Raw genomic sequence first — 72,089 nt, 5'->3', positions numbered from 1 at the left:
AAGGAAGCACCAGACTTGGCACCAATCTGCATCGCAGGAAGAAGTCTAGCTGGGCACAGCTGCCGCTCCAGATAAGACGAAGCCACCCACCCAAGGCAACTCCACCCCGGGCGGCTCTGCACTTTGCACAGTTTGGCCCCGAATCAAGAGCTGACAAAGGGCAGGGGGCGGAGATGTGCTTGTCCGAGAGAGTTTTCTAGAAGGCTTTTTCTGGAGGCCAACCTCTCGGAGGGTTCGGAGGCTGCAACATTGCAGCAGGCTTGCTAAAGAAACCGCCTATCATCCCTGTCAACAGGGAGAGCAGCAGATGGCTGTCCAACATCGCTGCCCAAACCACCCACTACGCATTGCTCTCCGATCTTGACAATTTATCACGTCTCTTTCCCAAAAGAGAACACAAACCTTCATATTTATGTAAGGAAAGTTTAAAATAAAACTATAGACTTGGAGAGGGAAGCAACAGGGCATAGTATGAGCATAAAGGTTGAGATTCCAGATATAGAACTATCTCTATATATCAAAAGATACATTTGGAGCATGGAAAGGTAGGGTTGCTTTGGTGGGGATTTTGGGAGTTGCAGTCCCAAACACTAGTTCTACCCTGTTTTGGATAGTTTCCTCTCATCTTTTGAGTAACCCAGGCACGGGCAAACTTCATCCCTCCAGGTGTTTTGGACTCCAACTCCCACAATTCCTAACAGCCTATCGGCTGTTAGGAATTGTGGGAGTTGGAGTCCAAAACACCTGGAGGGATGAAGTTTGCCCATGCCTGCTCTAACCCTTAGAATCTAGATCAGTGTTTCTCAACCTTCCTAATGCCGCAACCCCTTAATACAGTTCCTCATGGTGTGGTGACCCCCCAACCATAACATTATTTTCTTTGCTACGTCATAACTGTAGTTTTGCTACTGTTATGAATCGTAATGTAAATATCTGATACGCAGGATGTATTTTCATTCACTGGACCAAATTTGGCACAAATACCCCATACCCCCAAATTTGAATCCTGGTGGGGTTAGGGAGGGATTGTTTTGTGATTTGGGAGTTGTAGTTGCTGGGATTTATAGTTCACCTACAATCATTCTGAACTCCACCAATGATGGAATTGAACCAGACTCAGCACACAGAATTCCCACGACCAACAGAAAATACTGGGTTTGGTGGGCACTGACGAGTTTTGGAGTTGTAGTTCACCTACATCCAGAGAGTACTGTGGGCTCAAACTATAATGGATCTGGACCAAACTTGGCATGAATACTCAATGTGGTCAAATGTGAACACTGGTGGAGTTTGGGGAAAATAGACCTCGACATTTGGGAGTTGTAGTTGTTGGGATTTATAGTTTACCTACAGTCAAAAAGCATTCTGAACCCCACCAAGGATAGAATTGGGCCAAACTTCCCACACATAAACCCGAAGACCAACAGTAAATACTGTGTTGTTGTAGGTTATTTCGCGCTACATGGTCATGGTCTAGAGGCATTCTCTCCTGATGTTTCGCCTGCATCTATAGCAAGCATCCTCAGAGGTCGTGAGGTCTGTTGGAACTAGGAAAAAGGGTTTTCTAATGGTCTTTGGCGACCCCTCTGACACCCCCTTGCAACTCCCAGGTTGAGAACTGCTGATCTAGATTATGGATGCAGAAGAGCTGAGAACCTTTTGAAAGTTGGCAACATTCAAGTTGAAAATTATCCATTCTTAGGAGAGTAGCACGTGAAACAAAAGCATGGCTTTAATACATATATAACAGCCTATTATTATTATTATTATTATTATTATTATTATTATTATTACCATCATCATCTTATTTCTCTCTCCCTTATCTATGGATCTAACCTGTAAGAATTGTGGGAGTTGAAGTTCAAAACACCAGGAGGGCCAAAGTTTGCCCATGCCTGCATTAGCTGGATCTACACTTCCCTGTGCCCCAGCATCTGATGTCAGATTATTTGCTATGACCTGAATTATAAGAGTCTACACTGTCAGATAATCTGGATCTTGCTCACCCTTTCCTTATTGTGGCAGCCTCCTAACACCTTGGGACTGCAACTCCCATCGGGATGGGGATGATGGGAGCTGCAGTCCAAATAAAACTTCAGAGTAGAAAACAATGGGACTCTTACAGTATTTTTTGTCAACACCCCAAAAGGCAAGAAGGCAACCCCAAGTTAATACCAATGTAAACAAAAACAATATCCATCCATCCCAGTCTGTAGCAGCTGTTGCAAACCCAAGAGGAATGGGATTCAAAGGCTGCAAAACAGAAGTCAAAAAGCCCAGCAAAATAAGTCTGTTTTGGAATGAATCGGATGGCATGCACCAGATGTTTTTAGTGCATCAACTCAGTAATTTTCCATGGGAAAATAATAATGAAATCAATACTATCCCATTGCAAGTTCCTGTCGCTTTTCAAGCATTGACTGTTAAGTCAGGAATCAATCCCATGACTGGGTGCAGCTAACACTGTAGAAAGAATGCACTCTGATACCACTTTGGCTGCCACGGCTCAATGCTATAGGATTGTGAGATTTGTAGTTTCCCCAAGGTCTTTAGCCTTCTCTGCCAGATCAAAGACTGCTGAAAGTGGGATCAAACCGTGTTCATTCTACAGTGTGGCATTCAGTTAGTCCCAGGATCCTCCCCCTAAACTTGATGAAGTTTTCAGAACGAAGTGAAAAAGCACTCTGCACTATGCTCAGAGGCATGGCTGCACTCTTGATCAGGGAAACAAGAGAAAAATACAAATACAGTGGCAACTTTACATGTGATCTTTTTGTGCAGCTTGTAAACAAACAAGGGATCTTTGCAGAAGGAAATCAACCTCCTCTCCATGCAAACAACTTATGCAATAAATAATATAAAATAATAATAATAATAATAGTGTAAATATAAATAAAATATATAATAAAATAATATTAAAATAATAAATAATATAATAAAGTATAAATTAATATAATATATTTAAAATATAAAATTAAAAAGCAGTTTGACACCACTTTGGCTGCCATGCCTCATGCAATAAATAATATAAAATAATAAAATAATAGTGTAAATATAAATAATAATAATATATAATAAAATAATAATAACATTAAAATAATAAATAATATAAATAAATAATAAAATAAAATATAAATTAATATAATATATTTAAAATATAAAATAAAAAATAGTTTGACATCACTTTGGCTGCCATGGCTCATGCAATAAATAATATAAAACAATAAAATAATAATATAAATATTAATAATTTAAAATAAAATAAAATGCAGTTTGACAGCACTTTGGCTGCCATGGCTCATGCAATAAATAATGCAAAATAATGAAATAATAATAATATAAACAGTATATTATATAATAATAAAATAATAAATTAATAATATTCAAATAAATAATAGAAATAAATAATAAAATAATATTATAAAATATAAAATAAATTGCAGTTTGACAGCACTTTGGCTGCCATGGCTCATGCAATAAATAATGCAAAATAATAAAATAATAGTAATATAAACAGTATATTATATAATAATAAAATAATAAATTAATAATATTCAAATAAATAGTATAAGTAAATAATAAAATAATATTAACAATATAAAATAAATTGCAGTTTGACAGCACTTTGGCTGCCATGGCTCATGCAATAAAAATATTAAATAAATAATAATAATAATATATAATAAATCAAGAATAAATTAATAATAATAAAATAAATAGTATGAATAATAAAATGGAAATAATATAAAATAACATATTTAATATTTTACTTTAAAATATTAATTAAATTTTAAAATAAACAAACAAAATAAAACTAGTTCCAACGTGTACCTCTTGCACCCTGCAGTCCCTGGGATTGTGCCCTGCTCTGACACTCTTGCAGACGCGTTCCAAGGTACTCGCCTCGCCCAGGCTTTTTATAAGCGAGCCCCCCACCAGCCCCCACCGCTGACACTTTGCAGAAGCTTCTGGACTTGGCCTCCCCCTCGTCCAATCCCGAGCCCCGACGCGACAAAAGGGGCGGGATCGAGCTCTAGTGCGGACGGGGCTTGAGCACAGCCTGGAACTTTCAAGCAGGATCTGGAAGAAGGAGGAGGGGGGTGGGGTGGGGGCGCTGCAGTGGAGGGGCTGCCTTGCTTTGGCAGAAGGCATGCGTTGCTGGCCCTTCTCTGCCATCCCTTTGAGGATCCCTTATTCCGAAATACTCCCCAATTGTCCCTTTAGTTGGCTGGAAAAGGAACCCAATTTTTACTTTCTCATGCAAAGTGTGGCCCCATCTAGACTGCCCAATGATTCAGATTATTAACTTCTCTTTCCCCCTCCCGTTTTAAAGTTATTGTTTCCAAAGTACACATTTTAGGCATGGGCAAACTTGGGCCCTCCAGGTAATTGTGGGAGTTGAAGTCCAAAATACCTGGAGGGCCCAAGTTTGCCCATGCCTGCATTCAGAGGTGGCCCTAGGTAATTTTCAATGGTAAGCAAACAGTATTTTGCTCTCCCCCCCAACCAATCATTGATATATATTTTCTGTTCGTCGTGGGAGTTCTGTGAGCCATATTAGGTTCAATTCCATCATTGGTGGAGTTCAGAATGCTCTTTGATTGTAGGTGAACTATACATCCCAGTAACTACACTTGCTGCATTTGCTCCCTTGCCTGGCCCACTTTGGGTCTGGAGGCGTGCCTGAAGACCCCAGCGTGTGCACCAAAAGTCACTTCTTCTCCTGACTTTCTCCTCAGCCGTTGGGACCAAGAGAGAGAGAGAGAGAGGTGGAGATGCCCACCTTTCCTGAAGGTAGGCGCAAAAACAAAGGAGGGAGTAGAGGTGGGAGATACCTCCAGCCGGTGGGGCTCTCTCTCTCTCTCTCTCTCTCTCTCGCTTGGTCCCAATAGCTGAAGAGAAAGTCAAGAGAAGAGGCGATTTTTGATGTGCACGCTGGGGTCTTCAGACATGCCTCCGGACCCGAAGCGGGCCAGGCGCAGTGGCTCCGCGCCTTGGACCACTTGCGGATTGGGGAGAGGAGAGGAGGTGGGTGGAGCGCTGGGGGATCGGGAAAGGGAGCCGGTCATGGGGAAGGAATCGAACACAGAGAACGATTGAGCACCGGCTCTGCTCGCGCACCCGGTGGCCGAGTGGAGCAGGAAAGAGAGAGGCTAGGCGAGGCTCAAGGGCCCGGCCCCTTTGGGAAGAGGATCACCTGGCAGCGAGGCAAGAAAGCCGAGGCTCCCCCTGGACTGCTAGGGCTGTTGTGAGCAGAGGGGGCACACCTCAAGTTGTGGTCGAGGGGCATTTACAGAGGAGCCTCTGCGCCCCTGGCAAAAAAAAGTGTTCTGCGACCGCTTACTTCGCGTAATGGACCAGCCGCCCCTGCCTGCATTAGATGAATATTCACTACCTTGTCTCCCAGGATCTGATCCCATATTATCTGCTTTGACCTGGAGCATATGAGTCTACACTACCAGATAATCTGGGAGGTCCCTTCTAGACTGCCATATAATCTAGATCAGGGGTCCTCAAACCTTTTAAACAGAGGGCTAGGACACAGTCACTCAAACTGTTGGAGGGCCAGATTATAATTTGAAAAAAGGATGAATGCACACTGCACTTATCTTATTTGTAGTGCAAAAGACACTAAAAAACATTACAATAATTAAAATGAAGAACAATTTTACTAATATATAAATTTACCAGTATTTCAATGGGAAGTGTGGGTCTGCTTTTGGCTGATGATATAGAATTGTTGTTGTTTCAGACTTAGACCACTCCTGGAATACTGTGTCCACTTCTGGGCACCACAATTGAAGGGAGATGTTGATAAGCTGGAATGTGTCCAGAGGAGGGAGACTAAAATGATCAAGGGTCTGGAGAACAAGCCCTATGAGGAGTGGTTGAAAGAGCTGAGCATGTTTAGCCTGAAGAAGAGAAGGCTGAGAGGAGACATGATAGCCATGCATACATATGTGCAGGCCTGTAGCCAGGATTTTGATTCAGGGGGAGCTAAGTTTGATTCGGGGTGGGGGGGGGGGGGCTGAGACTGAGTAAAAGAGGGTCTACCCTAGCAAACCTTTTGTATCGTTACCCCAATACCCCCATGCATAAGGGATATATTGAGCATGGTGATCAGATCATGATATGAATAAACATAACAGTTCAAATAATGTACCAGTAAGGCCTTCTCACCGACCACCATGAGAATTGGGGGGGGGGGGGGCTGAAGCCCCTCAAGACCCCCCCCCCCCCCCCCCCCGGCTACATGCCTGCATATGTGAGAAGAAGTCATAGGGAGGAGGGAGCAAGCTTGTTTTCTGCTGCCCTGGAAAAAGAACAATGGCTTCAAACTACAGTACAGGAAAGGAGATACCATCTGAACATTAGGAAGAACTTCCTGACTGTGAGAGCTGTTCAGCAGTGGAACTCTCTGCCCTGGAGTGTGGTGCAGGCTCCTTCTTTGGAGGCTTTGAAACAGAGACAAGATGGCCATCTGTCGGGGGTGCTTTGACCCTGAGCAAGGGCCGGGTAAATGACTTTGGAGGGCCGTATCCGGCTCTCGGGCCATAGTTTGAGGACCCCTGATCTAGATGATCAAAAAATAATAATCCACATTATCTGCTTTGACCGGGATTATATGAGTCTACACTACCAGATAATCTGGGATAAGAGAGTAATTCGAAGCCCCTTCTAGACTGCCATATAATCGACATTATCTGCTTTGAACTGGATTATCTGCATTTACACTGCCATATAATGCAGTTCAAAGCAGATAACCTGGATTTTATATAGCAGTGTAACTATTGGTATATAGAGAGCCCCCCCCCCCCCCCCCCCATTCCTGGTGGCGCAGTTGATTAAACTCTATGATTCTTTGATTCTATGAAATTCCACACAGGAAGAAAAATTCTGGGTGCTATCTATTACCCAACATTGGTTTGCAATATGATCATTGTTGTTTTTTCCTTTCCTCAACCCTGTTTGGACATCTGGCATTTCTTGCTCCATATAATAGTAAAAAAAATATTGTAAAATTTTGAGCATCACTTTGCTCGGATGGGAAAGTAAGGCAGTGGTCTTGTGGTTGCTGCAAGCAGTGGTTTTCCCTTTCTTGGGGTATACTGACTGTCTTTAATCCGTGGACCATTATTTAGTTTTCCATATTTGTTGACAAATTTTAGTTCGAACTAAAGTCAAGTCCATCTCTGTGGCATTGAGCAGCTCCATTGGTAAGCCATCTGTTCCTAGTGATTTATTCTTCCAACGTGTTCGAAGTGCAATCTACTCCCTCTCACATTTACAGTATAAACAGTTCATTAAAAGGACTAAATTAGAAAATGAGCAAAACATTTCAACTCATGCCTTTTCCAGTTGCTAAAGATGAAATTATAATTGAAGAATGTGGAAGCCAAAATGGTTTGGCTCAGATTATAAATATATTTTAGTTTGGTTTATTAATAATTTACATAATAGATTTTTTTTTGCTTGTCAGGAGCAACTTGAGAAACTGCAAGTCGCTTCTGGTGTGAGAGAACTGGCCGCCTGCAAGGACCTTGCGCGGAGGATGACCATATGTTTTGATGTTTTACCATCCTGGTAGGAGCCCCCAGTCGTGCAATGGGTTAAACCCTTGTGTCGGCAGGACTGAAGACTGACAGGTCGGAGGTTCGAATCCAGGGAGTGCATGGATGAGCTTCCTCTGTCAGCTCCAGCTCCCAATGCAGGGACATGAGAGAAGCCTCCCACAAGGATGGTAAAAAATCAAAACACCTGTATGCCCCCTGGTCAACGTCCTTGCAGACAGCCAGTTCTTTCACACCAGAAGCGACTTGCAGTTTCTCAAATCGCTCCTGACACATACACACACCATGTCACCACATGGTGAGCTGGAGCTGACAGAGGGAGCTCATCTGCATTTTCCCCAGATTCAAACCTCCAAGCTGTTGGCCTTCAGTCCTGCCCGGGTGCTCAATAATCATAATAATAAATTAATAATAATTGATTATTATTGACTAGCTGTCCCCTGCCACGCATTGCTGTGGCTCACATGGGGGTTTTGTGTGGGAGGTTTGACCCAATTCTATCGTTGGTGGGGTTCAGAATGCTCTGTGATTGTAGGTGAACTATAAATCCCAACAACTACAACTCCCAAATGTCAAGATTCTATTTTTCCCCAAACCCCACCAGTGTTCACATTTGGGCATATGGAGTAATCGTGTAGAGTTTGGTCCAGATCCATCATTGTTTGAGTCCACAATGATCTCTGGATGTAGGTGAACTACAACTCTCAAACTCAAATTCAATGCCCATCAAACCCTTCTAGTGTTTTCTGTTGGTCATGGGAGAACTGTGTGCCAAGTTTGGATCAATTCCATTGTTGGTGGGGTTCAGAATGCTCAACGATTGTAGGTGAACTATAAATCCCAGCAACAACTCCCAAATGACAAAATCAATTTTTTTGAGTGAAGGACATACATTGAGTTGTTAGGTGTCTTGTGTCCAAATTTGGTGTCAATTCATCCAGTGGTTTTTGAAACGAACATTACATTTTTATTTATATAGATCGGACACCTGGATGTTTTAACATCCTGGGGGAGGCTTCTCTCATGTTCCCGCATGTGAAGCTGCAGCTGACAGATGGGAGCTCACCCCGCTCCCCGGATTCAAACTGCTGACCTTTCGGTCAGTAGGACTGCTGACCGAAAGGGTTTAACCCATTGCGCCACCGGGGGCTCATATATTATTATTAGTATTGATAAATAGATTAATGAAGTGCCAGCTTCGGTGAATCAGGAAGAATTGCTCGTTTCCTTTTTAATCACCTATATAACTATATATGTGTGTTATGTGTATGCATGTGTGTATAAAACACACATACACATATTAAATCATGATGTTTCATAGATCTTTAGTTGAGAAACACTGCTCTATAAATAAATTTATGATAAAGTTTGTTCTTGGTTGCTATGTTGCTTCTCCAAGGAAGCAGAGATGAGCTCATTTTCTAATTCCATCCTTTGCCCTCGCTGGACTGGATGATTATTTTAGGGACAAGGGCAGGTGCGCAAAAGGATAAGAGGAACAGGGAGACCACCCAGGGCTAAATATACGTTATCTATATTTGAAAAAGAAAATGTGTAATGTCAATGAAAGAATGGAAGAAAGAAAAGCTACGGACCCATGGCAGACAAATAGGAATAAGGGTGTTGCAACTTTTTAATGAGAATGGGCTCATTAGTTTAGATCTATGCAACACATTTGGATCCTCCATAAAGTGGAGCTAGGATGTGTTGTCGAAGGCTTTCATGGTCGGAATCACTGGGTTGCTTTGGGTTTTCTGGGCTGTAATGCCATGACCCAGAAGCATTCTCTCCTGATGTTTCGCCCACATCTATGGCAGGCATCCTCAGAGGTTATGAGGTCTGTTGGAAACTAGGCAAATGAGGTTTATATCTCTGTGGAATGTCCAGATATATGTAATTGAGGCAAGTGTGAATATTGCAATCAGCCACCTTGATTGGCATTGAATAGCACTGCAGCGTCAAAGCTTGGCTGCTTCCTGCCTGGGGAAATCCTTTGTTGAGAGGTGTTGGCTGGCCCTGATTGATTCCTGTTGGGAATTCCCCTATTTTCAGAGTGTTGTTCTTTATTTACTGTCCTGATTTTAGAGGTTTTAAAATACTGATAGCCAGATTTTGTTCATTTTTAGGGTTTCCTGACACAACATACTATTTGAGAACACAGAAATGCTGGACCACTCTAACAACCACCATGTTTCCAACAGACCTTCCAACCACTGAGGATGCCTGTCATAGATGTGGGCCAAACGTCAGGAGCGAATGCTTCTGGAACGTGGCCATACAGTCTGGAAAACTCACAGCAACGCAGTGAAACTAGAATGTTTTGAAATCAGCTGAAAGAGTGGGACATCAGGGGATTCATTGGGTTTATACCAATTGATAGAAATGGCAACTCCAAAAAAAAAGTTGCAGATTATTTCAATTTTCTTGGATGCAGCATAGGATTTATAGATTGTACTCCTTGTATAGGGAAATTAAAAAATATTTATTTATTATTTACTGTATTTGTATACTGCCTTCCTCAGCCAGTTAGCGACTCAAGGCGGTTTCCAACAAATCAGTATACATAAAACATAATAGATAAAAAAACATTAAACAGTATAAGACATCACAAAAGCAATAAAAGCAACATCATCAGCGTCTCATTATTCTCAAGCATTGTCCAGTTCCATTGTCAGGTCATTCGATTTCCTATATTAGCTACTCTGTATTTGTAAACGCTTGCTTGAATAGCCATGTTTTAACTTGCCTCCGAAACGTCAAGAGGGAGGGAGCAGATCTGATCTCCCTAGGGAGGGAATTCCATAGCTGAGGGGCCACCACTGAGAAGGCCCTGTCTCTCGTCCCCGCCAAACGTGCTTGTGACAAAGGTGGGACCGAGAGTAGGGCCTCCCCAGATGATCTTAAAGTCTTCGGTGGTTCGTAAGAAATACAAGAAAGAGAAACTGCTGGATTGAATCATATTCAGAAATTCTAATCCACTTGCAGAAGTGTGAGAAAGACAATGGCTTCGTGGCACATTACAGATTTTTAAACACGAATCCTAGCTACTGAATATATAACATAAGGAATCTTCTATGGTCCTTTCCACACAGCTGTATAAAAGCCCACATTAGCTGATTTGAACTGGGTTATATGCCAGTGTGGACTGAGATAACCCAGTTCAGAGCAGATATTGTGGATTATCTGCCTTGATATTCTGGGTTATATGGCTGTGTGGAAGGATCCTAAGTTTTGAATCCAAGGGAACTGATTCTTGGCAAGTAGATTTCTTTCTTTCACACATCCAACGACAACTGGCCACTGTAAAGATCTGAAAGTATTACCTTACAGACCCTTTTGATTGGTTCTTTCTGGATCCTATTACGTTCTGTCCCTCTGCCACAAATGTATAAATGTGTTTTGTACTGGCACTCATACTGCCTCCAAAGAACTGGGTTTATAGCCACAAAAGCTCTTTTTTAAGCTGGAAGAAATGAACGGGGCTACTTTATCGAAGCTGCTGAATCAGGATAGTTGGAGGCGCCCCAATTCTGTAACAGTGCATGCATACTATGGAAAATGGAAAGAGAGATGCCATAGAAAACTTTCTGGTTGGATTTCACAATCATATGGAAGCACAGGGTTTATGCTTAGTCACGATTTGCAAGTCACAGCAATTTCAGTGGATCTGATCCAAGTCGATTGTAGATAAAACTAGTGTGGCTCCTATCGTTCATTCTTTCTGCTCTGACAGTATGGAGACTGGCTTCTTCCTACAAAGAGACCTGTGAGTTTTGCAGGGAATAGAGAGTGTTTTGGCTTTTTGGTAGATTTTTCCCCCTGGGTTTTCAAATGGAGAACAACGTTTTATTGACTTTCTCTACTGAGTTCAAAAGTTTTTCTACATAACACAAATGCAATGTTTCCATTAACTGCCTGTGGAATCTTTGGGTTTGTAGTTTAGGGATGCGTCTATGCGCATTCAGAAGAAGATCTACAAGCCACTCTAAACACCTTCGCAGAAGCATACGAGAAGCTCGGCCTGTCATTGAACATCGAGAAAACCAAAGTGCTGTTCCAGCAGTCACCAGCCAATCCCTTTCCAATGCCAGCAATACAGCTTAATGGTGTAACATTAGAAAATGTTGACCATTTCCACTACCTTGGCAGCCACCTCTCCACCAAAGTCAACATCGACACCGAAATACAAAATCACCTGAGCTCTGCGAATGCAGCATTTTTCCAAATGAAGCAGTGTTCGAGGACCGGGACATCTGTAGGGATACCAAGGTGCTTGTTTATAAAGCTATTGTCCTCCCAATGCTGCTATATGTCTGCGAGACGTAGACTGTCTACAGACGTCACATGCAACTCCTGGAATGATTCCATCAGCGCTGCCTCCGGAAAATCCTGCAAATCTCTTGGGAAGACTGGTGGACAAACGTTAGCGTGCTGGAAGAAGCAAAGACCATCAGCATTGAATCGATAGTCCTCTGCCATCAGCTCAGCTGGACCAGCCACGTTGTCCAGATGCCCGACCATAGTCTCCCAAAGCAGTTGCTCTACTCCAAACTCAAGAATGGAAAACGGAATGTTGGTGGACAGGAAAAGAGATTTAAAGATGGGCTCAAAGCCAACCTTAAAAACTCTGACATAGACTCTAAGAACTGGGAAGCCCTGGCTCTTGAGCGCTCCAGTTGGTCAGCTGTGACCAGCAGTGCTGCAGAATCTGAAGAGGCACGAATGGAGGGCAAAAGAGAGAAACATGCCAAGAGGAAGGTGCATCAAGCCAACTCTGTCCGAGACCGCCTTCCACCTGGAAACCAATGCCCTCACTGTGGGAGAAGATGCAGGTCAAGAATAGGGCTCCACAGTCACCTACAGACCCACCAAAACATTGATCCTGGAAGACTGTCCTACTCGGCAAACGGGGAGTCGCCTAACAACAACAACAAGTTTAGGGAGCTTTTTTGGAATTCTTTTTTGGAATTCTATACTACTCATCTAATCCAGTTTCTGAAAGTGGATTAACTGGCAGACTCATATTCAAAGCAGTTAATCTGCATTTAGAAACGGGATTGTTTGATTGTATTGGCCTCAGAATACATAGTCCAGGACTGCTCAACCTCCACCTGTCCTGATTTGCGGGGGACATATCAATTAAATCCCCCGCTGTCCTATGTCTTTGCTGTTTTTTAAAGTCCCATTTTCTTTAGCTTCTTCCCACTTTTGCTCCTTGTCCTCAGCTAACTGGATCAAACTGCAAAAATAGTTTGCACTCAATTTTTTCCCATGTCAGGAACGACCTGAGAAACTGCAAGTCGCTTCTGGTGTGAGAGAATTGGCCATCTGCAAGGATGTTGCCCAGGCGATGCCCAGATGTTTTACCATCCTGTTGGAGATTTCTCTCATGTCCCCACATGAGAATCTAGAGCTGACAGATAGGAGCAAACCCCACTCCCTGAATTTGAACTGCCAACCTTTTGGTCAGCAGTCCTGCTGGCACAAGTGTTTATTTAACCCATTGCAATAAAAACAGAAAGGAAATAATAGTTTTTTTTCTTCCAAGTAAGCTAAGACAAAAGCAACCTGCTGCAGCCTCGCCTAACTTGTTTTTTCCTCTTCCTCGTTAATAATTTTTGCCATCTTTATCATACTCTGATGTTACTTGATTAGACATATTCCAGTTTTCATCTATGAATGGTTAGAGCTGGGATATGGGATTTCATGTTGCCATGACAGCTAAAGTGAAATCATAACAACATTATTACATAATGTGAAAGAGCTGAGGTCCCAGAGAAGGTGACCTGATCAGCCCACGTTGATCATCTGTAAAGTCTTCCTGACTTAGGCATCATCATTCCTTTCTCCTGATGCTAAATGCTTTTTAAAAACCATATTTGCCTGGTGAGGATATGTGCTCTGGAAGCTTACAGAGGGAGTCTGGTGCTTTGTTTTGGCTGGTCTAATAAAAGTACTGCCACAATGTGGACTCTTAAATGTAATTTATGTCTGGCTTAATCTCCTCCATGCAATGTGTATTTATTTTCCTTTTAAAATGCATTTTACAATCATCTTGAATATATGACTATCTGTTTAGATTTCCAGGGTCTGTGCAAAACATTATGAGAGAGAGATCTGTCTTCTGAGACAATATTTTGATCATCGGGGTAACATATCCTAGTTTTCATATATGTGAGTATAGACTCATACACACACACATTTCAAGTTTTAAATTTTCTATTTCAATTGTCTTCAGTTTGCAAAATTTGTGTTTTTTTAAAATCTGTTTGTTTGTTTTGTTCTGTTAGAAATGTAATACAATGTTCTGGTTGCGGATGACACGATAAATAAAATAAATATGTCTTCATTCTTAGGCAGGAATTCTTGCTTTGGGAATGCCAAGGTACAGAAACCATTTGAAATTTGACCCCCAGTATCCATTTCTGTGTATGTCATGTTCTTTTGTTCCTTAAAACTCCACCTCAAGCTTTACACTGAATGTTGGCTTCAAGTCCAGAAAATATCTAAGTGTCAAACTCAATGACTAATTATATTATCAGTGCATGAAAAGTTTAAGAAAAATTGGGTAGCATGGTTAGTGCCGCTTAAGCAGCTGTGGGAGGAAAGGAAGGGGCCTGAGGCTGTTAGGAATTGTGGGAGTTGAAGTTCAAAACACCTGAAGGCCCCAAGTTTGCCAATGCCTGCATTATACTGTGCCATTATATTGTGCCATTATATATCCTCGGACCTGCATATGTATATAGGAACCGCATCCCTGCGCATACCAAAGGTCCACTACAGAGACTCAGGTTGGTCTCCTAAATCCACTTTTTGACATTTTGCTCCTGAAGTTGCTATTTGTAATCTATCTATACACATAATAAAAGTGAAAAAAAATCTGCATGTGTGTACATTTCAGGGGTGTCCACACTGGCAGCCTCGGTCCTCCATAAACAACTGTTGTGCTGTCGCGCACTGGGGCTGTGATAACGACTGTTTATAGGACGTGCTTTCTGTATGCCCAACGGGACGCCGGGGTGCCTCAGCTAAAGGGCCCCTTAGGTTTCCCAAAACAAAGTTCTGTAGAGGCTCAAAGTAAGTCCAACAAAGTTCTTTATTAAGGCTTAAATCTTCGAACAAATGAATAAAATGCCATATAATCTTGTAAAACTGGTAGCTTTCTCGATCTGTCGACAAGGGACAGGCAACTGCTTGATAAACTGTTATTATCTTCTTTAAGGAAACCTTCCGACCCTGCCTTGGGCAAACTTTCTTAGCCCTGCTGGCATGAGGCCCCAACTCCCGGCTCCAAGCTGCATTATGGGTAGCCCGAGTGGTCCCTTACCAGGCAATGGTTGCTGCAGATCTGCCAAGCTGATGTCCTTTTAGGTTCTCCATGAAGGCTGTGGAACTATATCTTTGCCCAGCAAAGCTGGCTGTATTTCCCAGCAAAGCTGGCTGTATTTCCCAGCAAAGCTGGTTGTAGATCTATTTCTTTAACCCCGGCTGAGCTGTAAGAAGTGAAGCTTTTTACAGGTGGGGTAGAGAAAAGCCCACACGTCCTACTGTGGGGCTCCAAACTGTGAGACTGAACTGAAAGTCCCCTTTTCCCTCCAAAACCTGGGAAAGGGGCAGATCTAAAGGCTCTAATGATGATTGATAGGTTGTTGGCCCTATGATTGCAACCTGGGGGAAGCTACCCAATTGCAAAAAATCATAGCTTGAATAGATTCATGCAAACCAACAGTGCAAAAAAAAAGCATCAAATCTCCTGGCACAGTTGTGCCAGCACAGCTATAACCCACAGTGCTGACGAGCCAGCCACCAAAAGCCCTCTCTCCAATCACATTGCAGGTTATAGTGAGTGCCGCATTCCACTGTTCCTTTCTCTCTCCATTGGTATGGAATTTGCATGAGTCCGCCCACTGCTTCTCTCTGAACGCTTTCCTACCCTTTCCTATGGCACACAGCCAACAAAGGAATTGATCGGCAACCAAGCATACTGGAGAGGGGACTGACTCAACAAATTGAAGTTGTAGTTCACCCTGTATCAAGACACAGCACATCGACAATGGGCCTGGACCACATTTGGCACACAGAACCCCCATGATCAGGTTTTGGGGGAATTGACCTTGATTTATAAGGGTTGTAGTTCACCTACATCCAGAGAGCACCGTGAACCCAACCAATGATAGATCTGGACTACACTTGCCAGGGATGATGGGATTTGCAGTACTGTCTCTCACTTCCAGAGACCACTGCGGTCCCCCACAAATGATGGAACTGGACCAAACTTGGCACACAGACCCCTAATTGCCCTCTATATGTCCTGCTGTACTTCAAGGGAGGATGGACCATGGACAATGGGATTTGCAGTACCTTCACCCAATTTGGATCCCACAGACCACTGTGACCCACACAAATGACGGACCTGGACCAAACTTGGCACACAGACTCCCCATGACAAACAGAACATACTTCAGGGGTTTGTGGGAATTGACCTTGATTTTGGGAGTGGTAGTTTATCTTTATGCAGAGTTCTGAATCCAGTCGATGTTGGCTCTGGACTAAACTTGGCATGCAGACCCAACATGGCCCACTGCGCATACAGTCCTGGTTTGGTGGTGATTGCCCTTGACACATGGGAGTTGTAGTTCACCTTTATCAAGAGAGCCCTGAACCCAGCCAACATCGGTTCTAGACTAAATTTGGCACACAGAACCAACATGGCCCATTGTGCATACAGGCCTGGTTTGGGGGGATGATTGCTTTTGGCACATGGGAGTTGTAGTTCATCCTTATCCAGAGAGCCCTGAACCTTGCCAACATGGATCTTGACCAAACTTGGCACACGGACCCAACAAGGCCAACTGTGCATACAGGTGGGGTTTGGCCATGATTGACCTTGGCATATGGAAGTTGTAGTTCACTCTTCTCCAGAGAGAACTGCCCTTTTCAAATAATCCAGGCCTCACCGGGTCTCTAAGCTAGTAAGTAATATAGGTAAGGGGATAAAGCGCAACAGGAGGGTGTGATATTGTGCGCTAGTTTAAATGTGTGAATAACGTCATGGGTAGCTAGCTATGATTATTCCTAGCATCCAAAAGATGCAGCTAGCCTAGGAGCTGACCTATAAAGCCAAGTGGTCTACATTCACCTCTCCCGACCCCAGCTGGTGCAAACTGATACCATTCCTGTTTGAAGACTCAAATGCTCCAAGATATCACTTCAGGCTGGGTGATATCTGGCATTCAAGTCAGTAAGTGTAAGCGCATTTGGAGTGGATGTGTACCTTGAGGCCCAGGAGAGGAATACTAAGATGGGTTTGTCAGCTCCATCCTCTGAAACAGAGATGCCAAAGTTGTGGCTCTCCAAATGTTTGGGCCTCCAACTTTCAGAAGCCATTGCCAGCTTGTCCAATGGCCAGGAATTCTGGAGCTGAAGTCCAAATCCTGGAAGGCTACAGGTTTGACACTACTACTCTGACATATAGCCATAGCCAACATTCATTGGGAGTCTTACATCTAAATACTAACTAGGACTGATCCAGGTAAGTTTCCAAGATCAGATATCCAAATCAGATAGAATCTGGGCATTTAAGCCTGAGACCATTGTACCCTTAGCTCTATACCTATTGTACTGAAAAAGAAGGAAATCTAGAAAATTACAATACAGATGGAATAACCCCAATGAAAGTGAACATTTGTGAATAACAAAACTGCTATTTTTCCAGAGATGACAATTCTCTAGAAAATCTAGGAAACTCTCTAGGAAATAAAACTTCCTAGATCTTCTAGCACAACTCTTGGTCAACTTCTCTTGGAAGCAGACCACAGAATCACATGGGCCCCATCTACACTGCCATACACTTCAGTTTGAAATTGGATGATATGGTCAGTATAGACTCCTAAAATGAAGTTTAACTGCAATGAATTGCATTATATGGCCACGTTGATGGGGCCCTAGGGATTCTCAAAGAGGTGTCATCTCTAGAAATCAATAGGTTATCCAGCATGACCGGAGCATCTTGATAATAGAGTCACATTAGAAGATGTAGAAACAACATTTTAAAATCAAATCCGCAAATAATCAAATTTGTGAAGGTTAAAATCCAATGTAAACTTCATAAATAGGTAATGTAGAGGGACAATTGGACCTGTGTTTAGCAGTAAGCCTAATTAGAGTAGTGTACTCACAAAGCCAATGATAATCCCAAATTTATCATTCATTACAAGTCCATTACAAGCACAAAGTACCATGGCACTTCCCTTAAAAGCTCTCTATTGATTAAGTTTAGTGCATTTCCTCTCCTTTCTGTCATGGTATATGGAAGCTTATCCACCCAGCGGCAGCCACTGGAATCTCAACACAAATTATTGCAAGTGTTTTCCATTGTACAACTAGTAGCAACCACTGGCTGACACTTTTTATTTATTTACTATATTTATATCCCGCCCTTCTTGACCCCGAAGGGGACTCAAGGCGGTTTACAGCAGAGGCAAAATTCAATGCCTTAAACAATTCAACAATTAAAAAACATTTAGTTAAAAATCTAAATGATGTTAAAAGCAATTACATCATAAACAATACCACTTACAGCTATAAAATCATGTTATCCGCAATCAAGGTCGGGCCATTCCAATGATAGTTACACATAAATCCAAGTCATCTATTGCACTGTATTTGTTGACAAAGGCTTGGTCACAAATCCATGTTTTCACCTTTTTCTCTGAAAGTCAGGAGGGAAGGGGCTGATCTAATATCACTGGGGAGGGAGTTCCATAGCCGAGGAGCCACCACTGAAAAGGCCCTATCTCTCATCCCCATCAACCGCACCTGTGAAAGAGGTGGGACCGAGAGCAGGACCTCTCCAGATGATCTCAATCACCGAGATGGTTTTTGTATTGTTGTTTTTATGAACTGTAGAATTAATACAGTTTAACATCACGTTTACTGCGATGCCTCAAGGCTATAGGATTGTTAGTTCAGGGTGCTTTGGGAGAAGGCTAAATATCTTGTAGAAATACAAATCCGAGGATCCCATAGTGCTTAGAGAATCCCATAGAGAATTAAAGCGGTGCCAAACTGCATTAAATCCACAGTGTAGATGCAACCTCGAATTCTGATTGTTGATGGGATTTTAGCTACCAAACAAAAGGCATTGTGCCACATTTCCCAACGTTTCACAAGTAATAACAGCTTGCATCCGGCCAAGCAACATATGAATGGATTACAATGGCAAGTAACATTAATGAGGAAGAGCACACAAGGTAGGAGGGGATGCAGAAGTTTGCTTTTATCTGAGTCTACTGGAAAAGACAAAAAAATTCACTCTTCTTCCTCCTTCACTGAATTATGGTGTGCAAAAGGTCCATCTGGACTGTTGAATTAATGCAACTTGATGCCACTTTAACTGCCATGGCTCAGTCAGAGAATCCTGAGATTTATAGTTTAGTGAAGCACCAAACTTTCTAGCAGCAATGTATCAACTCCATGGTAGACACTTGTTTAGCGTGGACTTCCACCCACCAAAACTTGCGGGTAGGTATTTTACTACAAACTCCATTGTATACATTATAAACAGTTATGTACATCATGGGCAAGGAACAATAAACACAAGAGGATGGTTTCATTTGAAAAAAAAATGTTCCTGGTTTGAAAGTGTTATTTTCTGTTTTATTGGGCGGTACTTACTTTGAAAGTAGTTGCTATACTTCAGAAACTTTGCTTGTTGTGGTGCAAACCATGTTGAATTCGTTGAGACGCAGTGAGATATTCATTGAAAAACTGTAGCCAAATGTGCTGCAGGATGTCATGAAAAACAAAGTTTTTGAAGCTTAATAAACGTTCCCCATATTTTTATGATAGAACCAATTAGGAAATGACATTTATAACCCAGGAACAAAAATTTGTGTTACCTAGCTGAGAATCAGGGAATGCTTGGGCTATAAGTTTTTATAGGAAATTGGAACTTGAAAAGAGTGTGTTGGAAGCACTAGAGCAGGGGTCAGGAACCTTCGGCTCTCCAGGTGTGGTGGACTTCAACTCCCACAATTCCTTGAGGCTCGGCATTCACCCCAAAGGCTTACCTTGGCCTCAAGGAATTGTGGGAGTTGAAGTCCACCACACCTGGAGAGCCGAAGGTTCCCCATGCCTGCACTAGAGTCTCACCAAACTATAAATTTTGACTCTATAGCATTGAGCCTGGCATTTAAAGCAGTATCAAACTGCATGAATTCTACAGCATAGATGCACCCTGACTCAAATCGCATATATATAAGCCTCACTTGCCTAGTTTCCAACAGACCTCACAATCTCTGAGGATACCTGCCATAGATGTGGGCGAAACATCAGGAGAGAATGCTTCGGGAACATGGCCATACAGCCCAGAAAACTCACAGCAGCCATGAAAGCCTTCAATAACACACATGCAATATGTCAGTTAATCATTGGAGTCCCTGGTGGCGTAGTGGGTTAAACTCTTGTGCTGGCAGAACTGAAGAGCATGGATGAGCTCCCTATGTCAGCTCCAGCTCCCCATGCAGGGACATGAGAGAAGCCTCCCACGAGGGTGATAAAACATCAAAACAACCAGGCATCCCTGGGCAGCATCCTTGTAGATGGCCAATTTTATCACACCAGAAGCGACTTGCAGTTTCTCAAGGCACTCCTGACACTATATATATATATATATATATATATATATGCCAATTTGTATGCCGCCCTGAGTCACCTTCGGGCTGATATGGACAGGATAAAAGTGATGTAAATAATAATAAATAATAAATTATATATATACACACACACACACACACACACACACACACACACACATAGAGAGAGAGAGAGAGAGAGAGAGAGAGCGAGAGAGAGAGAGACTTAATCATTTATTGTATTTTACTAAAAGCCATCACATGCCCTATAAATGGTTGTTGTTCATTCGTTCAGTCGTCTCCGACTCTTCGTGACCTCATGGACCAGCCTACGCCAGAGCTCCCTGTCGGCCGTTACCACCCCCAGCTCCTTCAAGGTCAGTCCAGTCACTTCAAGGATGCCATCCATCCATCTTGCCCTTGGTCGGCCCCTCTTCCTTTTGCCTTCCACTTTCCCCAGCATAATTGTCTTCTCTAGGCTTTCCTGTCTCCTCATGATGTGGCCAAAGTACTTCAACTTTGTCTCTAGTATCTTTCCCTCCAGTGAGCAGTCGGGCTTTATTTCCTGGAGGATGGACTGGTTGGATCTTCTCGCAGTCCAAGGCACTCTCAGCACTTTCCTCCAACACCACAGCTCAAAAGCATCGATCTTCCTTCGCTCAGCCTTCCCTAAGGTCCAGCTCTCACATCCGTAGGTGACTACAGGGAATACCATGGCTTTGACTATGCGGATCTTTGTTGCCAGTCTGATGTCTCTACTCTTCACTATTTTATCGAGACTGGACATTGCTCTCCTCCCAAGAAGTAAGCGTCTTCTGATTTCCTGGCCACAGTCTGCATCTGATTTCCTGGCCACAGTCTGCATCTGCAGTAATCTTTGCACCTAGAAATACAAAGTCTGTCACGGCCTCCACGGTTTCTCCCTCTATTTTCCAGTTGTCAATCATTCTTGTTGCCATAATCTTGGTTTTTTTGACGTTTAGCTGCAACCTACCTATAAATGGTAGGAATATAAAATTGCTAAAGAGCTGCTATGAGAGGGTGCTTTTAGAAAAATTAAATTATGCAGTAGGTTCCTTTTGCTGCAGAGAAGTGATTCAAAAATATTGCCTTTCGCTCTCTCTGCTGCAGTAAGCATGTCCAGAAATAGTAAACAATGTCCCAGAACTGCTCGTCAAGGCAGAGCAGCCAATAAGGAAGGGTGGTGGGGTTCTCTCCTCCAATGAAAAGGAAGGTATGCCTCCAGGCCCCGCCCACTCAGAGATATGAGAGATTGGTCACGTAGCCCACGTTCAACACTCCCTAAACTGGTCCTTCCCTGGATCTGGTTACCATGGAGACCACTTGAGCCTGTAGGCCCACAACAGGCCTCTTGTGCTATTACTGATGCTTACGAGAAAAAGCAGAGTATTTGGGGCAATGTAGCCCAGTGTTAGATCCACCCCAGGTCCCATTTCTAGTGTTGCTGCAAGTTGAGTGGGAAAACCTTTTTGCTTTCAAGCGATGCCTGCGTAGAGCCAAACAATTAGACAAAAGGTTGTTCACAGTCCCGGATATTTAGCTGACTTTTCTGAATGAGACGATTGGTTGGCAGATATCCAGAGACGTCTCTGGAATATTTTGAATGGAAGAGTGATCAAAGCTGGTCTAGTCAACCTTGATGCTAGAAGCCGAGCATCTCCATAAATGAATAAGAGAGGAATTTGGATCCAAAACAGAAACAAATGCAGGGAGCTATATGGAGAACTGAATGGGAAACAGAGTGGCTTTTGGATGACATGCTGCCCTCAGTAGAAATCCAGGCTATTTGCTTCTGTCATGCATTATCTGTTAATAGAAATGAGCCCTTCTCCAAAGATTTATTTATACTTTCAGGCCAATTATATGTATGTGGCTCCTCCACGATGACATGATGGCAACAGTCTTGGACACCAATAGCTCCCAAAGTGATCCATTTAAGGTGGAATCAGGTGTCAAACAGGGATGTGTTATTGCCCCAACCTTATTTTCCATCTACATCGCTATGATAATTCATCTTGTTGATGGTAAGCTTCCCACCGGAGTGGAAATCATCTATCGGACAAATGGCAAGCTATTTAACTTCAGCAGACTGAAAGCCAAAACCAAGGTTACAACAACATCTGTTATAGAACTCCAATATACTGATGACAATGTCATCTGTATGCATTCAGAAGAAGACCTCCAGGCGCGACGGCACAGGCAAGCTATTTAACTTCAGCACACTGAAAGCCAAAAGCAAGGTTACAGCTACATCTGTTATAGAACTCCAATATGCTGATGACAATGTCTGTGCGCATTCAGAAGAAGACCTACAAGCCACTGACACCTTTGCAGAAGCATACGAGAAGCACAGCCTGTTATTGAACATCAAGAAAACCGAAGTGGTCTTCCAGCAGTCACCGGCCAATCCCTCTCCAATGCCAGAAATACAGCTTAATGGTGTAACATTAGAAAATGTTGACCATTTCAGCTACCTTGGAAGCCACCTCTCCACAAAAGTCAACATTGACACTGAAATACAATACCTCCTGAGTTCTGTGAGTGCAGTATTTTTCCAAATGAAGCACAGAATGTTTGAGGACCGGGACATCTGTAGGGAGACCAAGGTGCTTTTGCTATTGTCCCCCCAACCCTGCTATATTGCCTGCAAAACGTGGACTATGTACAGACATCACATGCAACTTCTGGAACGATTACATCAGTATTACCTCCAGAAAATCCTGCAAAACTCTTGGGAAGACAGGCAGACAAATGTCAGCATGCTAGAAGAAGCAAAGACCACTAGCATTTAAGCGAGGGTCCTCTGCCATCAACTCCGCTGGACTGGCCACATTGTCTGAATGCCTGACCACCGTCTCCCAAAGCAGTTTCTCTACTCTGAACTCAAGAACGGAAAACGGAATGTTGGTGGGCAGGAAAAGAGATTTAAAGACGAGCTCAAAGCCAACCTTAAAAACTGTGGCATAGACACCGAGAACTGGGAAGCCCTGGCCCTTGAGCGCTCTAGCCGGAAGTCAGCTGTGACCAGCAGTGCTGTAGAATTTGAAGTGGCACAAATGGAGGGCGAAAGAGAGAAATATGCCAAGATGAAGGCGTGCCAAGCCAACCCCGACCAGGACTGCTTTCTACCTGGAAACCGATGTCCTCACTGCGGGAGAAGATGCAGGTCTAGAATAGGGCTCCACAGTCACCTACATACCTACTGCCACAGTTTTAAAGATTGGCTTTGAGCCCATCTTTAAATCTCTTTTCCTGTCCTCCAACTTTCCGTTTTCTGTTCTTGAGTTTGGAGTAGAATAACTGCTTTGGGAGACGGTGATCGGGCATTTGGACAATGTGACCAGTCCAGTTGAGTTGATGGTGGAGGAGCATCACTTCAGTGCTGGTGGTCTTTGCGTCTTCCAGCATGCTGACATTTGTCAGCCTGCCTTCCCAAGAGATTTGCAGGATTTTTCGGAGGCAGCGCTGATGGAATCATTCCAGGAGTTGCATGTGATGTCTGTAGACTGTCCACGTTTCGCAGGCGTATAGCAGGGTTGGGAGGACAATAGCTTTATAAACAAGCACCTTGGTATCCCTACGGATGTACCGGTCCTCAAACACTCTCTGCTTCATTCGGAAGAATGCTGCACTCGCAGAGTCGGGCGGTGTTATATTTCAGCATCAGTGTTGACTTTTGTGGAGAGGTGGCTGCCAAGAGAGCGGAAATGGTCAACATTTTTTAATGTTACACCATTAAGCTGAATTTCTGGCATTGGAGAGGGCTTGGCTGGTGCATGCTGGAAGAGCACTTTGGTTTTCTCAATGTTCAATGACAGGCTGTGCTTCTCGTATGCTTCTGCAAAGGTGTTAGTGGCTTGTAGGCCTTCTTCTGAATGTGCACAGACATTGTCATCAGCATATTGGAGTTCTATAACAGATGTATCTGTAACCTTGCTTTTAGCTTTCAGTGTGCTGAAGTTAAATAGCTTGCCTGCAGGGGCGGCTCATCTATTAAGCGAAGTAAGCAGTCGCAGAACACTTTTTTTGCCAGGGGCGCAGAGGCGCCTCTGTAAATGCCCCTCGACTGCCACTTGAGGAGCGCCCCCTCAGCTCACAACAGCCCTAGCAGTCCGGGGGGAGCCTCTGCTTTCTTGCCTTGCTGCCGGGCGATCCTCTTCCCAAAGGGGCAGGGACCTTGAGCTTCACCTAGCCCCTCTCATTCCTCCTCCACCCGGCCACCGGGTGCGCGAGAGAGAGAGCCCCTCCGGCTGGAGGTATCTTCCACCTCCGCTCCCTCCTTTGTTTTTGCGCCTACCTTCAGGAAAGGTGAGCATCTCCACCTCTCTCTCTCTCTCTCTCACTCTCTCTCTCGGTCCCAATGGCTGAGGAGAAAGTCAGGAGAAGAGGTGACTTTTGGTGCACACAGTCTTCAGGCACGCCTCCGGACCCAAAGTGGTCCAGGCAAGGGAGCAAAACTATACTGGGATGTATAGTTCACCTACAATCAAAGAGCATTCTGAACTCCACCAATGACCACGGTATCCTTCTGGGACGCCTCGCGGGAATGGGCCTTGGTGGCACTGTTTTACAGTGGCTCAGGTCCTTCCTAGAGGGTCGTATCCAGAAGGTCTTGATGGGGGACAGCTGCTCGTCCTCACAACCATTGTCTTGTGGGGTCCCGCAGGGTTCAATACTGTCCCCCATGTTGTTTAACATCTACATGAAGCCGTTGGGAGAGATCATCCGGAGTTTCGGGGTGCGGTGTTATCTGTACGCAGATGATGTCCAACTCTGTCACTCCTTTCCACCTACTTCTAAGGAGGCTGTTCAGGTCCTGAACCGGTGCTTGGCTGCTGTGTCGGACTGGATGAGGGTGAACAAATTGAAGTTGAATCCAGACAAGACAGAGGCACTCCTGGTCAGTCGAAAGGCCGAACGGGGCATAGGGTTACAGCCTGTGTTGGACGGGGTTACACTCCCCCTGAAGACGCAGGTTCGCAGCTTGGGTGTGACCCTGGATTCATCGCTGAGCCTGGAGCCTCAGGTCTCAGCGGTGGCCAGGGGAGCATTTGCACAGCTTCGGCTCGTGCGCCAGCTGCGCCCGTACCTCGGGAAGTCGGACTTGGCCACGGTAGTCCACGCTCTGGTCACATCCCGCATAGATTACTGCAACGCGCTCTACGTGGGGCTGCCCTTGAAGACTGCCCGGAAGCTCCAGATGGTCCAGCGCTCGGCAGCCAGGTTGCTAACAGGAGCAGCTCTCAGGGAGCATACCACTCCTCTGTTGAGCCAGCTCCACTGGCTGCCAATTCCCTACCGGGCACAATTCAAGGTGCTGGCATTAGCCTACAAAGCCCTAAACGGTTCCGGCCCCACCTACCTCTCCGAACGCATCTCCTCCTATGAACCGACACGGACATTAAGATCGTCCGGGGAGGCCCTGCTCTCGGTTCCGCCTGCGTCACAGGTACGGCTGGCGGGAACGAGAGACAGGGCCTTCTCGGTGGTGGCCCCTCGGTTATGGAATGCCCTACCAAACGACATCAGACAGGCCCCTTCGTTGCTGGCATTTAGGAAGAAGCTCAAAACCTGGCTTTTTGAGCAAGCGTTTGGCTAATCAGCGCAATTGTACACAGAATGACGGTAAACTGAACATAGGAACGGCATAAGGATATGAGACTGGATCTTGTTTGCGATCGAGGCATTGTATGAATGGTTGTGTGTTTGCTATTGGGTATGCTGTGTTTTAATTGTTATTGTTGTGGTAATTAATATTGTGTAAACCGCATTGAGTCACCTATTATAGGTTGAGAAATGCGGTATAGAAATAAAGCAAATAAATAAATAATAAATAAATAAATGATGGAATTGAACCAAATATGGCACACAGAACTCCCACGACAAACAGAAAATATATATCAATGATTGGTTGGGGGGGGGGGGCAAAATACTGTTTGCTTACCGTTGAAAATTATCTAGGGCCGCCTCTGCTTGCCTGTGCTGTCGCGCCTGGGGGCTATAGATCTTAGTGAAAGAAACATGGACGTGACATCTTTCCCCAGGGGATTGCTTCTTGCCCTTCTTTAGAGAACTGGAACTCTCAAAATCAAGACACTATAGATAACTCGAAATAAGCTTTATTGTTCAAATAAGTTATCTTCCTTGGGCATAAACTTGATATTCAAAAGGGATAAAGAAATATACGTTACAGTCTCTGAAGTCTTGGGTCCAAGGAGTTTTACAGCTGAGAAGCTTTCCAAGTTCTCTCTTTCCCAATGGCTGTGAAAGCCTGAACATTCACAACCCCAGTCCAATGACCTATATTGAAGGCCAAAGTCTTCCTCTTGATGCCAGTGGACTGGGTTGAGGGCGCTTAAGATTCTGCAACGTCGTCCAGGTTTGCTGGATATGAAGAATGAATCTTAAGAGTACAAACTTAAGAATTGGTGATGAGAGATGACTTAACTGGAGTTAAGCCGTTCTCACGTCCATTTGCTGAGATGTTTGATGGTAGAATGGAAAGAAAGCACTGCCCTCTTCCCTGGGAAGGGGCGGAGCCAAACAATTGAGCAGGGGGAGCAATTCAATCGGTGCAAAATAACATTGATTGACAGCTATAGGTAACCAAACAATTCAACTGTACATTCACATACAAGTGGAGCCTGACGCGCCGTCACATTGCCATCTGTCCAATAGATGATTTCCACTCCGGTGGGAAGCTTCCCATCAACAAGGTGAAGTATCATAGTGATGAAGAACATTGAGCCATGGCACTTACAATGGTGTCAAAATACACTGAATTACAATATTGGTGCACGATGCATGCAGGAAAAAAGGAAGGGGAGCTGAACACCAAATTGGGAGGGATAGCCAATACTCCAGAGGACAGGAGCAGAATTCAAAACGATCTTGACAGATTAGAGAGATGGGCCAAACCTAACAAAATGAAGTTCAACAGTGACAAATGCAAGATACTCCACTTTGGCAGGAAAAACGAAATGCAAAGATACAGATTGGGGGACAATGCCTGGCTCGAGAGCAGTACGTGTGAAAAGGATCTTGAAGTCCTCATGGACAACAAGTTAAACATGAGCCAACAATGTGATGTGGTGGCAAAAAAAGCCAATGGGATTTTGGCCTGCATCAATAGGAGCATATTGTCTAGATCTAGGGAAGTCATGCTACCCCTCTATTCCGCTTTGGTTAGACCACACCTGGAATATTGTGTCCAATTCTGGGCACCACAATTCAAGAGAGATATTGACAAGCTGGAATGTGTCCAGAGGAGGGCGACTAAAATGATCAAGGGTCTAGAGAACAAGCCCTATGAGGAGCAGCTCAACGAGCTGGGCATGTTTAGCCTGAAGAAGAGAAGGCTGAGAGGAGATAAGATAGCCATGTATAAATATGTGAGAGGAAGCCACAGGGAGGAGGGAGCAAGCTTGTTTTCTGCTTCCCTGGAGACTAGGTCGCGGAACAATGGCCTCAAACTACAACAGAGGAGATTCCATCTGAACACGAGGAAGCACTTCCTGACTGTGAGAGCTGTTCAGCAGTGGAACTCTGTGCCCGGAGTGTGGTGGAGGCTCCTTCTTTGGAAGCTTTTAAACAGAGGCTGGATGGCCATCTGTCAGGGGTGATTTGAATGCAATATTCCTGCCTCTTGGCAGAATGGGGTTGGACTGGATGGTCCATGAGGTCTCTTCCAACTCTTTGATTCTATGATCAGCATCAGACTTTTCCTTTTGCTGCCTTTCTCTTTCTTCACAGCAGAGAAATAACCCAACAAGCCACCAGGGGGCGCGCTTTACTTCCTCATCTGATTGGCGGATTGTTGCCTGTTTTGCAAAAAGAAGGCTAAATGCAGCCTGGGTTGCAAACATCTTTTCTGTGCTGTGAACCGGTTTGAGAGGTAGATCACCGAGGGCGAGCTGTTTTGGATTACCTCTCCCTTGATCCGGCTTTGCATGCCTCCTTCCCATTGGCTGCTGTTTTGTGAGGACAGCATGTTTTCCTGCCTGGTAGCTCCACCTCTTTTCATGTGATGGTTTCTCTTTCCTTTCCTCCAGACGAAAGTATTCTGCTGTTTCCTGCTTTTCCTCTTCGGGGGAATTTCGTGAGTATGGAGAGAAAGCAAGGCTGGAGGGAAGGGGGAAAACTGATCAGCAAAATAGAGAAAGGCAACCTAGAAAACCCATAACATTTGACTTCATAATCATAAAGGCTGGAATGCAACATTGGCTTCCAGCCCACAAAGGCCAGAATAGTGTGGGTTTAAGGAGGCACAATACACTGGGCTGCTTTAAAAACATCTCACTCTGTTTTGCTAGAACCCCCCCCCCTTCCTTTCTGTTTTACATTCTGTTTCCTTTCCACTGCAAGCAACTTTCTGGGTGATTTGGATAAATAGAAATTTACTGTTGTTGAAGGCTTTCATGGTCACAATCACTGGCTTGCTGTGAGTTTTCCTGGCTGTATGGCCATGTTCCAGAAGCATTCTCTCCTGACGTTTCACCCAGGCATCCTCAGAGGTTGTGAGGTCTGTTGGGAACTAGGCCAGTGAGGTTTATATATCTGGAATGTCACAGGTGGGAGAAAGAATTCTTGTCAGTTGGAGGCAGGTATGAATGTTGCAATTGGCCACCTTGATTAGCATTGAATGGCATTGCAGCTTCAAGGCCATTCCTTGAATCATTGTTGGGAGGAGTTAGCTGACCTGATTGTTTCTTGCTGGAATTCCCCAGCTCTTTTAGTGTTGCTTATTATTTACTGTCCTGATTTTAGAGGGGGGTTTTTTTTGAAAAAAAATACTGGAAGCATAGAATTATAGAGTTGGAAGAGACTTCATGGGTCATCCAGTCTAACCCCCTGCTTAGAAGCAGGAAAATTGCATTCAAAGCACCACCGACGGATGGCCATCCAACCTCTGTTTAAAAGTATTGTCAAAGGCTTTCATGGCCAGAATCACTAGGTTGTTGTAGGTTTTTTCGGGCTATATGGCCATATATAGGCATTTTCTCCTGACGTTTTGCATGCATCTATGGCAAGCATCATTAGAGGTACTGAGGATGTTTGCCATAGATGCAGGCGAAACGTTGGGTGAAAATGCCTCTAGAACATGGCCATATAGCCCGAAGAACCTACAACAACCCTCCGTTGTCGCTTCCAAAGAAGGAGCCTCCACCACACTTGTAAACCATGGCTCAGTGCAGAGAAAGAGTTGCCTTTCCAATAGATATAGTCTTGTATTTGAGATTGTAGAGTTGGAAGAGGCCACAAGCCCATTCAGTTCAACCCCTTTCTGCCAAGCACGAAGACCCACTCAAAGCCCTCCCAACAGGTGGCCATCCAGTCTCCTGCTTAAAAACTTCACCACACTTGAAGGCAGTATAGTCCACTGTCGAACAACTTTTACCACCGGGAAATTCCTTCTAATATTTGGGTGGAATTTCTTTCCTTGCAATTTCATAGAATCATAGAGTTGGAAGAGACGTCATGGGCCATCCAGTCTAACCCCCTGCCTAGAAGCAGGAAAATTGCATTCAAAGCACCACCAACGGATGGCCATCCAGCCTCTGTTTAAAAGTTTCCAAAGACGGAGCCTCCACCACACTCTGGGGCAGAGAGTTCCACTGCTGAATGGCTCTCACAGTCAGGAAGTTCTTCCTCATGTTCAGATGGAATCTCCTTTCTTGTAGTTTGAAGCCATTGTTCTGCGTCCTAGTCTCCAGGGCAGCAGAAAACAAGCTTGCTCTCTCCTCCCTATGACTTCCTCTCACATATTTATACATGGCTATCATGTCTTCTCTCAGCGTCCTCTTCTTCAGGCTAAACGTGCCCAGCTCTTTAAGCCGCTCCTCATAGGCCTTGTTCTCCAGCATAGGGCCACATGCTTGTGGATTTCAGTAGCTTCTCTGTGTAGTCTGACATGGTGGTTGTTAGAGAGGTCCATCATTTCTGTGTTCTCAAATAATATACTGGTTCATCAGGTGCTCTACTATGGCTGACTTTTATGGTTGAATTAGTCTGCATTGTTTCTCACCCCCCCCCCCGTGACCCCCCCCCCCCGGGGTCCTGACTCCCACATTGAGAAACGCTTCTCTAGAGGTATTGGGGTGGGGGGCAAAATATCTGTAAAGGACAAAAGGCACTAAAATGACTTGATGGACACCTGTGACACCTCTTTCCTATTTCCTGCCTTATGGAAACTGAAACTCCTTCATTTTCTAATTAGTTCTGAAAATTTATTTATTTATTTATTGTATTTGTATACCGCCCCTCTCAGCCTTCTGGCGACTCGAGGCGGTTTACAAGGAAAAATTCAATGCCACCAAAAACACAATTACAATATAAATTTTAACATCAATAAAATAATAACAGCTGTAATAAAACACAATTCAATAAATTAAATAAATACTCATCAAAACAATGTCCCATCTTGTAGTTCTTATGTTTTAGAAGAGAGTAGGAAAACGAACAGAAACTCCACTCATGTCCTTTTGCCCTTTGTCTTTATATAGCAGAAGAGACATCATGGAAATCCAAGAAGTGGACCTCCGAGAGATGGGCACCATCATCCAGTCCCGTGTGGTCCTGGAAGTCTCCAATCAGGTCCAGTCGCTCCTGGATTCAATGGAGACCACAACGCTTGAGGTTGCAGTGACTGGTGAATCGGGTGCTGGAAAATCCACCTTCATCAATGCGCTGCTGGGACTTAATGACGGAGACCCCCGTGCCGCCCCTACTGGAGTCACGGAGACCACCTGTTCACCCACGCCTTATGAACACCCTCGCCTGCCCAGAGTCCACATTTGGGACTTGCCAGGGACAGGCACCCCACGCTTCCAAGCCGAGACCTACCTGCAGCAGGTGGGGTTTGAGAGATACGATTTCTTTATCATCATAGCCTCCGAGAGGTTCCGGGAGAACCATGCCAAGCTGGCCTGTGCAGTGGCCGCGATGGGCAAGCGTTTCTACTTCGTGCGTTCCAAGATTGACCTTGACCTTCGGGCTTCACGACAACGAAGGCCGACCAGATTTGAGGAGGTCCAGGTGCTCAGAGAGATTGAAGCAGACTGCATCCGCCAGCTGAAGCAAGGAGGTCTGGACTCCCCCAAGATATTTTTGATCTCCAGCTTTGAGCTGCACAGATTTGACTTCCAGCGCTTGGAGAACACTCTCGCTGAGGAGCTGGAGGGCCACAAGAGGCATGTCTTGCTCCTTTCATTCCCTTCTGTCACTACCGAAGCTGTGCAGAAGAAAAAAGCTTCACTGCGCGGGAACATCTGGAAGAAGGCTTTGATGGCCTGTTTTGTCTCAGCTTTACCCGGCCTCCCTTTCCATCTGAACATCCCCATGCTCATCAAAACCCTGGACTCCTATCGTAGGAGTTTTGGGCTGGATGATGACTCTCTGGGAGCCTTGGCCCTCACCGCCTCAAAGGACCCTTCTCAACTAAAAAACCTGGTGTCTTCAACATTAGCGAGGGATCTCTCAGAGAATGCTGTCCATGTCATCCTGAGTCAAGCGGCCACTTATGGAAAGGTGGCCGCTAGGTTACTGAAGGACCGGGTGCCCCTTTTGGACAACCTCGTGGCTGGAGGCATCTCCTTTGTAGCTGCCTATTACCTGCTCCACACTGCCTTGGATAACTTTGCAAAAGATGCAGAGCGAGTGCTCCTTGCAGCCTACGATTTGGAGGATGAATTCCAGAAGTCAGTTTTTTATCCTCCAGAACCTGGCTTTATCTTTGATTGAAAACAGATGGAGCTATTCAGGAATAATTATGGATGATGGGTTTTCACATCCTCCTTTTATGGTTTTCTTACTTAGAATTCCTTTTGCTCCAACTGATCAGGGAGACCTCCTAAAAGTTTCCCCTTGACATCAAGTCTAGTCAAGTTCGGTGCTCATCTCCATTTCTAAGCCTAAGAGCTGGCATTGTCCGTAGATGTCTCCAAGGTCATGTGCCTGGCATGACTGCATGGAGCACTGTTACCTTCCTGCCGAAGCGGTACCTATTCATCTCACATTTGCATTTTTTCAACGTTTTAGGTTGGTAGAAGCTGGGACTAACATCGGGAGCTCACCTGTCCCATGGACCTTCCGTTCTGCAGCTTAGCGGTTTAACTCACTGTTATATGGGATGGAATGGGGTGGTAAAAAGTTTGCTAACTCCATAAACAATTAAACTGAATGTAATAATAGCAAGGTCAGTTCTCACACATGGTGGCACTTGTTGTTCTATGCTTTTGAATTGTTTCTCATTTAGGGACACCCTGAGGTGAAATTGTATGGTTTTATTAACAAGATTAGTTCAGAGGCAGATTGCTTTGGTCTCCTTCTGAGGCTGAGAGAATATGACTCGCCCAAAGTCAGCCAGTGGTCACTATCACGATGCCAGGGCTCTGCCTTTACAGAGGCAGAGATGAACCAAACAAAAACCCAGTTTGTATGAAACAATTTAATTAAAACAGCTCTTACATTCTGGCTGTTTTAAAAGTCCAAAATATAAAACATAAAGATTGCACTCAGCCACAGAATTTAAAACAAAAACAGCAAACACTGTTGCCGGTTCAAGATAACTCCATAGTCAAAAGGTCCAGTCCAGTGGTTAAACGCTGAGAGTTCAATAAACAAAGTCCAGGGATCAAGAGTCTATATCATAGTCAAAAGCCAGTCCAAAGGTTCAAGGATTCCAAAGGTTCAGAAGACAGGTCAGGACACCAAAAATCCACAAACCTGGGAAAAAACCAGCAGCATCTACCACCAAAATAAGACAAATACTTTTCTCCCAAAGATCAGTCCCAATACTAGCTCCTTATATCCAGAAACACCCAGCTGCAACCCATCTTTTGCATACCTCCACCCTTGATTGCTTTCACCCATGAACTCTTATAGATTACTCAACCCTTTAGAACTAAGACTTATATTAACCCTTCCATCATCAACCACCATCAACTGCAGAACATAATACATGACAGTCTCCATGGCCAAGCGGGAATTTGAATCCTGGTCTGCAGAATGCTTGCCCTTAATAATGTTGAATTTTCATATATATGAAATTTATTTATGTAGATGAAATGTGAGCACCCTTAGTTATAGAGGACTGAGGACCAAAAAGATGGGATTTTCGAAACCGTATTTGACTGCGCATATGTTGCTTCTTTGAGAGAAATGATTTTAGGGCTAAGTGGGTTTAACACTGGGAGAACATGGAGGACTTTATCACATGAGGCTGATAAAACACAACTATGAAAGGATAAATGCATCTATTGATGGGACTTACCACAGGACATTGTGTTTTTCCCCTCGTATGGCTCTTGAATCGTGTTTGGGTCACCTCTTTCCATTGACAGGAAAACCCATCAATGAATCCAGTATCACTATTGTTCCATCACTTTTTGTTGAGTGATAATTCTGTGTTGCAAAGGGTGAGTGCAATAGAAAAATATCAAAATAATTGGACCCCCCCCCCCCCCCACACACACACACACATTACATGCATTATATGGAGGCCTGCTCTTGGGAAATTGTAGGTCCACAGTGTAAAATTCAAGAATTGGAAGCGAGCACAAGGGCCATCAAGTGTCTTATGGTGGCGCGTATACTTGCACAGTTGAAGCACTAGCTGCATGTGCTCATAGCATCATATGACGGGCTGTGGTGACTCATGCCTTAGCTATATCAACCCTCTACATCTGCAGGTTTGATTTGTGCAAGATTTGATTACTCATGGATATAATTAAAATGTTCTCTCTAAGAATCTCTCGGACCTCCCAGTTCAATAATGTGGTCAAATTCCAGGAAGTTGCCCAAGTTGACCTAGAAATTCCTAGAGAAGTGTTCTCTCTGGAAAAAAAGAAATGGCACTTTTATGGGGTTCCTGTGCCCCTAACCATAGTGAAAGGGGAGGGTTGACTGCACTTTAATGGGGTTCCTTTGAAAAACTTTAGCTGAAGCCAGATTGCAGATGAAGCTAGTTCCAAATAGTACAATCCCTTTGTTTACAATGGCCTCCCCGGCTATTTCCAAACACAGTTCCAAGTGTGGATTATGACCTATAAAGTCTTATACTGTTCAGGTTGTCTAAATAAATTCATTATCCCGTATGATACTGTCTGGATTTTTGAGGTCTTTGGAAGAAGTCTTCATCATCATCCTGCCATGCCTACAGATGTGTTTTGTGGGAACATCACAAAAGGGCCAGCTTGATGACTGCTTCTAGGCACTTAATGGTTTTGATTTTCAAATGTTTTTACTAATAGAGCTTCTTAATCAAATCTTGTTTGAAATTTTGTTACTTTCTTTAATAGACAAACGGTAAATAAATAATGCAAATGGAACAATCTTTATCTTTGAGTAGAAATATTTTTTATAATGTGACTAATGGGGATAAAGTATGCCTTATTAATATGTGCAACCTAAAAAGTATTCTTATGCAATAAAATCTTTATTCTTCCACATCTTTTGGGGTCTGTTCATTGTACCCATAAGACTGGCATTTGTAGTCCTAGGAAGTGAAATAAAAGCAATATGTCATACATAGAGAAATTTAGAAACAGTCAGCTTTGTTCATATGCTCTGGGATGACATTTTTAATAGCTCTTCTATATCAAACTGGAAGTGACTTGTTGGGATTCAACCCCACACCGCCAAAACCTCAAGTCCTCAATGAGGAACTGTTTAATTAGCTTAGTATAGACCAGTGTTCCTCAACCTGGGGGTCGGGACCCCTGGGGAGGTTGCGAGGGGGTTTCAGAGGGGTCGTCAAAGACCATGAGAAAACATATTTTTCTGATGGTCTTAGGAACCCCTTTGGCAGAGAAGGCTAAAGATCTCTCTTCCTGTCCTCTTTTTTTTTTGGAAACAGATTTGAATCCTCCCATCAAAAGCCCTCCTCTGTGACTGGCTGGCCTATCAGCCAAGGGGAGGGCTGTTTCTGAGACTCCAAGAAGGGAGGGGAGAGCAGGCGTGCTTGACACATGTGGTAGCATGGTGCACATGTGCAGGCAAGGAAGAATGTGTGAGGTGGGAGGGAGGCTGTCATCACTGAGGCACTCCAAGGCACGGGGGTTCTGTGTGGGCCCAATTCTATTGTTGGGGTTCGCTCTTTGTAGGTGAACTATAAACCCCAGCAACTACAACTCCCAAATATCAAAGTCTGTTGTCCCCAAACTCCCTCAGTATTCACATTTGGACATATTGAGTATTTGTGCCAACTTTGGCCCACATCTATCATTGTTTGAGTTCACAGTACTCTCTGAATGGCGATGAACTACAACTCAAAAACAAGGTCAGTGCTCACCAAATCCTTCCAGTATTTTCTGTTGGTCATGGGAGTTCTGTGTGCCTAGTTTGGCTCAGTTCCATTGGTGGAGTTCAAAATGCTCTTTGAATGTAGGTGAACTATATATCCCAGCAACTACAACTCCCAAATGACACCCCCCCCCCCCCAATCCTACATCAGTATGGAAATTTGGGCATATCGGGTATTTGTGCCAAATTTGTGAATATAAATACATCCTGCATATCAGATATTTACATTACAATTCATAACAGTAGCAAAATGACAGATATGAAGTAGCAACGAAAATAATTTTATGGTTGGGTGTCACCACAACACGAAGAACTGTATTAAGGGGTCGCGGCAATAGGAAGGTTGAGAAACACTGCTATAGATAGACTAAGGGTTTACCTTCTCCCATGTCTTCTGTATGACAGTTGGGAATGTGTCTTTTTCTCTCTTTCTGCTCTAATTCTGACTGGTTGTTTAAGATGGATACTTTTCTACTGCACACCTTTTTGAATTTACCTACTGCCTTCTTACACTTTAGTATGGAGAGTATGTGCTGTGTGCTTTGAGATCTCTCTCTACATGTGTGTCAGAAAGATGTAGTGATTGGTAGTTTTCCCCTCTCTTTGAAACCTTAGAAGAGATGGGTGTTGAGTAGCTCAGACCCAGTTCTTGATTATTAAGAAATGCAGTTATTTCTCATTATTCTAAATAAACCTTTTGTGATTTTTTAAAAGATTGGACTCTGCATGTTTGCCTCCCAAGCTCTGAATTCTTTACAACCACATCACACGGCAGTTCTGCTTGCTAATGAGCTGATGCTCAACTTTTGTACCTTGTTTGTTTTTGGATGCTCTGCTGTTTATATTTTAGGGTAGTTTCCCCATATAACTGTAAAGTCATTTCTGCTTTAGGGATAAAACACCTTTTAGCTTTGGGTGTATATATGTTTTTTCTTTCTTTGAACAAAGCAAACTTTTGGCTCAAAAGTATCCCAAAATGGCCATTGGGCTATGGAGAGCATTACTCTCACAGTTGGAGGCCCCACCTTAACATTTTGCCACAAAATATACACTTTTTTTTACTCCTCCCCAAGCCAAAATTAGGGCCTAGGGAGGAATTTTTTGATACAGGAAATTTATTTTACTTCAATTGATAAAAACATGCATCAGCCTTCATGTATATGCCATCATTTTCCATGACTAGAGCACCAGATGGTCAGATAGTAAATTCTGCTCTTGCGGACAACCAAAATAGCAAGTTATTATCCCCCCCCCCCCCCCAATTCTCCAAGTAGGTCAGATCTATCCAAAGATTACTAGAAGCACTGCCTGAATATCAAGCAAAAAGTAGGTGCTAGAAACAATATCATACGAAAGCTGACTGGCACAACCTGGGGATCACAACCAGACACAACGAAGACATCTGCCCTTGCGCTTTGCTACTCTGCTGCTGAGTATGCATGCCCAGTGTGGAATACATCTCACCACACTAAAACAGTGGATGTGGCTCTTAATGAGACATGCCGCATTATCACAGGGTGTCTGCGTCCTACACCACTGGAGAAATTACACTGTTTAGCTGGTATTGCACCACCTGACATCTACCGGGAACTAATAGTGAAAGGACCAAGGCAGTGACATCTCCAGCTCATCCCCTGTTTGGGTATCAGCCAGCACGCCAACGACTTAAATCAAGAAATAGTTTTCTAAGATCTACAGACACACTTGCTGAAACATCTCAGCAAGCGAGAGTCCAAAAGTGGCAGGCTCAAACCCAGAACCTCAATCAATGGCTGATACCAAATGAGAGACTCCCCCCCTGGGCACACAGAAAACTGGGCGACTTGGAAGGCGCTGTGGCACCACGAGATGCAGAGACAACTTTAAGAAATGGGGATACAAAGTGGAATCCATGACATGTGAGTGTGGAAAAGAGCAAACTATAGACCATCTGCTGTGATGCAACCTGAGCCCTGCTACATGCACAATGGAGGACCTCCTTGCGGCAACACCAGAGGCACTCCAAGTGGACAGATACTGGTCAAAGGATATTTAATCAACTACCAAGCTTGCAAACTTTGTGCTTTGTTTGTTTGTTAAAAATGCAATACAACTGTTTCATTTGCTCCTGACATGATAAATAAATACATAATTCTCCAAGAATTAAAATGCAATGAATTTTGGTGTTCACTAGATGGCACTCTTTCCTCTCTTTACTTGCTGTTAATACAATGCAATGAGTCGATCAGTAGCATTTTATACCAGACGCATTTTATCTCCATCGCTATTTAATTTATATGTAGAACATATCATAAAAGAGTGTAATTAAACCTGGAGAACATGACGTCAAACTAGGGGAAAGAAATATGCAGATTGTATCATGTAACTTAAAGAAATTGCAATTGTTGAAAGTTAAAGAATGGTTGACGTGCATTTATTTAATACCCTGCATTTCTAGCAATATGGGACCAAAGGCAGCCCATTGTTTTCCTTTTAAAAGTCCAATTAAAAGAGTGAATACCACAAATGTAAGCAATTATTGAACTGTGTTACTTATGATGTCCAAAAGCATTTCCAGATTTGCAGAGACAGACCTTGACATTTCTAAATGTCTCTATTTTCTTTGAAGACACAGAATTATAGCATCATAGAGTTGGAAGAGACCTCATGGGCCATCCAGTCCAATCCCCTGCCAAGAGAAATCGCATTCAAAGCATCCCCGACAGATGGCCATCCAGCCTCCCTTTAAAAAGTAGGAGCCTCCACCACAATCTGGGGCAGAGAGTTCCACTGCTGAACAGTTCTCACTGTTAGGAAGTTCTTCCTAATGTTCAGGTGGAATCTACTTTCCTGTAGTTTGAAACTCCACATCCTAGTCCTGAGGGCAGCAGAAAATAAGCTTGTTCACTCATCCCTATGACTCCCCTTCACATATTTATACATGGCAATTATGTCTCCTCTCAGCCTTCTCTTCCTTCTCAAAATGGTGACCAAAAGTGATGTGATTTCATCTGCAGTTTTTTTTTTCATGTCAGGAGTTACTTGAGAAACTGCAAGTCACTTCTGGTGTGAGAAAATTGGCTGTCTGCAAGGATGTTGCCCAGCGGATACCCACATGTTTTGATGTTTTATCATCCTTGTGGGAGGCTTCTCTCATGTCCCCACATGGGGAGCTGGAGCTGACAGAGGGAGCTCATCTGCACTCTCCCTGGATTCGTACCTCTGACCTGTCAGTCTTCAGTCCTGCCAGCTCAAGTGTTTAACCATTTGGTAAGAATTCAAAGTAAGATAAGATTATTTGGGAGGATGTGGCCTGAGGGAGGAGGAAAAATGGACCCTTGGCTCCCATGCAGTTCCCTTCTCTGGTAGATAGTTAGATTTGTTTATTGATTAGCCCTCCGACCACTACTGCCTTCCTGGCGTTTAAGAAGATGTGCCAACAAGAACCAATAACACATGGATATGAAATACAAAAGGCAAGAGTATTTGTGTGCCATAAATAAAAGTACAGAAGCATGGATCCTCAAGTCACTTGAGAGGATTCATTTGCATGAGATATTGTAATGACACATAATTTATTTTTGGAATATTGAATCTAGAGATGGAAATCCTGTCATGGTTTATCCTTGGTTAGCAACTGAACTAATGGAAACAATATATATTCTCACCACAAGATGGCAAGATTTTCTTTTGTTGACCTCAAAGATTTCAACAATTTTCTCATGACTTTTGGGAAATTTCCTTTATAATCTATAAAGGGGGAGAATAGTAACTGTTACTTGTTGCATAGATTAGGAAAAATTGTAGCATTGGTTGATTGTTTGTAACCAGGCTGTTCATTCATGCTTTCCATGTTTATGCTTAGCTCCATAAAGATAAAAAAGCACCACTTTTGTGCATTTTGCAAAATCTGCAAAAAACACGACGGAGTAAAAGGTGTGTAGTATTCTCCAATATTTGAGAGTTGGAGAATATTCAGTAGGCTTTCCTGCAAAATAATCTGTCTCAATCCAAACTGAGAGGATGTTGAGATAGTATCACATCTTTTTTTTTTTTTAATAAACTTTATTGTCATTTTCAATACATAGTAAAAAGGTCAGGATGTGGGGAGGGGAATGGGAAGGATAGGAGTTGTGGGTGTAGGGTATACATACAGAGATGGGGGTACACGGACAGGTGTAGGGGTAGGGAGGGTTGGGGGAAAGGGAGCGACAACGAGGACCAAATACAATACAATACAATACAATACAATACAATACAATACAATACAGTACAAACGGAAAGGGGGGGTTGGAATTTTAAAAAGAACTTCCCGGTAAACAAACAGTTAAGTAGTTCATAAATTTCAAATTACAAAAAACACGCCTAATAGTTCCTGTATGTAGTCGAGCCATCGCTTACAATTTCACAGTGTTTACTTTTCTTTTTCTAGATATTCTATAAAGTTGCTCCAGTCTGTGCCTTTTTCATTGTTTTCATTGTCAGATAGCCTCTGGGTCAGAAGATCCATGTTCATCACATCATATAGTTTTAGTGTCCACTGTTCTATTGTAGGGATCTCTCTAGACTTCCAGATACTGGCCAGTTGGATTCTGGCCGCTGTCGAAAGATGAAAGAGGATCTTACTGTCATTGCTGTCGGGGTCAAAGTCAGTAATACCCAACAAAAAGCATTCGGGTTTCATGGGGACTTTCTTTTTTAGTATTATCTCGGCTTCTTTATGAATGGCCCGCCAGAAAGTTTTTATTTTTGGGCAATCCCACCACATATGAATAAAGGTTCCGGTGGCTTTCTTACATTTCCAACATTTATTTTCTAGTTTACCCTTGCTGTATTTGGCTAATTGCGCCGGGGTCAGGTACCATCTATAAAAGATCTTGTACCAATTCTCCTTATAATCATTGGAACGTGTACATTTTATTTTTTTTAGCCAGATTCCTTCCCATTCCTTGTAATTAATGGGGTGCCCAAGATCTTTCGCCCATTTCACCATATTTTCTTTAATTTGCTCTTTCTCGGTCTCCCACTTTAGTAACTGCTGGTATATTTTCTTTATATGTTTACCTTCTGATTTTATTATTCTTTCCCAGAAGGATTCCCCTGTTTCGAAGCCAGTCTTTTTATCTAAGTCGAAATTTTCCTTTATCTGGTGGTATTGAAACCACGAAAGGGTGGGGTCCTGAATCCTCAGCTCCTCCTGTGTCTTAAGTAGTGGTTCATGAGTGTTTCCCCTGATAATCTCTTTGTAGGTTAGCCATTTCTCTCTGCTAGCCCCCCTAACTTGACTGGCTTCGTTTGGGGAGAACCAGAGAGGGGTTTTTGTGTAGAAATTGTTAATATAACGCTCCCAGATCTCAATGAGAGGGGCCCTTACAAAGTGGCTTTTAAAGTTTCTTTCTTTCTTCGCCTTGCCCCTCCTTAGGTAATTATGCCAGCCTTGCATCAAATCATGTCCCTCTAGGGCTAGAAGTTTTTCCTCTTTTAGACTAATCCACTCCTTGACCCAGCAAAGAGCTGAGGCATCATGGTAGAGACGCAAATTAGGAAGCGCAAGTCCCCCTCGTTTCTTATTGTCACAGAGGTTGACAAAGCTGATCCTATGCCTTCCTCCTTTCCAAATGAATTTTTTAATATCTCTGTGCCATATGTCGAATGTTTTCCTAGTCTTTATTATTGGGAGGGTCTGAAAAAGATAGAGAATGTCGGGGAGGATGTTCATTTGAATTGCGGCTATTCTTCCCAGCAGAGATAGTTTTAAGGGTTCCCATCTTTTCAATTTTTCTCTAATTTGTGGCCATTTTTTTCATAGTTGTTCTTAAATAACAGAGAGTTTTTAGCTGTTAGGATGACTCCTAGATATTTCACTTTTTTTACTACTCTGATCTCAGTTCTTTTTTGTAGTTCTTCTACTTTTTTGGCGCTGATGTTCTTCGTTAGCATTTGTGTTTTTTCTTTATTCACTTTGAAACCAGCCACCGAGCCATATATTTCCAATTCCTGCCACCATTTATCAATTGTATTGAGAGGATCTTCTACCACACATACAATGTCATCCGCAAATGCCCGAATCTTGATCTTATGTCTCCCTAGTGTAAGTCCTTTTAGGTTGTCGTTTTTCCTTATTCTGTTCAATAGTAGTTCCAGGGTTAAAATAAAGATAAGGGGGGACAGCGGGCATCCCTGTCGGGTACCCTTCTCAATTGTAAAGTTGGAGGATGTTTGGCCGTTAATTGTTATGTTGGCCGACTGCTGGGAGTATATGGAGTCTATTGCCTTGTTAAAATTATAGCCTGCATCCATCTCCTTTAGTGTCTCTTTGATGAGGAACCAATTAACATTGTCGAACGCCTTTTCGGCGTCGACAAACAAAAGCGCCACTTCTTTGTTTATTTTCCTATCATAATATTCTATTGTGTCTAATATGATACGTATGTTGTCTCTTATCTGTCTTCTGGGTAGGAAGCCTTTCTGATCTTCTATTCTTTCCAAAAGTACTCCCTTCATTCTCTCTCCCAGAATACTAGAGAAAATTTTATAATCATTATTAAGGAGGGAAATTGGTCTGTAGTTTTTCATTTTGGTGTTATCCGTGCCCTCTTTATGTATAAGGGTTATGTTGGCTGCTTTCCAAGTCTCTGGGATTGTTCCTTCCTCTAGTATCTTATTCATAATTTTCATAAGGGGATTTGTCAGTTGGTCCACAAAGGTTTTATAATACTGTGTTGTAAGGCCGTCAGGACCAGGGGCCTTATGGAGGGGTAGTTTCTTTATAGTTCTTTTTATCTCATCCACAGAGATTTTTTTGTTGAGCCTTCCTCTCTGTGCCTCAGTTATCTTTGTTATGTCCTGCTCTCCTAGGAATCTCATCACCTCTTCTTTAGGGATCTTATCCTCCGTGTATAGTTTCCTATAGAATTTTACAAATTGATCTAGTATTTCCGTTGTTTTGTTGCAAATTTTGCCTTCTTCTTCTATCTGCACTATTCTACGGGATTGCCTCTTTATAGCCAGTTTTCTTGCTAACCATCTACTTACTTTGTTAGCATTTTCGAAATGATCCTGTTTTGCATACCTGAGTTTCTTTTCCATCTCCTCGAGATCTAGGGTGATTAGTTGTTTCTTTAATATATCTATCTGATATAGTGTTTTCTTGTTCGATCAATGTAATTTTGCTTGTATTTCTTGATGTTCTAGTTCTTTCTTAAGTTTCTCATATTCTGCTTTTTGTTTTTTCTTTTCTCTGGCTGCATGCTCTATAAAGTGGCCTCTCATAAAGGCCTTTGAGGCATCCCATATAATCTCGATGGCCGTATCTTTCTCCTTATTCAATGTAAAGAATTCCTTAAGAAGTTCGTTGTATCTATTTTGGTTGTTTTCTCCTTTTATTAGGTGTTCTTTCAATTTCCAATTAAAGAATGGTCTTTTGTTAGTATCTTCTAGGATTGTTACTAGGATTGGGGCATGGTCAGATGTTATTATTGGAAGTATTTTAGTTTTTTCTATTTTATTTGCCATTGATTTCGAACACCAAACCATGTCGATACGCGACCAGGTTTGGTGACGATTGGAATAGAAGGTGAAATCAGTCTCCCCTTTGTGTTGTAGCCTCCATATGTCCACCATGTCTAGTTCTGCTAGTATTTGCATGCATGATCTGGGTAGGGCCCCTGTTGTTCCCTTAGTCCTTTTTTTGTGTGGTTGATTTATCTACTTGGATATCAAGGACCCCATTAAAGTCGCCCAGAATCACTAGATCGTCATATTCCTGTTCTGTTATATAATATCTTAATTTCTGTATAAATTCCACCTTTCCCCCATTTGGCGCATATATGTTACAAACAAGAGTCTTACTTCCAATTATGTTGATCACTACTCCCAACATCCTTCCCTCCCCATCTTTAAAGGCAAGCTTTGATGTCAAATTCTCTTTTACATAGGTGGCTACCCCCCTTTTTTTTTCTTTACTACAAGAGTAATACACTTTCCCTAGTCTATTCTGTTCCAGGTATATAACCTTCTTCCTTGAAATATGAGTCTCTTGTAAACATACTATCTCGCACTTCTCCTTATTTAGGGAGTGCCAGATTCTCTTTCTCTTATTCGGAACATTCAGTCCCTTAACATTCTGAGTTATGATTTTTATTCTTTGATCCATTTAAAATTGTGTTTTATTACCTTGTATTCCTCCGTTCTGATTGTTCCTCCTGGTCCGTCGCTGTTTGGTTGGGTCCGTGGGGATTTCTTCCTTGCTCTCTTTCTCTTCTTCTTAATCCAGCCTGCCTCTGTCGGGGATTCCTCCATACTGCCTTCCTCTTCATCGTCTTTCCCTTCCATCTCAGGAGTGGTTTTCTTGTCTCTTAGAAGAGGTGTTTGTTGTTCTCTGTTATCTTCTTCCTGTAGTTTTTTAAGGAATTTTTTCGCTTCTACCTCAGAGGTTATCCAGTATTTTATGTCTCTCCATGTGATCATTACTCCCTCTCTTTTTTCCCATCTAAAACGGATGTTCCTTTTTTTCAGTTCTTCGGTTAAAAATGATATTTTCTCCTTTTTTCTAGAGTTGTTATAGGGATTTCTTTCAGGATCACAACCCTATTTCCTTTATGGAGTATCGGAGATTTTGCGTTTTCTCTTAGTATCTCGTCCCGTTCACTTTTCTTCGTAAAGTACATGAGGATATCTCGAGGTACATTGTGTTTTCTGGCGTAGTTAGAGTTGATTCTTATTACTCTATCAATGGTCTTTCTAGCTGAGTCTGGATTTGTCCTTGATAATCTTGCCACTAAATCAATGATTATTCCCTTTGTATCTTCGTTTTCTTCTTCACTTATGTTGCGGAATCTTAATTGAGATTCTCTTTCTCTCAGTTCCTGATCTTCTTGTTGATTTTTTAGGGTATTAATTTCTCCCTCCATGATTTTCATCTTTTTTTCCATCTCCGATTGCTGTACTTTGAAGTTTTCATTTTCATTTTTCAGGGATTTATTTTCTTGCTTCAGATTTGCTATATCTTCTCTTACATGTGTTATCTCTCTATTTAAGGTGAGGTGTAAGTCTTCCTTTATGTCCTTCTTCACTTCCTTTAACTCTCTTTTTAGTCCCTCCTTTTTAGTATCACATCTTTGAATATGGTGCTGGAGGAGAACTCTGCGGATACTGTGAACTGTTTAACAATAACAACAAATGTATTGTCGAAGGCTTTCATGGCTGGAATCACTGGGTTGTTGTGAGTTTTCTGGGCTGTATGGCCATGTTCCAGAAGTATTCTCTTCTGACGTTTCACCTAGCAGTTACAAGCCAGACCTTGAAACTGTTAGACCATTAAATGCTAACCTGTTTAAGGAGCTCCACTGGCTGCCGTTTATTTTCTGGGCCCAATTCAAGGTGCAGGTCTTGACCTACAAAGCCCTGAATGGTTTGGGACCCACCTACCTGCACGACTGTATTTCCATCTTCGAACCCATACAATCTCTTTGATCTCCCAGAGAGGCTCTTCTCTCCCGCCTGCATCTCAAGTGCGACTTGCGGGGATGAGAGAAGGCCTTCTCTGTGGTGGCCCCTGGCTCTGGAACTCACTCCCCAGTGATATTAGGCAAGCCCCCATGCTGGCAATCTTCAGGAGGAATCTGAAAACCTAGCTATTTCAATGTGCCTTCAGTGATTGAATGTTAGATACTCCCTATTCAAACTTTGCACAAAATGTCCTTAGAAGCACTTTATCTATGGTTCATGCAATTAAATGCGCCCTTACTCAGATCCTCATCCTGATAATTTTACATTGTCCTACCTCCCAGTGTTTTAAAATCTTATCCTTGAATGTGGCCCTGCCCAGTGAAATCTTTTGTTTTTAAATGGTTGTTTTTATACTGTTGTTTGCTTATTATATTGATTTTTGCATTTTATGTATTTTATTTTCAGGTATTGTTATGTTTTTATTTTATAATGTGTGTACTATACTGATGGGCATGGCCTCATGTAAGCCGCACCGAGTCCCCCTGGGGAAGATGGAGCGAGGTATAAATAAATAAATAAATAAATAATAAATCAAGGTGGCCAATTGAAACATTCACATCTACCTCAACATGACAGGAGGTAGATGTGAATGTTTCAATTACATATATAAATATATAATTAGATATATAAAATCTAATTTTCCTAGTTTCTAACAGACCTCACAACCTCTGAGGATGCCTGCCATAGATGCAGATGAAATGTCAGGAGAGAATGCTTCTGGAACATGGCCATACAGCCCGGAAAACTCACAACAAGCCAACAAAAACAAATGAATGGGCCTAAGAGCAAATCACTAGAAGCAAAGATGTCTGAACTGAAGCTGACATACTAGTCTATTGGTTCTCAACCTGTGGGTCCCCAGGTGTTTTTAAAACAACAGTAGATAAAACTAACTGCCGTCAATTCTCAGGTGCCAAGTGTCAGCTTCATATGGGCCCATTCAGCCTACTGAACATCCATGTTTTCAGGTTGGAACAGAAGGATTGAAGGGTGGGGGCTAATCTAATCTCTTTTGGGAGGGTATTCCAGAGCCGGGGGACCACCACAGAGAAGGCCCTCTCTCTTGTCCCCACCATCCAGTGGTGGGACCGAGAGGAGGGCTCCCCTGTTAATCTCAGAGCTTGCACCAGTTCATCGAAAGAGATGTTTCTCTACTTGCTTCCACATAATAATCTATATAACCTAAAGAAATGCCCTTTTTCATGTCAGGAGTGACTTGAGAAACCACACGTATCTTATAGTCTGAGAGAATTGGCCATCTGCAAGGGGACATCCGGATGTTTGATGTTTTACCATCCTTATGGGAGGCTTCTCTCATGTCCCCGCATGGGGAGCTGGAGCTGACAGAGGGAGCTCAACCCACTCTCCCCAGATTCAAGCCTCTGATCTGTTGGTCCACACTCCTGCCAGTACAAAGGTTTAACCCATTGCACCACTGGGGGCAAGAAATATCCATAATTATATCTTGAATAATATTGGATTTTTTTTCTTCTCAATTCAAGACCAGAATACAGAACAAATTGGAGGAAGTTCCAACCCTTGAGTGCCACCATAAAACAGAAACATTCTTCATACAACTGGGGGAAAAACAGGAAGTTTTTTGTGGTCCAGATAGGGATAAAAAGTGTCAAAAATCCCAGTGTTCGTCAAGATATCATTATGGGAATTTCCCTCCTGGCTTGAGAAGAAAGACAGCCAAGTCGAGAGCAAGGGAGTTTATTTAAAACAGGAGTATCTATCAGGTGCTCCTCAGGAAATGATGTATACAAAATAAACAAAGTTTGTATAATTTTAGGAAACTTATCTTTTTGACGTGACATCTTTGGCTTAAAGATTTCACATAGGTGGAAGATGAGGCAGCGAGGTGATCGCCTTAGCGTCCCACGCCCTTCCTGGATTTGGGCCAAAGGAGCTGAAAATACAATCCTCTTCCTTATTGCACCTTACAGGTGTTTTTAAAAAACATATGTTCTTGTCTATTTAGGGAAAATAGAGGCAAACCCTTTTCAAAAACAATACCTGCTCATTAATTCCAAGGGCAGGTTGAGTGGTCATAGAATTCTAGAGAATTGCTGAAGGGAAACAAACAATGGGGGAAAAGAGGGGCCAGAAAAGCAATGGACCATTCTGGAAAAGGTTATGGCTGCTTGGCTTGGCTGGCATATTGAAAGGAGGGCGTTGTAGGATCTGCTTGTAATGGCACCGTAAGCCAGTTTTTGGCTTGTTATATTTGGTTTTGAACTTTGACTAGGATGCAGACTCAATGATTCTATGAAAGTACTAACACACTTCAGCATACCCTCCAATGTTTCACAGGGACACCTTGCCATGTAACATGAAAGTGTGGTGAAAATGGGAAGATAACTAATGAGGAACAATGCACAAACTAGGAGACACTGCCTTTGACTGAGTCTACTGGGGTGGTATAGCGGGTTAAACCACTGAGTTGCTGAACTTGCTGACCAAAAGGTCAGTGGTTTGAATCCGGGGAGTGGGGTGAGCTCCTGCAGTTAGCCCCAGTTTCTGTCAACCTAGCAGTTCAAAAACATGCAAATGTGATTAGATCAATAGGTACCACTTCGGTAGGAAGGTAATGGTACTCTATGCAGTCATGCTGGCCACATCACCTTGAAGGTGTCCATGGGCAACACTGGCTTTTTGGCTTAGAAATGGAGATGAGCACCACCCCCCAGAGTTCAACACAACTAGGCTGAAAGTCAAAGAGAGACCGTTACCTTTACTTTACTGGGCAGGAAATGGATCCCCCCCCCCCTACTCCCATGACTTAATGAAGTGGCCAGCTACCATATTCTCACTCACAAAAAATACACCTCCTCAACTCAAATTCTACTAGGGACAAAGAGGCATATTGCCATGTTTTAAGGCCTTCCTGGACCATTTTAGATGCAGAAGCATTTAACAACCACAAGAGAGTGGAAATTGTTCCCTGCTTCAAAGAAGGTTTCTTTTAGATCCAAACTGGCCCAGAGGGAGCCCAAAATGTGATGGAAATGGCCTGCCACTTCCTAGAGAGCATTTTGGGGCCATGTTTAAGGGAAATGTAAATATTTTGTTTAACCCCAGGTCCAAGGGACCGCTAAACATGGTGGAAATACCCTCTACCTTCAGAACAGTGGTTCTCAACCTTCCTAATCCTGCCACCCCTTAATACAGTTCCTCATGGTGTGGTGACTTCCAACCATAAAGTTATTTTCATTACTACTTCATAACTAATTCTGCTACTTTTATGAATCGTAATGTAAATATCTGATATGCAGGATGTATATCAGATGCCCGATATGCCCAAATTTGAATACTGGTAGGGTTGGAGGGGATTGATCTCGTCATTTGTCATTGGCATGAATACTCTGTATGCCCAAATGTGAACACTGTTGGCGTTTGGGGGAAATAGACTTTGGGAGTTGTAGTTGCTGGGATTTATAGTTAACATACAATCAATGAGCATTCTGAACTCCACTAACGATGGAAGTGAACCAAACTTGGCACACCGACCAACAGAAAATACTGGAAGGGTTTGGTGGGCATTGGCCTTGAGTTTTGGAGGTTTAGTTCACCTATATCCACCTATATCCAGAGAGCACTGTGGGCTCAAACAATTATGGATCTGGACCAAACTTGGCACAGATACTCAATATGCCCAAATTTGAACACTGGTGAAATTTGGGGGAAATAGACCTTGACATTTGGGAGTTGTAATTGCTGGGATTTATATTAACCTACAACCAAAGAACATTCTGAACTTCACCAATGATAGAATTAGGCCAAACTTCCCACACAGAATCTCCATGACCAACAGAAAATACTGTGTTTTCTGATGGTTTTTGGCGATCCCCCTGACACCTTTTCATGATCCCGCCCCAGGGGTCCCAACCCCAGGTTGAGAAATGCCGCTCTAGAAGATGGTTGGGGACAGATTTGGGGCATTTTTGCTCATTTTTTAATCTCTCTCTAAACTCCGAAAGCTCAAAGATGGCCTCAGAAACCACATACCTACTCTTTGTCCAGTACTTTCCTGGATTCCTGAAATTACTATGCGAAACCATAGTGTTGGGTGGTCAACAGAAATAGAAGACTACTCTTTCAACTCAGTGGTAGAACTTATGACTTAGATCAGGGGTCCTCAAACTTTTTAAACAGAGGGCCAGGTCACAGTCCCTCAAACTGTTGGAGGGCCAGATTATAATTTGAAATAAACATTAGTGAATTCCTACCCAAACTACACATATCTTATTTGTAGTGCAAAAAAAGAACACTTAAAACAATACAATAATTAAAATGAAGAATAATTTTAACAAATATAAACTTATTAGTATTTCAATGGGAAGCGTGGGTCTGCTTTTGGCTGATGAGATAGGATTGTTATTGTTGTGTGCTTTCAAGTCATTTCAGACTTAGGTTGACCCTGAGTGAGGGCCGAGTAAATTACATTGGAGGGCCGTATCTGGCCACTGGGCCTTAGTTTGAGGACCCCTGCCTTAGATGATGAAGCTCTCAATGTTCAACTTTTGTCCAGTCTCTTTAGTTAGAAGACCCAGAGACTCGAGTGTATTGAAACACATTTATTCAATCGTAACCTCCATAATGATCCCAGGATTCATTCTATGGAATCCTGGGATCATCAGTTTCAGGAGGAACATTTAGGATTCTCAGCTGCAGTGCTCCACTAAACTACAAACCCAGGTTTCCATAAGATGTAACTATGGTGGTTTAGCTACAATAACCACAATAATTGTCTAATGTGCATTGGCCATTAGTAACATGAAGGAGAGGGAAGATTTTTTTTTCTGGTTAAGAAGATATGTTGAAATGGGACAACTCTGACTTTATTCCTAGCCAGATAAATAATGATGTTGGGATAGTTTCAGAAAACATAGGGATTTCATTATAGATATTACATTCCTCCAAAGTGCCAAACTACCAGAATGGAGAACAGGAACCAGTGCCCCAGAAGTGTAGACAAGGGTGCCCCACATAACACAGAACATGCATATCTCATCTTTATTCTGACCCATAGTTACCTGGCAACTTCCTTGTTCTCTTAATTTTTTTTATTGCTTCTCCTTTCTTTGGGGTGGTACTCTCATGAACCAGAATATGTCATGTTTGCCATGAACAAATATTTGCAGAAAATACCAAATGAGTCCAAAGTCTCCTTTGCGATTCTTGTCTTCACTAGATGCAGCTAATCCATTTGAGTTTTGTCCTGCCCTTATTTCTGGTTCTTCCCCTTTCTTTCAGAAATAGGATTTTAAAAGCAGGGGAATGGAGAGTACAGCATGGTTTGGGGAGCAGGATCAACAGGAGAGGGATAAGAAGGGATGGGAAACACATCACCCTCCATCAATGCCATTCTCATGGTCCTAATAGACCATAGGGCCATCTTGCTATTGATAGAAGTTGCAACCCAGAAATATCTGCAGGGTCATAGTTGTGTATCCAGAATCCAATAGACTGGATGCCTCTTTCCATAGGAACAAATCCATAATCCAAAGATGTGAAACCTATTATGTGCCTCTTACCTTATAGGGCTAGGCTGATGAGTGCATATGGCAGAGCTTTCTTTGAGCAGCACTTCAACTGTCATAGATGTGGGTGAAATGTCAGGAGAGAATGCTTCTGGAACATGGTCATACAGACTGGAAAACTCACAGCAATCCAATGATTCCGGCCATGAAAGCCTTCGACAACACATTGTAGAAGGAAGGTCTGGCTGACCTCATCGTGATTTTCCACTGAGCAATGAAGGCTGTGCTGCTTCACATAAATGTCACCTGCACTGACTATTTAATGCACTTTGTGGCAGCTAAGCAACGAATGCTCACAAAAGCACACAGTACTCTGTGGTCTTTGTAATCACCATCCAGGCCTCAAACTGATGGATTGCTTATGTAATCATTTCCACAGTGAAACCTCTTTCTACAATACTGGTTTGAAACTGACTTAAGTGGTCAGTATAGATGTTACCACTGTATTTGGTCTCTGCTTGTACTGTTTTTTAAACAGTATAAGCAGAGACCAAAGAGAGTAGGCATATCTCTACTGACCACTTAAGTTATTAGTTTTAGAATTATTTTCAACTAGCTGTCCCCTGCCACGTGTTGCTATGGCCCAGTCTGTGTATATGTGTTTTGTGTGTGTATGTATGTGTATATGTGTATTTATATGGTTTTGCACATGCATTGTAATGTATTTTTTATTTCTTAGTTTTAAGTCCTTTTTGCTGTGTTTTCAGTGTTTTTATGAGTAATGGCCACTTGTTGGCCTGATAGGTGTATTGTGTCCAAATCTGGTGTCAATTCATCCAGTGGTTTTTGAGTTATGTTAATCCCACAAACTAACATTGCATTTTTATTTAGATAGACTAGTTGTACCCGCCATGTGCTGCTGCGGCCAACGTTCCCTCCCTCTTTCTCTTCTTTCTTTCTCTCCTTCCTTTCCTCGCTCTTTCCTTCTTTCCCTTTTTTCTTTCTTTCTCTCCTCCCTTCCTTCTCTACCTTCCTCTCCCCTTTTCTTTCCTTTTCCCCCTCTCCTTTCTTACATCTCTACCTCTTTCCTTCCTTCTGTCTATCCTTCCTTTTTTCTCTCTTTCCTTCTCTCTCTTTCTTTCCTTCTTTCCTTCCCTCTTTCCTTCCTTCCCTTATTTTCTTTCCTTCTCTCCTTCATTCCTTCTCTACCTCTTTCCTTTCTTCCTTTCTTCCCCCCTTTTTCTTTTCCTTCTCCTTTCTCTCCTTCCTTCCTTCCTTCCTTCCTTCCTTCCTTCCTTCCTTCCTTCCCTCCCTCTTTCCCTCTTTCTTTCTTATTTCCTTTCTCCCCTTCCTTCCCCCCTTTCCTTCCCTTTTTTCTGTATTGTCATTTAGTTTTTCATCATTTACCTTTTTTGGGGGGGGGGATTAAGTCCTTTCCACTGTTTTGGGGGGGATTTTATGAGTGATGGTCGCTCGTTGGTCTGTTAGGGGTGTAGTGTCCAAATTTGGAGGCAATTCGCCCAGTGGTTTTTGAGTTATATTAATCCCACAAACTAAAATTACATTTTTATTTATATAGATGAAGACTTTAAACTGTTCTTAATTGGGTTTTAGTTATTTATTTATCTTAATATTCTACAGTAGTAATTTGGTTCTGTCTGGATAACTAAGCACCTCATTTGACTTGGGGGTGGGGTAATGGGGGAATTGTCTTTTTATCATTGTGTTTCATTCCTTTCCACAGACCATCTACAATGCAACTTGAACCCGGCTGCATGCACAATGGAGGATCTTCTCACAGTGAGGCACTCCAAGTAACCAGCTTCTGGTCAAAGGACATTTAGCATAATGCCAAGCTTTTAACTTTGTTGGTTTTTTAAAATACATTTTAATTCTACCTTCAATTTGATTCTGACACAAAAAATAAATGCCTTTCCATTTTTAAAATAAACAGATAATTTATTCAGCCTCACCATAAGTGTTGGACTCTGTCCATTTCTAGATAAATCATTCACTTTCTTTACTATCACATGGAAAAGTTGAGTATCTGCCCATTATGCTTTCTTTTATTATAATTTTCCCCTCAAACTTTTCAACTACCGAAATGTGCTATCTTGCAATTCTGGATAAACATGTCCTCAAAATGGGAAAATATAGCTGTAGTGGGATGGAGAATTGCCACAGGGGTCCTTTTTCCGATTGTCACAGCTTCTCTCATTGGTTGGAGATGGCTGAAAACATTGCCTTCCTTATGCCCCAGTTGGCAGCCGAACAGACCTTTGTGCAATGTGGCTGTTTACAATGCAACTACATAGACTTATTGAACATAAAGCATTTATGGATCCATAACTCTAGATCATGAGTCCATAACCACACTACATAATGTTTTAATGTCTTCAAAGTATTTTTATCAACTCTGTATTGCTCCAGGGTTTCTGGTAACTTGAGGGGTGATAATGTTTTAAATAAAATAGAGAAAGCTCTACCCAGCATCACTGTCATGGGGGCGGGGAGTGGGGGCTCTGAATGACATTGGGTGAGAATGTGAACATGTGCTGTCTCCATTGCTTCTTTGTGAGAAAAAAGACTTGTTGGCAATAGGTGTGTTGTTTTTGGATTTTAATACTATATGCAACAATGATTATTGTCTGCTTGTAAAAAGCAAGGACATGTGTGAGTCATTAACTAGCTGGGAGAGACAGCCCTTTCTTTAAAATGGCACGCAAAGGCCTCCAAGTATGAGTTGGTGTAGCATGGTCTTGGAGACAGCATCCACCTAGCTGGCCCAAATTACTCACTCTCATAGGACTTCCCTTTCTGGTGCTGCTGTTGTCTTCTAGTGTAACTCATCATCATTCTATCTATTGGGTGTGGGCAGGGCCGTAGCCAGAAAAATTTTTCGGGAGGGGTTGAAAATTTTGCAGGGGAGTGTTGAAAATTTTGCGGGCGGGGGGGGGGGGGTTGAAAATTTGGGGGGAGGGTCTGAAACCTGCCTCCTAGTTCACGTTGAAGCCAAGAGCACAGCAGGGGGCAGAGCAGCCTTCAATAGCCTGCAGCTCCGTCCCTGTCAATCACCTCCACCAAGTCTGGCCTCCTTAATGAGAGCATTCAACACACACACACCCAACTTGGTTGCTTCACTACACCGGCTATTGCTGCAAGTAATGACAGTGTGAATAAATTGTCAATATTTGCTTGAGATAGTGCTTACAGTTCTGGAGGGACTCTTAATTTTTTGCATCTCATAGACTAAGCATGGGAATTTGGTTAACCAGTTAAAATTCATGAGTAAACCAGGTTTTTTAAAAATATCTGAAACATTTCGGGGGGGGGGGTGGGCTTGAACCCCTAAAACCACCCCCTCGCTACAGGCCTGGGTGTGGGAGCATTCCCCAAACAAGGATCTTTGTTTGGGATCCTTGGTGCCTATTGCTCCAAGGGCACTATTGTGTGCGTGCGTGCTTTTTTGGTCATGGCGTTGGGCTTGTACAATAAAATTATTTGCTGGATACCTGTTGGGAGGCATTTATCCAATGCATAATAAAGAGGTCATTCATAGCAGGCAACAGGTATGCTAAAATACAAAATCATAGAGTTGAAGGAAACAAATAGGGCCATTTAGCCCCATGCTTTTGAACAGACAGGAATAATAATAATAATCATCATCATCATCATCATCATCATCATCATTGGAACTTATGTCACAAATACCACTTATCAGCAGCAAAGAATTGGTGGGATCATAAACCTGCAAAGGTAGTGGAAAATGAACACACAAAAATACTGTGGGACTTTCAAATCCAGACTGACAAAATTTTGGAACACAATACACCAGACATCATGATTGTGGAAAAGAAAAAAGTTTGGATTATTGATGTCACCATTCCAGGTGACAGTCGCATTGAGGGGAAAAAAAACAGAAAAAAACTCAGCCATTATCAGTACCTTACAATCGAATTGCAAAGGCTCTGGCATAAACCAGTATAGGTGGTCCTAGTGGTAATCGGCACACTGGGTGCCGTGCCAAAAGATCTCAGGTGCCATTTGGAAACAATAAACACTAACAAAATCACAATCTGCCATTTGCAAAAGGCCACCATACTTGGATCTGCGTGCATTATTCGAAAATACATCACACAGTCCTAGATTCTTGGGAAGTGTTTGACTTGTCATTTTGTGATATGAAATCCAGCATATATATCTCATTTGCTGTGACATACTGTGTTTCTGTGTCAATTATAATAATAATAATACGTTTTATTTATTACTCGTCTCTTCTGATGGCTTGAGGAAGGATACAACAAAAATGTATGAATATAAAATATATACAATCATAAAATCATGGAACCATAGAGTTGGAAGAGACCTCATGGGTCATCCAATCCAACTCCCTGCCAATAAGCAGGAAAATCATATTCAAAGCATCCCTGACAGATGGTCATCTAGTCTCTCTTTAAAATCCTCCCAAGAAGGAGCCTCTTTAAACAATGAATTACATAGATAAAACTATATAAAACTCTCTCTCTCTATATATATATGTGTGTGTGTGTGTGTGTGTGTGTGTGTGTGTGTGTGAGAGAGAGAGAGAGAGAGAGAGAAACTTACACCACAGACACAAAATTGACCTATAGTAGCAATAGAATGTCAATTTTATGTCTGCATTTGGTGTAAGATTTTTAAATATATATTTTGACATAAAATCCACAGATAGTAGCAACAGAATGTGGCTGGTACAAACCTGACTCCACCACCTAGCAGTGTCAGCTGGATAACCAACCAATGGGGCAATGGTCTGCCATGATAGGTGGTTCAATGCATCAGAGTGATGGTGCCACTGCTGTAAAGGCTCTGCGTCTGGTTGCTGTTAGACGCACGGTCTTGAAACTGGGAATTTCCAATAGATCTTGGTCCTCAGAACGGAGGGATCTCTGGAGTTGGTAGGGGGTGAGGCGGTCCCTCAGGTACATCGGCCCCAGATCATGCAAGGCCTTAAATATTGACAATTTATTCTCTGGAATACTCTGCCACCTGAAGTCCGTGCCTTGCGGGACTTATCAGCTTTCCGCAGGGCATGTAAGACATATCTGTTTCAACGGGACTTTGATCTCTGATATTGTTGTTTTTAAATTGTTTTAAATTGTTTTTAAATTGTGTTCGATTTTAGCCTGTTCCTGTAAGTCGCTCCGAGCCCCAGGAGAGTGGCAGCATATAAGTTCGAATAATAAATAAATAAATATTTGCTTGAGATAGTGCTTGCAGTTCTGGAGGGACCCTTAATTTTTTGCATCTTATAGACTTAGCATGGGGATTTGGTTAACCAGTTAAAATTCATGAGTAAACTGGGTTTTTTAAAAAAATCTGAAACATTTCGGGGGGGGGGGGGGTTGAACCTCTAAAAAAAAACCCCTCGCTACAGGCCTGAAGTTGGGTGTGTGTGTGTTGAATGCTCTCATTAAGGAGGCCAGACTTGGTGGAGGTGGTTGACAGGGGCGGAGCTGCAGGCTATTGAAGGCTGCTCTGCCCCCCTCCCGAAATTTTTTTCTGGCTACGGCCCTGCAGGCAGCCACAAACCTTTTCTCACATCATACCAAGGAACCCCACAGGTCAATGGCCAGGGGTTCGAACAAGAGTCCCCTACCATCACCTTCTGGGTATAACCCAGCAGGAAGGACCAGAGCCATTGCAAGACAGTACTGCCCAGTCCCATCCCAGTGAGATGATCCAGAAAGAAACCATGGTCAATGGTATCGAAAGCTGCTGCGAAGTCCAGGAGAATCAACAGGCACACACTCCCATTGTCTAGCTCTCTGCATAGGTCATCCACCAAGGTGACCAAAGACGTCTTTGTTCCATAGCCAGGCCTGAGAGCAGATTGAATGGATCTAGATAATCATTGCACAATCATGAAGATTGGTTAATGAGAAACTCATATGGCATCTGTGATGGTTCACATTGTATTCATAAATGGAAATATTCTACAGATTTTTAGTACCCTCTATCACCACCCTGTATATAAAGACCAAAAAACACTGTATTTCATCTCTTCTGCACCTACAGGCGCCCTTCAATCTAGCAAGAGAGCTTCAGAGGTAAGATATACTGTCTTGTTGACATCCCCCTATCTTGACTTTTTGTTAATTCAAAAGAGAGTCCTTAATTTAGTTCAACAAAATCTGATTTTCAGCTTGATTTAAGCAGAAATGTCTAGAGAAGGAGCTGATACACAAAAGCCTGGAAGAATTCAATTAATTAATTAACCAGTGAATAGGAGCAAATCTTTTCTTTAAAAACTAATTAAAATTGCACTCAAAATTAGCTAGCTTTCAAATTCTGATTCTCCCATTTGCATGACAAAAGCAGCATTTCAATTTGAGACTTCAAAACCCTTTTTATGTGAGGATATTAGCAGATGAATGGAAGTAGTATTCCGTGTTCTTAAGAGGTATCAAAGGGAGTATAGCAACAGCTATTAATTTAGGTAAATACACTATGTGTTATAATTCTGTAACTACTAAATATTGGGAGAAATAATAGATAAAAACAATTTCATTAGTGACTGCTTGCTCTGTGGGTTAGTCAATCCACTTTGGGTTTAGTTCCAATTTAAAAGAAGCTCCCCAAACACTGAAGCTGAAGTTGCATTGGATTGGATACTAGAATGTGTGGTCGCCATGACCTTTTCAATGTATAATTATACAAATGTCAGGAAATTATTTGTCATCCAAACTGCTAAATATTAAAAGAGCAAAAGTACTTTAAGGATGAGAAAGTTTTCTTTGGTACTAGCTTATATTCCCCTGTAGCTCTGGTTAAGTGTTTTGAGTTAACCATGATAGGCATTTGTGCCAGGTTTGGTACAGATCTGGGTTGCTGTAAGTTTTTTGGGCTGTATAGCCATGTTCCAAAAGCATTCTCTCCTGACGTTTTGCCTGCATCTATGGCAGGCATCCTCAGAGGTTGTGAGGTCTGTTGGAAATTAGGAAAAGACCTCACAACCTCTGAGGATGCCTGCCATAGATGCAGGCGAAACATCAGGAGAGAATGCTTCTGGAACATGGCCATACAGCCCCAAAAACTAACAGCAATCCAGTGATCCTGGCCATGAAAGCCTTTGACGACACATTGGTCCAGATCCATTGTCAGTGGGATTCACAAGGTTCTTCATATATGAGGGGACTATCATATTTGGAGAAAATGAGTCATATCTGGAGTCATATTCCTACCATCCTTCATTGTTCCTATCATATTACTGGACTATCATATAATAGTCCAGTCATATTCTTATGATCATTGTTCCCCTACAACTCCCATCATCTTTGGTCATGATAGGTATGTGTGCCAAGTTTGGTGCAGATCCATCGTTGGTGGAATTCGCATGGTCCTTTGGATAAAGGTGATTACAACTCCCAACATCCCCTGTCAGCCCTTCCTAAGACCCTCAATTGTTTAAAGTTGGATCATGATGGATATGTGTGCTAAGTTTGATCCAGATCCATCAAGCCATGTAGGCGCTTTGGTGGATCAAACTTACATATAAATTTTGACCAACACACACATATATATACACACACTTTAAACAACCAATAGTCAGGGACAGCAATCAGTCTGGTACAGCTTAAATAATAACACATTTTTTGCCCAAGCTTTCATGAACTGAAGCTTATTTTAGATCGATCCCATGCAGCACGAGAGTTTGTGCCAAGTACATGGTACTTTGTGGCAACATACTAACTGACCATGGCTACTTTTCCAAACAATTAAACATTCAGAATGGACATGTTTCATTTTGTTTGGAAGTGGAAGGGGGGGAAAAAGCATTTGCTTATGTAAAATTGTTATTGCTAGCCTCTTAATTGTAAAATAATTTGCATTGTCCGAATAGTGCGACTGGAATAATGCCCACAAGTTGAATGCATAGACAGAATGGCAATGGATATTTAATGGAACAATTCCAAGTTCTTGAAGTTACTTCTCTCTTCTGTCATTCATATTTGTCACTGAATCGCCATCACTGATCTATGTAGTGAGAAGGAGCGATATATATGCAAATATATGCAAACTATATTTAAATGTATTGTCGAAGGCTTTCATGGCTGGAATCACTCAGTTCTTGTGGGTTTTTTCGGGCTATATGGCCATGTTCTAGAGGCATTTCTCCTGACATTTCGCCTGCATCTATGGCAAGCATCCTCAGAGGTGAGGTCAGACCTCACCTCTGAGGATGCTTGCCATAGATGCAGGCAAAACGTCAGGAGAAATGCCTCTAGAACATGGCCATATAGCCCGAAAAAACCCACAAGAACTGAGTATATTTAAATGTTTGAAAGATTGAACATGCAACAAAACGTTCCAGTATAGGATGGTCTTCTTCACTGGGGGTGTATACATGAAAAGGCTGGAATCAAACCACATTATTGGAAGTCCATATATGATCCATTTGTTACTGGCTCCTCAAATAGTCAGCCAGCACTCCACAGCCACGGGACGTTTCCTGTGCTCATCTATATAAATAAAAATGTAATATTTGTTTGTGGGATTAACATAACTCAAAAACCTGTGGACAAATTGACACCAAATTTGGACACAATACACCTATCAGGCCAACAAGTGACCATCACTCATAAAAACACTGAAAATACAGTGGAAGAGACTTAAAAAGCCAAAAAAAAAAGACATTACAACGCATACGCAAAACCACTTATATACACATATACACACACATATACACACAAAACACATATACACAGACTGGGCCACAACATCATGTGGCAGGGAAAAACTAGTTGATTAATATTTGAGAATTCTGTGCTTTTATGAATGTTAGAGCTTTCCAAAACTATTCAGAATCAGGAGGGACTCATTTTTCTGTGTGAATAGTCTTGAAAAGTGGTAGCAATTGTTTCTCATTCCAGGGGTGCAGCAAATAGTCTCTGAGTTGTAGCCTCAACGTTAGAGGAGCTATTAAAAGGGCTGAATGCTCCCCCCCCCCAAAAAAAATTGTAGGATAGTGCCTACAAAATTTGGGACCAAAGCCCAAAGCAGGCTTATTGTTACAGGCAGTTCCCAAGTTACCAACAAGTTAGGTTCTGTCAGTTTGTTCTTAAGTTGGATTTGCATATAAGTTGGAACAGGGACATTTTGAAGTGCAACGGCTAGAGTTACACTTCAAAATATACGTGTTCCGACTTACATACTATATATATCGGAGCCCCAGTGGTGCAGCATGTTAAACCATTGAGCTGCAGAACTTGCTAACTGAAAGGTTGGCAGTTCAAATCCGGGGAACAGGGTGAGTTCCCGCTGTGAGTTCCAGCTTCTGCCAACTGAGCAGTTCGAGAACATTAAGTTGGCAGACTTAATGTCAAGGGGAAACCTTTACACACACACACACACACACACACATTTGAAGGCTTTTACGCTGGAATCACTGAGGTGTTGTATGGTTTCTGGACAGTATGGCCGTGTTGGATGTTTGCAACTTGGGGACAGGCTGTATTCTATTGACATGCAGGTTGCCATCTATCGCTGCTGCTGGGGAAACTGGGAACAGCCCAAGACAGCCTTCTCCCTGTCCTCAACCTACCCAAGCAGATAATCCTGTCTTGGCTTATATGTTTTGTTTCCCCCCCATCACAGATTTCTTCATCTTCTGTGGGAAAACTCTTGCATCATGTTTGCCACTTGCACCTTTTACCTTCTCTTTGCTGTTTTGACTCTAGTTACTGCTGAAGACACTCCTGGTAAGCAAAATTTCTTCAAGGCCAAAGGGTTTCTATAAATGATTGTCATAGGTTTTAAATCATAGGTGGTGCATTGGGTTAAACCACTGAGCTGCTAAACTTGTTGATCGAAAGGTCGCAGGTTGAAATCTGGGGAGCAGGGTGACCTTCCGCTGTCAGCCCCAGCTTCTGTCAACCTAGCAGTTCGAAAACATGCAAATGTGAGTGGATCAATGGGTACAACTGTGGCAGGAAGGTAACAGCACTCCATACAGTCATACCAGTCACATAACCTTGGAGGTGTCTATGGACAACGCTGGCTCTTTGGCTTAGAAATGGAGATGAGCACCAACCACCAGAGTCAGACATGACTGGACTTAATATCAGGGGAAAAGCTTTACCTTATACAATTTAAAAAATCAGATTTTCTGAAAGTTTGACTTAAATATACCGTGATGAGACAACACTAAAAAAATTTCAAGTGGTGCTGGTGTTGCTTCTTTATTTATATGGCGAGGCTAAGGAACTATATTGTCAAATGTCTTGAGGCCAGGTATGAAATATGAGGTAGCCGAGGCTTCTATTTCTCAAAAAAAAAAGTTGCTTTTATTATATCTGTTCTAGCCAAAGACAATGTTATTCTCCAGAACTCTTTTAGGTTATATATTTTCATAATGTCTTCACTAATTTTCTCTTTGTATGGTTGTTTTATATTTTTATTTTAAAATTGTCACTGCTGGCTGTAGTTCTTATATTGTATTGTATATAAAGTGGGGGGATACTATATGTATGTGTGTATCTATGCATGTGTGTCTAAAGGGCACATGCATCCACTGACAAGCGACTTAATCCTTTGATAGCCATGTTATAGGTTTAAGGAAATGTTCTAGTTGTCATGTTTTCTGCTTTTTATTTCTTCTAGAGCTAGTGACATGCCAACAGTGTAATAGTTCCTCTCCCTGTGACACTCCTTGTACAGTTACGAAGAATGTAGGCAGCTGTTTCATTGCTGTGGAAGAAAACTCATTGGGTAAATTATCTTTAGTGGAACATATGATTTGTAGCCTTGTGAGCAACTTTTCTGGCTGAGTTAAGAAGGAACTAATCTGTAAAATAAAAAAAAACTGAACTGAAGTTTCTACTTTGGCCAGTATAATGAGCAGTTTTAGCAGTTGTCTTCCCATTGCAACAAAGTGCCATTATCAAAGCCTATTTGCAATTGGGAGTTTATTCTGTGCAAAATTTTCAACTTCCATTTCTGTACAACAAACAAGTTGCTCCCTCGTCCCTATGACTTCCCCTCACATATTTATACACGGCCCTCATCAGGTCTCCTCTCAGTCTTCTCTACTGCAGGCTAAACATGCCCAGCTCTTTAAGCTGCTCCTCATAGGGCTTGTTTTCCGGATCCTTGATCATTTTAGTTGCCCTCCTTTGGACACATTCCAGCTTGTTAACATCTCCCTTCAATTGCGGTGCCCAGAATTGGACACAATATTTCCAGGTATGGTCTGAATAAAGCAGAATAGAGGGGTAGCATGACTTACCTGGATTTAGATACTATACTCCTATTTATGCAAAAAAATCCCATTGGCTTTTTTTTGCTGCCATATGTCATTATTGGCTCATGTTCCTCTTCCTGTCTATGAGAACTCCAAAATCTTTTTCACACATACTGCTGCCGAGCCAGGCATCATCCCCCATTCTGTATCTTTTTCACAATAAGCCCCCAAGTTTAAAAAGTTTGCCCATGCCTAGACATTATACTCCTATTTATTCAGGCCAAAATCCCATTGGTTTTTTTTAGCCATTGCATCACATTGTTGGCTCATGTTTAGCTTGTTGTGCGCTCCAAGATCTTTTTCACATGCACTGCTGTTGAGCCAGGCATCGTCCCCCATTCTGTATCTTTGCATTTCATTTTTTTCTGCCTAAGTGGAGTATCTTGCTTTTGTCCCTATTGAACTTCACTTTATTAGTTTTGATCACTCATCTCTCTAATCTGTTAAGATCGTTTTGAATTCTGCTCCTGTCTTCTGGAGTGTTAGCTATCCTTCCCAATTTGGTGTCATCTGCAGTTTGATTCATGCAGTTTCATTCCACTTCAGCTACCATGCCTCAATGCTATGGGATCCTGAGAGTTGCAGTTTGGTATGGCCCCAGTATGCTTTGTCAGAGAAGATTAAAAACCATTTGAAACTACAAGTCCCACATTTTGGATTAATTTTATTTACAAGTCACCATGAGACCTTTAGATAGAAAGTGGAGTAGAAAAACCTGAACAAAAATGACATCAATAACAAACAGAACAATAGGAGAAAGACCATGGAATGACTCTGCAGTGATAATGACTTAGGAATATATAAGGTTGAGGAGCCCTCGGTGGCACAGTGGGTTAAACCGCTGAACTTGTTGACTGAAAGGTCGCAGGTTCGAATCCAGGGAACAGCATGAGCTTCCACTGTCAGCCCAACTTCTGCCAACCTAGCAGTTTGAAAACATGCAAATATGAGTAGATCAATAGGTACTGCTCCGGTGGAAAGGTAATGGCACTCCATTCAGTCATGCCGGCCACAGCCCCAGCTTCTTCCAACCTAGCAGTTCGAAAACATGCAAATGTGGCAGGTCATGGCTGAAAAAAATTCTCCAAGAAATGAAACTCACTAATTCTGTACAGACAGAGTAGAGGAAGAAAAAAACTAAGTAAAGAAAATTAAATAGGTGACAGCTGTGAGCAGGTCTAGAAGATGAAGAAAGAAAAAGGGGAAAATAGAAGATAAACTCCCTGCAGAATGGACTGGAAGACAACTGCTACCCCCAATTCCCACCCCTACCCCAACTCTTTTGTGTCACCTCTTATTCTTCCGTCTTTTGTTTTGCTGCTTTTGTGTGTGAGTGTATGTTTTTAAATGCTCTTTTCTTCTCTTTTCTCTGTTCTTCCTGATCCCTACTCCCTACCCCAACCAATTCCAAATCTTCTTAATGTTCAATTATGGAAAAGTCTTGCAATAAAGATGATAAAAAATAAAACATGCAAATGTGAGTAGATCAATAGGTACAGCTCTGGTGGGAAGGTAACAGTGCTCCATGCAGTCATGCTGGCCACATGACCTTGGAGGTGTCTACAGACAACGTTGGCTCTTCGGCTTAGAAATGGAGATGAGCACCAACCACCAGAGTTGGACATGACTGGACTTAATGTCAGAGGAAAACCTTTACCTTTACCTAAGTTTGCACCCCCCCCCCCCCGCCCCTGCAAGTTGAGGCACCATGAGATGCAGAGCTAACATTATGAAATGAGACTACAAAGTGGAGTCCACAACATGCGAGTGCAAAGAAGACCAAACCACAGGCCAACCTGAGCCCTGCCACATGCACAATAAAGGACCTTCTCACAGCAACACCAGAGGCACTCCAAATGGCTAGCTTCTGGTTAAAGGACATTTGGCATAATGCCAAGTTTTTAACTTTGTTTGTGTTTTAAAATATATTATAACTGTACTCTCAATTCGCTTCTGACATGATAAATACCCCCTCCCCCAAATTCTATAATTTTACACAAAAAATGTTTGATAAATGTCTATTTTATCAAGTCAAGGATGCAGGCTTCTTTGTGAGAAAGAGGCTTGACATGTGAATAAGGCTGACATGTTTGCTTGATATCATTTCTATTATTATTTTAACAGGCGGTAAGAATGAGACATTTTTTTCCAAAGGATGTTCGACATCTCCAGGCAAACCCATCGTCTTCTCTGTCACTCTGGGGAAAGGATACTTTCTCAGGTCCAACTTAACATATTGCAACGAAGACAAGTGCAACTATGGCGAACCTTCAAGTATGCGTTCTCTTTTCATTTGCTGGCATAGTCAAATGTTGGAGCTTTAGCCTTTCCTAGACAGGGTCTCTCCCTCTCCCTCCTTCTCCTACTAGCATTTTCAAAGGCAAAAAGCGTTGCAGTGCAAGTTACAAGCTTATTTAAAGTTTGGCAGGGAAGTGGGAAAGACATGGTATTGAGGGTTTTTAACACTGTGCTATGGAGGCCCTGGTGGCGCAATGGGTTTAACCTTTGTACCAGCAAGACCGCTGACTGAAAGGTCGGCAATTTGAATCTGGTGAACGGGGTGAGCTTCCATCTGTCAGCTCCAGCTTCTCATGAGGGGAAATGACAGAAGCCTTGCAAGGGTGGTAAAACATCTGGGCATCCCCTGGGCAACGTCCTTGCAGACGGCCAATTCTCTTACACCAGAAGTGACTTGCAGTTTCTCAAGTCTCTCCCTAGATGGAAAAAAATCCCACTGTGTTGTTGGGATGTCTTTTCCACAAATTTATTTGAAAAGTTTTAAATCCATGAAGAGTTTAATGGAATCTCAATGACAGCGTTTTATCTGCTTATACTCATACTTATCTAAATTTGTTTGTTTGTTTACATTTCTATAACCTATCTTGAGTCTCAGTTTTGGAAGATAGCCATAGCTACAACTACAGCAACAATACATTCATCAGCTTTAACATTGGCACAGGTATCTAGTCCTCCTGAAAATACAATACAATATAACTCTTCCAGGAGAAGGGGAACCAAAAAGGAGGTGATGTATTACACTTCTTTGGAAGCCTCCGGTGGTGCAGTGGGTTAAACTGCTGAGCTGCTAAGCTTGTTGACAGAAAGGTCACAGGTTCAAATCCAGGCAGCGGCATGAGCTTATGCTGTTAACCCAACTTCTGCCAACCTAGCAGTTTGAAAACATGCAAATGTGAGTAGATCATTAAGTACTGCTCCGATGAGAAGGTAATGGCGCTCCATTCAGTCATACCTGCCACATGACCTTGAAGGTGTCTTCGGACAACGCTGGCTCTTTGGCTTAGAAATGGAGATGAGCACCAACCCCTAGAGTCAGACATTACTGGACTTAATGTCAGGGGAAACCCTTTAACTTCACCCCCTCTTTTATTACTGTGTGCTTTCAAGTACTTTCTGATCTATTGCGACACTATGGTGAAGCTATTATGAGATTCTCTTGGCAAGATTTGTTAAGGTGCATCCTTCCCTTCTTCTGAGGCCTCATCTACACTGCCATATAATACAGTTTTATAACACAGTTTAACTGCATTGAACTGTTTTATATGAGTATACATGGCCATATAGTGTAGTTCAATGCAGTTAAACTGCATTATGAAACTGCATTATATGGCAGTGTAGATGGGCCCTGAGGCTGAGGTCATCAGCGGGGTTCAAGGATGATTGGAGAAGAACCAAAGGCTACTTAGCAAAACAGGTAAAGCAGATTTCATTATGGCTTCTCTCTCTCTCTGCATCAGGCTGATGGAGTGACTTTTTCTCCTGCCACTTCATTGTCTCCCTTTCTAACACTCTCTTGTTGTCTCTTGCTTTCTAGTTTCAACAGACATTACCCCGAATGGACTAGAATGCCCATCGTGTTTCAATAGTACGGATAATTCCTGCACTGTTGAGACAGTCCCATGTACAGGAATAGAAACTTATTGTACTAGTGCATATGGACTGCGAAAGAAAATAGGTAATTCAAGGATATTTCTCAAAATATATACTATACAGCTATAAAGTGAATTGTGCAAATATTGATTGCATTTTTCCTGCATGACAGAAGGGAGCTGGACTGAATTGTATAAATATATATTTGCACTGTGTGAATTAGTTCACACAAACACTCTGCCACTGACTGGGTCCATGCCTGATATATATACATTAAATATAATATAATATAATATAATATAATATAATATAACATAACATAACATAATCTATATAAATAAAAATGTAATGTTAGTTCGTGCTACCAGCAGAACTCAAAAACCACTGGAGGAATTGACACCAAATTTGGACACAAGACACCTAACAATCCACTCAAAAAATTGATTTTATCATTTGGGAATTGTTGTTGCTGGGATTTATAGTTTACCTACAATCAAAGAGCATTCTGAACTCCACCAATGATGGAATTGGGCCAAACTTAGCATACAGGGCTCCCATGACCAACAGAAAAAACTGGAAAGGTTTGGAGGACATTGACCTTGAGTTTGGGAATTATAGTTCACCCACATCCAGAGAGCACTGTGGACTCAAACAATGATGGATCTGGACCAAACTTGGCACAAATATTCCATATGTCCAAATATGAACACAGATGGAGTTTGGAGGAAATAGACCTTGACATTTGGGATTTGTAGTTATTGGGATTTATAGTTCACTACAATTAAAGAGCATTCTGAAACCCACAAACGACAGAAATGGGGCAAACTTCCCACACAGAATCCCCATGACCAACAGAAAATACTTAAGGCCATCCAGTCTAACTCTCTTCACAGGGCAAGAAAATGTAATCAGAACCCTCCTGACAAAGAACCATCCAGTCATAAATATATATAGATAGATATGATTCACACACACACACAGATATAGTATCATAGATTTGAAAGAGACCCTTAAAGAAGGACTATGATATTTTGCATATTCTAGAGTAGGCAAACCAGACACTCTCCACATCAAAACTGACAAAGAAACAACAAGAAATACTGTTTACTCACAATCATAAAGGAATTACATATATTAGAAACCAACACTTTCTCATTACTTTATTTTCCAGATCACCAGGCTGGGCCACAGCAACGCGTGACAGGGGACAGCTAGTATAATATATAACTTTTTCTTGGGGCACCACGAGAAACTTTTGCTTAAAAAAGGGTTCCACCATTGAAAAAGTTTGAGAACCCGTGTGGTAAATCAAAGGTGAATGAATGAATGCAGTTTGATGCCACTTTAGCCATCATGGCTCAATGCTATGGAATCTTGGGAGTTGTAGTTTTCTAAGGCCTTTCAATCTTGTGTCCCACTAACATAACAAATTACAGCTCGCAGATGCAATAGCACTGTGCCATGGCAGTTTACACAGTGCCGAAACTGCATAAATTTTACAATGTAGATGCACCTTAGGTCTTGTGATGGGTACATGTGAGTAAAAGCAGCCATCAGGGAGAGGAAAGTTTCAAAGAATGAAGACCTTTGGCAAACTAAAAGTGTATCTCCCCCCTTGTTTGTTCTAACAGATACCCAAGAAGTGTCTTTGTTTGTTGCACAAGGCTGTGCCACAGATACTGTGAAAGATGCTCCTCAACCTCTAGATATCCAGCTACTGAAGGAGACCTATGGTGTTTTGAAGATTAATACCTATAAGGCACCCCCTGTTTCTCTTACCACAACTGCACCTACCACAACTCCTAATGGGACCCCAACCCTAAAAAGCATCTCATTTGTCCTTTTGCTGACTGGTCTATCTTGGATGCTACTGGTGAACGTGGTCTCTTAAAACAGGCAAATGTCTCCCTGTGCTTTCACTGTGATCTGAACAGACCTCTCTGCTCTGGATCTCTTCAACTGTGTGAAGTATCATTGCATGTGGACACTTTGCATTCCTCCTCTGGCCTTAATTTTAAATCTGTCTTGTTCTGCATCATTACTATGGGTAAAAGAAATGGCTCCAAATCATCCACTGAACCCTTTGCAAATCCAGTATGCTTTCATGCAGTATGGTTACAGCATTTTATTTGGAATTCCACAGCTGCATCCAACAAGTAAAGGCAGTCCAAAGACCGGCTCTGGCACCTGGCTCTTTGTCAGGAGGGCTTTGATTACCTTTTCTTGCCCTGGTGAAGGGAGTTGGACTGGATGGCATTAAGTATTTTCTGTTGGTCATGGGGCTTCTGTGTGGGTGTTGTTGTTCATTCGTTCAGTCGTCTCCGACTCTTCATGACCTCATGGACCAGCCCACGCCAGAGCTCCCTGTCGGCCGTCACCACCCCTAGCTCCTTCAAGGTCAGTCCAGTCACTTCAAGGATGCCATCCATCCATCTTGCCCTTGGTCGGCCCCTCTTCCTTTTGCCTTCCACTTTCCCCAGCATAATTGTCTTCTCCAGGCTTTGCTGACTCCTCATGATGTGGCCAAAGTACTTCAGCTTTGTCTCTAGTATCCTTCCCTCCAATGAGCAGTCGGGCTTTATTTCCTGGAGGATGGACTGGTTGGGTGATGGGTATCTGTCATGTTTCCAGGAAAGTAAACAACAGTAGCCACTGGAAACATATATGATACCTGGCACAGTGCAGGGGGAAAACCTGCGGGAACTGTCAAGCAGACAGGTTAAAGTACAGACACCTGAGATTTGTAGTTTGGTGAGGCACTTGAGCTCTCATGCAGAGAATTCTAAATACGTCACAAAACTACAAACTACACATTTCCATAGAAGGGCTCTTAAAAAGATCCGAAAGCGATCCAACTGGAGAATATGAAAAAGACCCAAAATATGTCAAAGTGAACCCCTTTATAGCTTCCACATCTTACTTACTTCCTTATTTAGGCAATCCCTTGTTGTTCAAATATGATGGCCTTCCAAGTGCGATGTCTTGGCGGTGGCTGTAGATGACTGTGGAGCTCTATTCTTGACCCGTATGTTCTTCCACAGTTTTTTTTTGGTCGTGTCAGGAGTGACTCCTGGTGTGAGAGAATTGGCCGTGTGCAAGGACGTTGCCCAGGGGACGCCTGGATGATTTGATGTTTTTATCATCCTTTGTGGGAGGCTTCTCTCATATCCTTGCACGAGGAGCTGGAGCTGATAGAGGGAGCTCATCCGCCTCTACCTGGATTCGAACCTGCAACCTGTCAGTCTTCAGTCCTGCGGGCACAGGGGTTTAACCCACTGCGCCACCGGGGGCTCCTCTTCCACAGTGAGGGCATTTGTTTCCAGGTAGAAGGTGGTCCTGATCAGGGTTGGCTTAATACGCCTTCCTCTTGGCATGTTTCTCCCTTTTGCCCTCCATTTGTGCCTCTTCAAATTCCACAGCATTTCTGGTCACAGCTGACCTCCAGTTAACTTCCACATCAGTGGAAGAGTGAATCTGGTCCAAATTTGAATTTGAACTTTGGAAGACCTCCCCAAAGTTCTTACTCTGTTTCCAAAATAGATTAAATTCCTTTAAAAGGTTTGTATTGCATACTGTTTTAGCTATTTTGCTTTAATACACAGTGTAAACAACTTTGGGATTCATATGGAAGGAAAGTGGGATTTAAATAAAACAATAGGCTCGACCTCTTTGTAGTTCTTTAAAGTTCAGACTCAGCTGTAAATCAGATTCATCACTCCCCTGACATTGAAGTCACTGACTGCTACAGGGTCACAGCAGAATTCTGTCCATGTCTACCCAAGGAAAATGTCCCAAACATTTTTGGTCATAATCATTTAATAACAACAAGCATCATACTGGTGCTTGAGAAAGAAACTACAGTAGTCTCTCGCTTATCCAACCTTTGCTCATCCAACATTCTGTATTATCCAATGCAGTCTGTCTCCTGCTTGGAATAATGTCCAGGATGGGAGAAAGAAAGAAAGAACTCTAGCCTGTTTTGGTGTTAAATTCATAGATACAATAATTACTGCTTTATGTTATTGTGTATTGAACTGCCTTTTCTGTTGATTTGTTGTAAAACATGATGTTTTGGTGCTTAATTTGTAAAATCATAATGTAATTTGATGTTTAATAGGCTTTTCCTTCATCCCTCTTTATTATCCAACATTTTCACCTATCCAACCTTCTGCCGGCCCATTTATGTTGGATAAGAGAGATTTTACTGAGTGTGAGAGCCGTTCAGCAGTGGAACTCTCTGCCCCGGAGTGTGGTGGAGGCTCCTTCTTTGGAAGCTTTTAAACAGAGGCTGGATGGCCATCTGTCAGGGGTGATTTGAATGCAATATTCCTGCTTCTTTGCAGGAGGTTGGACTGGATGGCCCATGAGGTCTCTTCCAACTCTTTGATTCTATGATTCTATGATTCTACTGTAGTAACAAAAGCAGAGACCTGCCACCAGACATCTAGCCACAGTGTCTTGGTTATGCTTTGTCTTCCAACCTGATTCTTGAAAACTATCTTAAAATCCAGCCAGCCATACAGTCAAAGAAAGAGCATTTTACCAGTTTGAAAAAGTTGTTCTATTCTAGAGCCCATCACCAACTGTGAGAAATTCTGGCTTCCACTGTCCAAAGTAAACTGTTCTTTGATGTAAAACACCATGTGCATCCAATAATAATCAATAAACCTTATTTTGCCATTGCGGCCCTACTTTGTTGTCTGGTTACCCTCAAATCTGTTTTGCAATGCATGCATCTGATTTTGTAGTCCCATTTCCAGTTGGATTATATGAGATGCTGATATGTGTGGGCTCTTCCACACAGCCCTATATCCCAGAATATCAAGGCAGATAATCCCACAATATCTGCTTTGAACTGGAATATATGGCAGTGTGGACTCAGATAACCCAGTTCAAAGCAGATATTGTGGGATATTCTGCCTTGATATTCTGGGATATAGAGCTGTGTGGAAGGGCCCCAAGTGTCCTGTTTTAAGAGAGTTCTAGGAGTGGCATTTCTCCTTTTATGACCAATGTTTTCAAGAGGGGAGGTAACATTACACCAGCAAGGTATGTCATTTGTATGCTAACTTTAAAGGATTAAAAAAAACCTCTTTAGCCAAACACAAGTTTTTCAACTGTGAGCATACGAACTTGGGAGTCAGGTTGTACAGGTAAAAGTTTCCCCAACTTGCTCATAGTCCTCAATGTTAGAAACACTATAAATGCTTAAGTTATGAACCCCTTTGATATTTACTGTTTCCAAAAGTTTGCATGTGATAGGGTGTTTGAAGTGTCTGTGGCTTAGTCAAGTTCTCTTTCTAATCAGGAAAAAGAGAAGATTTCCATAGATGGTAAACAAAGTTTTTATATATAAGTAGTTCCTCAACTTGGAAAAGGACAGAATGTTAGAAATGATATCTAGGGAGATACAAGGAAGCAGAGCCACAGAAACAACCCACAATCCACCTTTCTGTAGTGCAGAGATGGAGCAAGTGTGGTCTCTGGTACAACAATCTCTGCCAGCCCCAAAAACGTTCAGACTCCCAATTAGGGGGAATATCTACATCAACATTTTTCAACTTGGGGGTTGGGACCAATGGGGGGTTGCAAGGGGGTGTCAGAAGGGTTGCCAAAGACCATCTGATGTTGTTTATTTTATTGTTTATGATTTGATTTGTTTGTTATGTTATGCCGGCATTGAATGTTTGCCAATTTTCTGTTGTAAACCGCCCTGAGTCCTCTCTGGGAGATAGGGCGGTATAGAAATAAAGTTTATTATCATCATCATCATCATCATCAGAAAACACAGTATTTTCTGTTGGTCATGGGGGTTCTGTGTGGGAAGTTTGGCCAAATTCTATAATTTGTGGGGTTCAGAATGCTCTTTGATTGTAGGTGAACTATAAATCCCAGCAACTACAACTCCCAAATGTCAAGGTCTATTTCCCCCAAACTCCACCAGTGTTCACATTTCGGCATATTGAGTATTCATGCTAAGTTTGGTCCAGATCCATCATGGTTTGTGTCCACAGTGCTCTCTGGATGTAGGTAAACTACAATTTCAAAACTCAAGATCAGTGCCCATCAAACCCTTCCAGTATTTTCTGTTGGTCATTGGAGTTCTGTGTGCCAAGTTTGGTTCAATTACATTCAATGGTGGAGTTCAGAATGCTCTTTGATTGTAGGTGAACTATAAATCCCAGCTAATACAATTTTCAAATGACAAAATCAACCCCCCCCCCCTCCCCACACCACCAGTATTCAAATTTGGGCATATTGGGTATTTGTGCCAAATTGATCCAGTAAATGAAAATACATCCTGCATATCAGATATTTACATTATGATTCATAACAGTAGCAAAATTAGAGTTATGAAGTAGCAACGAAAATAATTTTATGGTTGGGGTCACCACAACATGAGGAACTGTATTAAGGG

The 72,089-nt window shown here is 42.4% G+C and overlaps 3 protein-coding genes across 4 annotated transcripts in view; 2 read left to right on the top strand and 1 right to left on the bottom strand.

The window, feature by feature from the left end:
- Positions 1–3,956, bottom strand: part of LOC137095224 (heat shock cognate 71 kDa protein-like) — a 22,830-nt gene extending 18,874 nt beyond the window's left edge. Inside the window, exon 1 of the mRNA XM_067461641.1 lies at positions 3,832–3,956. The gene's annotated coding sequence lies outside the window, so the exon portion shown is untranslated. The remainder of the gene's footprint in view (positions 1–3,831) is intronic.
- A 24,089-nt stretch (positions 3,957–28,045) lies between these two features.
- On the top strand, positions 28,046–34,674 carry LOC132780171 (interferon-inducible GTPase 5-like). 2 transcript variants are annotated; one of them, XM_060783734.2, is made up of 2 exons: positions 28,046–28,325; positions 30,733–34,674. In XM_060783734.2, exon 2 carries the CDS (start codon positions 30,743–30,745, stop codon positions 31,964–31,966), a length of 1,224 nt encoding a protein of 407 aa, XP_060639717.2. In that variant the 5' UTR covers positions 28,046–28,325; positions 30,733–30,742; the 3' UTR covers positions 31,967–34,674. The 2 variants fall into 2 exon arrangements, with proteins under 2 accessions (XP_060639717.2, XP_060639716.2); XM_060783733.2 differs by having other exon boundaries at positions 30,730–34,674.
- Positions 34,675–60,172: 25,498 nt separating this feature from the next.
- Positions 60,173–67,562, top strand: LOC137095323 (phospholipase A2 inhibitor and Ly6/PLAUR domain-containing protein-like). The gene is made up of 5 exons (XM_067461822.1): positions 60,173–60,242; positions 61,144–61,251; positions 63,908–64,057; positions 65,616–65,756; positions 67,303–67,562. Exons 1-5 carry the CDS (start codon positions 60,173–60,175, stop codon positions 67,560–67,562), a joined length of 729 nt encoding a protein of 242 aa, XP_067317923.1.
- Positions 67,563–72,089: the final 4,527 nt, after the last annotated feature.

The sequence above is a fragment of the Anolis sagrei genome, chromosome Y, assembly GCF_037176765.1.
Source record: "Anolis sagrei isolate rAnoSag1 chromosome Y, rAnoSag1.mat, whole genome shotgun sequence".
NCBI lineage: Eukaryota > Metazoa > Chordata > Lepidosauria > Squamata > Dactyloidae > Anolis > Anolis sagrei.
This window is presented reverse-complemented; position numbering and strand designations above follow the sequence as displayed.

Bases quoted from the DNA above. Each gene is read 5' to 3' on its own strand.
- LOC132780171 (XM_060783734.2), top strand. From the start codon at position 30,743: ATGGAAATCCAAGAAGTGGACCTCCGAGAGATGGGCACCATCATCCAG.
- LOC137095323 (XM_067461822.1), top strand. From the start codon at position 60,173: ATGTTTGCCACTTGCACCTTTTACCTTCTCTTTGCTGTTTTGACTCTA. The intron at 60,243-61,143 runs GTAAGCAAAATT...TATTTCTTCTAG, and splicing joins TACTGCTGAAGACACTCCTG to AGCTAGTGACATGCCAACAG. The intron at 61,252-63,907 runs GTAAATTATCTT...TTATTTTAACAG, and splicing joins TGTGGAAGAAAACTCATTGG to GCGGTAAGAATGAGACATTT.